This window comes from Castanea sativa, chromosome 3, assembly GCF_040712315.1.
Source record: "Castanea sativa cultivar Marrone di Chiusa Pesio chromosome 3, ASM4071231v1".
NCBI classification, from domain to species: Eukaryota; Viridiplantae; Streptophyta; class Magnoliopsida; order Fagales; family Fagaceae; genus Castanea; species Castanea sativa.
Genome location: NC_134015.1, coordinates 1,211,200 through 1,283,288, shown reverse-complemented (window position 1 = coordinate 1,283,288; position 72,089 = coordinate 1,211,200). Strand labels below are relative to the sequence as shown.

Genomic DNA, 72,089 nt, shown 5'->3' with positions numbered 1-72,089 from the left:
ATGTTGCCCAATATGAAAATTAGCAGTAATGTAAGAACAGGTAAGAAAGTTCAGTGTACATCATGGAAAAGCCCTTCTGATCCATCCATCGGAAGCTTCTTGAGTGGTGTTCAACCTCAACATCCTCCTCAAGCATTCGTTTGGAAAGACGGGAGCCCATTTTGGCGCAGTGGCCCATGGAGTGGTCGGACCTTTACTGGAATGCAAGAACTGTCTCATGTATTTCAAAATGGATTAAGTTTCGTAGAGGATCAAGACGGAACATTTGTTTTGAGTTTCTTTTATGTGAACATGTCTTTGTCACATATTGTCCTGACTACGCAAGGAGATATGGAGCTAAGATATTGGGATAATGAGAAGGAAGATTGGAAGTTCTTGTGGAAAGCTTTGAAGAGTGAGTGCCATTTTTATGGTAAGTGTGGTGAATTTGGAAGCTGTTATTCACAGAACTCACCAATTTGCAGCTGCTTACGGGGGTTTAAGCCAAATGACACAAAAGAATGGAATAGAGGAAATTGGACTAGTGGATGTGTGAGGAGGACACCGTTGCAGTGTGGGAAGGTGAACAGTACTGGCAGTGAAGCCGGCAAAATGGATGGGTTTTTGAAACTGAAGATGATGAAGGTGCCAGACTTTGCAGAATGGTCAGCTGCTCTTGAAGATGACTGCAGGCAGCAGTGTTTACAGAATTGTTCATGTATAGCTTATGCATATGATATTGGCATAGGGTGTATGTCATGGACTAGAAACTTAATTGACACAAACCAATTGTCCAGCAGCAGAGTTGATCTTTACATTCGTCTTGCCTATTTAGAACTTGGTGAGTTATTTAGTTTTCTGTCTAAATTTATCTTAAGCTTCAAATCATGCACTACTTCTTCTTTTTTAATTGTTAAAAAAATGATAGGAAGGGGTGACCAGAGTAGCATTCCTACCTGGGCCGCTGGGTATGACCACCTCGACCTGCAAATAGGGGATCTAATGAGCCATAGATGCTATCCCAACCCCACAAGGGCACTAGTGGGCAACAAAAGGGGGCATGAGGTTTATTTTGAGCGCTTCCCATTACAGGATTCAAACTTGGAACCTCAGCCTTTTAAATCACTTAGGAGTACGCTCATTAACTACTAGACCACCACCCTTGGTGATTCAAATCATACACTGCTGGTCCAGCTTGTTAGGTTACCTTTTCTTCCAACTTCAACCCACCCACCCCCCAGTTCCCCTAGATAATGAAACCCTAGTTAAAGCCAATTTATTTGACCAAAAAAAGAAAAGAAAAGAAAACATATCTAGTAATCTATTTTGTAAAAATTATATTGGGAAAAAAAACCACCTCATGGTAAGAGAAAAACCTCAACAGATATCTTTAATCATGTGTAAATTTTCCAACATAGAGGTTGATAAATTACCAATTCTCCCAAAAATTTAAGTTGTTAAGAAATAATGAATTTAATCATTTAATCTTACACTCTCTTTTCACATGTGAGCTACCTGAGCTGCCCTTTAATTGGGGTCCAACATGTGAATTTTTTTTTTAATTGTGAGATGGAGTGGAGACGGGGGATTGAACCCAACAAATACCAAGGTCCAGCAAGCAAAATATATAATTTTAAAGAGACAAACCATCAAACACATGGAAGGTACATCAACAGATCGAGCTTCAAATTATCCACTGTAATCAACAAGTTACAATGGTCTTCTACACAAGGCGCACTCTTTGGTTTGGCCCCTAAGATTTCCATCGTGAACCCAAATCCAACTTCCACCACATCATCCTCTTATACTTGCTTTCTTTCTTCCTTTCTTTCTTTCTTTATAATATCCACCTACCTTCCAAATTAGTGTTAAAAGTATCATATATGACCAAATTAATCTTAATCAATCTTATAATTTTTTGTAGTTTTGTATGTTCATTACCTATACTCTTATAGTTTATTGTGGATAGGGATGGCCATGGGTAGGGTATGGGTATACCCGATCCATATCCTACCCGAAAATGTTACCCATGGATACCCGAATATCAATATCCAGTAGTATCCATACCCGAATCTTACCCGAATTATTATCCATGGATATCCATACCCTACCCGAAACCCGAAACTCATTTTTTTTTTTAATAATATCCATACCCGAAACTTACCCGAATCTTACCCGAATCATTTTAACTTAAAAACTAACCAATAACTTTATCTTAAAAAAAAAAAATTAATCAATAAAAAATTATTAATGAAATGTGAACCTGTCTGTAGACCAATCACATAAAACGGGTGTAATAAAATTCCACTCTCTCTTTGAAAAACGTTACGTACTCTTTCTTTCTTTTACTTCGCAGCAAAACTACAAAAAGATTCTATGCAGAGAATTAAAGAAGAAAGAGAAAAAAGACCGTCACTCACTCAAAAGACTTTCTCGGAAGAAAAAAGAGTATCAGAATTGCGGTAGAGAGCGAGTGAGACCCAGAAAAAAAGAAGAAGGGGTTTTCAGTATAGGTCCAGTGAAAAGGTAAGAGCCTTGAGGCTAAAGCTAAAATGGGTTTTCTTCACTCTCTCATCTCTGTGCTTCTTTTGCTCATATTTTCTGCTCCACGACCTGTTTGTGGAAATGTTGAGCTGAAAGCTCTCATGGAGTTGAAGTCCTCGCTAGACCCGGAGAACAAGTTGTTGCAGTCGTGGACGACTGAGGGTGATCCATGTAGTGGTTCATTTATGGGCGTAGCATGCAACGAGCATCGCAAAGTGGCCAACATTTCTTTGTAGGGAAAGGGTCTGTATGGCAAGGTCTCAGGAGCTGTGGTTGAGCTGAAATGCTTGACAGGGACTGTGGGAGAGAGAGATTTAGGTTTTTTTTTTAAAAAAATACGGGTCGGGTATGGATAATAGGACTGTGGGGGAGAGAGATTTAAGGTTTTTTTTTTTTAAAATACGGGTCGAGTATGGATATTATTCATACCCTACCCGAATAATTCGGGTAATATCCATACCCTACCCGTTAAGCTCTACCCATTAAGTACCGGGTATTACCCGAAATATTTGGATCGGGTAGAGTTGGATATCCATTACCCAATGGGTATGGCCATCCCTAATTGTGGATAGCTACCCATTAATCCGGAAGGACATCATAAATTAATATCTTTGGTTGTAAGGGTGGAGAGCTATAATTAGCCCTAATAGTTTCATCATGCAACTTATAAGATTACCTACAGGAGTTTTACAAAACTCGCCTTCACGACAATGAAATCTGCCAAACAACTTCTTGAAAGAAACCCCAAATAATTTTGAGATGCTTGCTTCAATAACCCTTGTCTCTCAACTTTGTGTATTTTCTTAGTTACCATTCCAGCAACTTTGTTTATCTCCCTTGAGAATTTGGGCCAAGAAATAAGTTAATAAGCCCTTATTGTAAGATTTTTTTTCCGATAAACAATGCCCACAAAATTAGTATAATACTTTTTTTCTGTTAACAGATACAGAGGGAGATTTGAAAAAAATTGTCACAATCACAGTGGTAATAGGAACAGTTTTCATTTCAATCTGCACTTTCATATTGTGGAGGTGTATAGCTAAACATAAAGGTAATAATTCCTATTAAAATTAATACAGTGGACTAGGAAGTGTTGCTAAACATTAGAGATTACTGACAACTTCAGTGGAAATCAGCAAGGAAAAAGAAAGCAAAGGGAATCTTATTGTTGAAGAGATGGGAAGCACATAAAACATTTCCAAATGAAAACATGCTTGGAGAAAACCTGAACCAAATTAAAGTCCAGGAGCTGCCGCTATTCAATTTTGAGACGCTGGCGAGTGCAACAAACAACTTCCATCAATCTAACAAGCTTGGGCAGGGTGGATTTGGTCCCGTATACAGGGTAATGGTTGTTCCACTTGAGGTTTTTTGTGTATTAATTTGAATATCTAGCTAATGATTTGATGTTTGTTTATAGGGAATATTGTCAAATGGGCAAGAAATTGCAGTAAAAAGACTTTCCAAAACCTCTGGACAAGGGTTAGAAGAATTTATGAATGAGGTGGTAGTAATTTCTAGACTCCAACATCGGAATCTTGTTAGGCTCCACGGCTGCTGTGTTGAAGGAGAAGAGAGGATGTTGATTTATGAATACATGCCAAACAAAAGTTTGGATGCATTTCTCTTCGGTTAGTTAATTTTGATACAATTTCTTTTTACCAAAATATTTTTCAATTTGTGCCTAGAAATAGTGTCAATATATTAGGAGACGATGGAACAATATTCTTTGTTGTGGTAATTCACTTGGAACATAGTTTTCTAATGACTTCCAACAAATGAACTTCTTTTGCAAACCTCATGTTCATTCACCTTATAAGTTTAACCCTCACTTTCTTTCTCTTGTTTCTTTTGTTTAAATATATTAGATCCACAAAAAGAAAATCCACTAGACTGGAGAAAACGCTTCAACATTATTCAAGGAATTGGACGAGGTCTGCTCTACCTTCATAGGGATTCTAGATTAAGGATTATTCATAGAGATCTAAAGGCAAGTAACATCTTGTTGGATAAAGAGCTACATCCAAAAATATAAAATTTTGGTATGGCTCGGATTTTTCGAGGTAATGAAGACCAGGCGAATACTTTAAGGGTTGTTGGAACATAGTAAGTACCCTTAGTTTGCCAAATTCAATTGAAAGTATGGTTGTAAACAAACCAAGCCAAGTTGAGTATTAAAAGTTCAAGATTGTTTTATTAAAGTTTATTCCAATACAAGTCGAGCTCAAGCTCATCAACACACTAGATTACTTGGTCAAACTTAGCTCATTTTTTGGTTGAACAAGCTCAAATGGATTCACAAACTAGTTGATAACTTATTATGTTCTCATTTATAGTGTACCCCACTACTAAAAATTTTACCTCTTTACAAATCTATGCAAATAATTCATACATAAATTATACAGTTGAAATTATATTATTGGAGTTAATTAGGTAAAATGGTTTTCATTTATGAACTTTTAATAATTAGATTCACATATGTTGTATTGTTAAAAATTATATATAATTTCTACTATGAAATTGATTATATATATTTATCAATAAAATACAAATATTAATTTGATATCTTATAAACTTATTTACAAATTTACACAATCTAATACTAAGTACAAATAAGTATATTATTATTTACTTAAATCAATTCTTATGCTCCAAAGTTTGTTCTTGAACACATTATTATGTCTAAGCTTATCTCATTTAATTATCGAATCTATACTTAGGCTTGATCTTGACTCATTTGCCAAATAAATGAATATAAACACTTTGTTTTAGCCATGCATGAACTATTTATTACTAACTCAGTCGATTTATATCAGTACTACTAACATTTGAGATGATAAAATCTGCAATGTGTTCTATTGTTGAAATTCAGTGGCTATATGTCTCCTGAATATGCAATAGAAGGACTATTTTCAGAAAAATCAGATGTCTTCAGTTTTGGAGTGGTGTTACTAGAGATACTTAGTGGAAGAAAAAACACTAGCTTTAAAAATGATGAGCAGTCCTTGAGCCTGTTAGGACTTGTAAGTCACTCATTGCCTCATTTTGAAAATCTATATTGCCTTCTTTCATTGATAAGTTTCAGTATTGATACTAACAATTTGAATCATGTTTTCATTTTTCAAGGCCTGGAAATTGTGGAATGCAGACAATATTGTCGCATTAATAGACCCAATGATATATGAACCCTGCTTTGAAATGGAAATTTTGAGATGCATACAGGTCGGGCTGTTGTGTGTTCAAGAATTTGCTAAAGATAGGCCAACTGTATCCGTTGTTGTTTCCATGCTTAAAAGTGAGATTGTTGATCTACCCCTTCCAAAGAAATCAGCATTCACTGAAAGGAACATTGCCTTGGATATAGAGTCCTCTCAACTCAGCCAAAGCAAATGCTCTGCTAACAATGTTACTATTACAATGGTTCAAGGTCGATAGCTTGCAAGTGTTCTTGAAATAATGATTTTGTTATTATATATAGACTAGTTGCTAACTTGTGCAATGCACGGGATAGGTAAATCACATATATTTATTTTGTTTGTATCAATATTGAAACTTATCAATGAAAGAAGGCAATAGAGATTTTCAAAACGAGGCAGTGAGTGACTTACAAGTCCTAACAGGCTCAAGGACTGCTCATCATTATAAAAGCTAGTGTTTCTTCTTCCACTAACTATCTCTAGTAACACCACTCCAAAACTAAAATGCATGGGATAGGTAAATAAAAATCATATATATTTATTTTGTTTGAAGGTCTAATGGTGACCATATATAATTATGCAAAATTTGCAATTAGAGAAAGGTCATAAACCAACCTCACGTTCATGTGAAAGTAATGGAGTTAAAACAAATAAGTGATTGCACTTAAAGATAACACATGTATAAAGGAACCTAAAAGCTTGGAAAGGCTAACTGTAAATTACTCTTACATAGCTAGAGGAACGTAATAAATAATATAGCCTTAACAATCAGCAATCAGCAATCAGATTACATGGGAGAGAGTAAATAAAGGGAATAGATCTAAGATTCCTGAAACCGTCTACATTTATATATCTTGCCTACTACATTGTTTTTCCATTACAGAAAATCTTCAATATCTATAAAAAGGAAACATAGGGCCCAATTTGAGCCCCGCTTAGACCCCATTCATATGCTTCAATAGAATATTATATCCATCCACAGTGGAAGCATTGCATTAATTACAGTTTTGCACTTCTCCATTGCCCTTGGGGCTGCAAAAGGCAGATTGAAAAATATTAGTAAGGTCTGCTCCAAGGTCCCCTGGTATTAAGCAAAAATACGTTTTTTGCATTAATATTATACTCAACTTCCACTTGAATTTACCACACATACTGGTCTCAAGAATTTCAGAATTTCATAAAGAAAAAACAATACCAATTAACCAAATAAAGAGAACATCAAGAAAATGAAATTATTTTTATTGCAAAAGCAAAAGCAACAGACTAATGGTCAAGAAAATCTCGAGTCCCAACAAAGCACTTCCATTAGTGATTCTGTTGGACCAAGAGATCAATTTTGTACTTCACAAATTCCACAATGTCAGGACAATGGAAGGAACATCCACAAAGAAGTTTCATCAAGACTTACTATCTGTTATACCAAGCAAACCCATCCATATTAGATACTTGAAGCAATACAGGAAATAAAAGATTTATCCAGTCAAACAAACATCTAGCATGCTTTTCACTAATAAATTGAAAAAATTTATCTTCAGGTTGTTCTAGTCATTTCTTGTTAAGAAAATAAAAGTACTTATAGAGAGCTACAGAAGAGAATTCCATAGTGTTGGTAGGGGCTTGCCATGAACGACCTCACACTCTGCCTCCATATGCAGATTTTTGTATCTCACCTTAACAGTAATTCTATACCAACTCTGCAAAAACAATTCATGTTCAACTCTGCCAACCCACAAATTATTAAATCAAAAAATTTTTTTAAAAAAAAATCAATCTTTGACCCAAAACATATAGTCATCAAAAAAAAATCAAAGATGAAAATGTGGTTGCGAAGCTGAAAACCCAATTGCAATTCCTATGAGCATTTTTCAAAAAGAGAGAGAACATGCAAATCTAACCTACAGAAACTAGAGGAATATAAACAAAATACAAAAATCAAAACTCTCAAACACAAATCCAACAAATACCCGAATTATCAAAACGAATCACCAACACCTCACATCAAAATCCAGGTATACAAAATTCAAAACATAACAGCTGAGGTCTAAAAGAAATTTCATGAAAAGCTCTGAATCTTATTACCACTGCCATGTAATTTTACTTTAGGACGTGCTTCTCCAACTTTTTTTTGGTCCTATGTGAGTTCTTATTTTCTTGCAAGATGCTAGAACCATCTGTGAGCAGTTACCAGATCTTGCATCACTCAACTTATCTTACATAATGTCATTAGAAATTTGTGGGTTGCAACACAAGTGCCCTATTGTTTTCTACCCTTTTTAGTACTCCTATCTTCCTTTAGGGTGCTATATATCGTCTTGTTGACTATGGCAAATCGAAGTTAACAAAGAAAAAAAAAGGGTGAAACTTACCTGGAGGTCACACATCAATTGATGCATAGAATCACTTCCCCAAGTCACCACAACCATTAACACCTATCCACTAAGGTGGTGCATGATTCATTTTACTGCAATTTCTTAGGAAAATCAAAACAAATTTTAGAGACTTTCTTTCAGGCATTTCACCAGCAAAAATATAGATTGAAAAGAGAAAATTACAAAGAGAGATCATAAAATATTAAAACACAGACAGTACATTTATTTATGTTTTTATTTTTGATACGACAGACAGTGAATTTAAGTCATACAGTCATGCACAATACCTGTCCATCAACAAGAAATATAATGACAGATCACAGATGCTACTTCCGCAGCTGCAATAGCTTGTCTCTCAATCATTGAAGGCATTCTGGCAAAGGCTGCCTCCCTGGAGGCCCGTGGAATCCTATCCATACCAATTGCTGTGGTAATAGCCCAGCCTTCCGTAACATCAGCCTGTGACTTTGCAATATTGAGAACACCACCATAAATTGATACTCTCTCCAAAAGGATCTGCCATCCAAGCGATCCCTTGAAAGTCCCAGCTTATCCACCCCAATTGCCCTGTTCCCCTATATTAATCAAAAAAGAAAGTCAACTTTCACTAAGTGAAAACATAAGTGTTGAAGTTTCAATGTTTATTCCCACAGTACAGGAAAGCATCAATACTATTCAGTGAATCAAAAGCCAGAATTATTGATCAAATACCCCAACAAGACGATTATACAGCACTGATTTACCAACATATGGTCCTCCAACAATCGCAACCCTTTGAAGTAGATGGTCGGGGATCTGCCCAATGAATTTATAAACTTTAGCAAGAAACAGCTGGTAAACCTTTTCTTTTCAAAAAGATACTACCCATCAAATGTTATCAAGAAATATCAGTTTTATTGCGTCACTGCAAATTAAAATAACATAATGGGACATATTATATTACTCAAGATTATAAAAATTACTACTTTGCTGGAAAATTGTTATTTTATTTTGTACAGCTATCTATTTGGTAATAACCAATTTTTTTTATAAAAAAAAAACACACACACACTAGGCATGCTTCTAGAAGCATACATTCATCGAAAACCTTGAGACAAAATGAGCTTCTCCATCAAAACCAATCTCAATTGTTACTACATTTCCTATACACAGATCAGAATAAAATCATTGCTTTGTGTACTACTCCAATAAAAGCAATGAGGCTATCTGTCTAGTCCTCAAGTCTTGCAAACATGGTCTTTTTTTCTATTTTCTTTCTTCAAAAAATAAAAATAAAACAAAATAAGATCGAACCCAGTGCACAAGGCTCTCCATATTTTAATGGGGTTTGGGAGAAGTGTTGTTGGTAAGTAGTCTTACTCCCAAAATCATAAAAAAGTAGTAAAATGAGCTTTCTCCATTAAAGCCAATCTCAATTATTACTACGTTTCCTCAACACAGATCATGAGAAAAACCATTTGTTTGAGTACTAATTTCAATAAATGTGATGTAAAGGGGGTGTTTGGTTTGTGTTTTCAAACAACAATTTTCAGTTTTTAAATAACATTACACGTATTTTTACACACTTTTTTACATACATGTATTTCTACAAATGTGTTCAAACAACAATTTTTAGTTTTTAACCACATATACCAAACGGGCCCTAAGATTTTCTGGGCAGTCCATGTCTTTGCAAAAAATTTCTTATTTATCAACTCGACATGAATTTTACTTATTCTTAGCGCCTATTAAAACTTAAATTTGTTTGATTTTGACATAACATTAGCAAGAAACCACTAAGTTATTTACACATTAAGTTAACTTTAGAATGAAAGAGAGAAATGGTTACGGACATTTATTGTAGTCTTGGAATTGGAATTCATGTTGGTTCTAGTATGCGTTTGGAGAGGGAAAGGGAGAGATGAATTGGAGAGAAGAGTGAAGAGGGAAGAGGGAGGAAAGGAAAGAAAAGGGCTTTGGAGAGCGGAAGAGTACACCTTGTGAGGGATTTTTCTTTATCCTTTTTTACTGTATAAATTTTGTTTTAACAATATTTTTTTTGATATTATTTAATGGACCGAATTGGACTAAATTGGACCGAATAGACCAAAGAAGACCGAAATGGACCAATGTGGACTAAATAGTTTTAGTATTTTTTTTTAATTATTATTATTATTTGTAAAATGAGTCATCTCTCCTTTTGAATTTTTTTTGGGTATTTATTAGGTACTCTATTGTCAAAGACACAAAGGAATATTTTTGGTATTATTATCTTTTTTTTGTTGTTGTAATTCTTAGTTATTATGCATTTAATGATAATTACCAAGTGGCATTAGTGAAGGAAATTAATACTTATGTATTTTAATGACACTTATTTTTTTGGTATATTTTTTTTAATTATTAGTTCAATCTTTGTTTGATTATTTTTTAATTATTAGTCAATTAGTTTTTTAACAAGATTATTGAATAGTCATTATAATGGGAAAGGTTAGGAAGATTTATAAGATACAAATGTCAATCATTTTGTGAGTTATAAATTGTAATATTCATTTATAACATAATAATTAAAAATATGGTAAAAAATTAATAATAACATACTTGAGGTTTGTAATAAAAGATAGTCATTTAATTTTGGCCTTTTTTTATGTTCAAATTCTTCACCTCTATTTTTTTTAAGTTGGAGAAGTGTTACGTCCATGATATTTTTACAATAAATCATTGGTGGTTAGTTATTATTGGTTCAAATTTGAACTTTCCACTAAGATTATTACTTTTTTACCCTAACAATAACAACCTGTCATTTAAAATTTGTTTGGATATTGTGAAAATATTGTGGATACAACATTTCTCTATTGTTATAGGCTTTAGGAATATAACCTTTATAATAAATAGATAGATCCAACACACCGATTTATCTCAACAAAGTCAAGTAAGATTTTCCATTTGCAATGTCACTCCTAAGACGATTAATGGCAAATATGGCAAATAAGAAAACATGTCAAATACGATTTATTTGACCAAACACAGGGAAGAGAAAACATGATTAGTGATCTATTTCGTTTGAATTAGTGTAATACCTTTCTCTGATTTACAGATACTGAGGGAAATGTGATGAAAATTGTCACCATCACAGTGATTATAGGAAAAGTTTGCATTTTATCTGCACATACTTATTGCGGAGGTGGATGGCAAAACATAAAGGTAATATTCTGACAAAAATTTATAAAATGGATTAGGATATGTTGCTTTATATTAGAGATTACTCACAATTGTTGTAAAAATTAGCAAAGAGAAAGAAATAGAAGGGGACGTTGCTTGGAGACTATCTGAACCAAGTTGAAGCACAGGACTAGGAGAGCTACCACTATTTGATTTTCAAAAGCTGGCGAGTGCAACAAACAACTTTCATGAATTTATCACGCATGGGGAAGGTGGATTTGGTCCTGTGTGCAGAGTAATGGTTGCTCTTCTAGAGTTTCTTGTCTAATAATTTGAATACCTATCTAATCAATGATTGGATGTTTGTTTATAGAGAAAATTTTAAGATGGGCCAAATATTAGAGTAAAAAGACTTCCCAATTCTTAATTATAATAAAATTATTTTACATTTTTTATTTTATTTTGTTCATAGAGATATTATTAGTGTATTTGGAGACAATGGAACAGTCTTCTTTGTCATTGGTACATCAATCGAAACAAAGCTTTCTGATGACTTCCACTAAATGAATTTCTTTTGTAAAGTACTTTACAAAAGAAGTGAGGATTAAAATCACAATGTGAATGAACATGAGTTCATGTTCATTCACATTGTAATTTTAATCCTCACTTTCTTTCTTTTGTTTCTTTTGTCTAAATTTATTAGATCCACACAAAGAAAAACTATTAGATCGGAGAAAAGGCTTCAACATTATTGAAGGAATTGATCAAGATCTGTTGTACCTTTATTGGGATTCTAGATTAAGAATTACAAGTTGTAGACCCATGCAATGCGTGAGAATAGATAATTTTATTTTAGTTAAGGTATAATATACAATTTGTTCTACAAATTTTGTGGAAAATAATTTGTTCTCCCAAAAACTTAAACCATTTCTAAAATTATTTTTCATTTATCTATCTCAAAAAATATATCATCATTTTATTATTTGGATTTATTTGATTGATATTATTCATTTTTTAGGCGGTCTATATTTTGATAAATTATGTTACTGTGCATTATATTTTCCTAATTTTTTTTTCTTGTACAACTAAACTGTTTGAGTTTTCCTATAAAAAAAAAAAAAACTGTTTGAGTTTCAAATATATTATTCAAAATTTTCATTATCGTAAAAAGAGATTATTATATTTATAATTTTTCTTATTGTAGGAGTAGCTTCGAACTATTGATTGAGTTTTGTTTACTAATATAGAATCATAAAATTGGAACTACATATTTCTTAGAAATTCCTAAGAGACTATACCATATTATAAATTTAATATTTAAAATAATATGTAGGGAAAAAGTAGACTTTATGTCTAAAATTGAACTCTTCATCTATCGAAATGAAATAAAATAATCTGTATAAAAACATAAAGAGAACATGATTAAATTTTTTTTTTGACTACATACACTTTTATTTATTAAGATTTAATTGCCTTTAATTGGATCTTCAAATCGAATTTTTGTTACTACACTCTTGTTGAGCCTTCTTATCCGTCACGTCATTGGCCATACCATTATTCTTTTTATTATTTATTTTTTACTTTTAATTTTTTAGACAATATTAAATATATAAATATATTGGCTTTACAAATTCATCTTAGGCAGTTTTAACTTTACATATTCATTTATTTTAATTTTGATGTTATAACTAAATAATAAATCAATGAAAATTTAAAATTCAAATATTGTCTATACATATTCATCTTGGGCAGTTTAATCTATATATATAATAATAGGTAAAGCAGAAAGAAAATCAAATTAAATTTCAAATTGGAATTTAATTAGAGTCTAATTTTGCGTCATGTGATCTAAATTTTAGAATTTTGTGTCAAGTGAGTTAATTTAGTGTAAAAATTGAATTTCAATTAGAGTTTAATTTTGCGCCATATGTCCTATCTAATCTAAATTTTTAAATTTTTGTTCCAAATTAGTTAATTTAGTGCAGAAAACGATGAGTCCAATATAATAAACCATAAAATACATAATCATATAACTAAAAAAAGTCACATTTATAAGTCATAATAATAATAATAATAATAATAATAATAATAATAATAATAATAATAATAATAGGTGAAGCTAAGAGAAAATACAATTAAATTCTAAATTGAAGTCTAATTTTATGCCTCGTGTCTTATCTAATTTTAAATTTATGTGTCAAGTGAATTATTATGCGCAAAAATCAAAGAGTCTAAATTCAATTAGATTTTAAATTGAATTTTAATTGAAGTTCAATTTTGTGCCATGTTCCCCATCTAATTTTTTAAATTTTGTGACAAATGAATTATTGGGAGCAAAAATTGAAGAGTCTAGATCCAATTAGATTCTAAATCTTGTCTAATTTTGCGCCATGTGTCTCATGTAATTTTTTAAGTTTTGTGTCAAATAAATTATTAGGTGCAAAAATCAAAGAGTCTAAATTCAATTAAAATCTAAATTGAATTTTAATAGAAGTTCAATTGTGTGCCATGTGCCCCATCTAATTTTTTAATTTTTATGGCACGTGAATTATTGAGTGCAAAAATTGAAGAGTCTAGATCCAATTAGATTCCAAATTATATATATATATATATATATATATATAATTGTAATTGGTTTTAAATGTACCTATGCATATGCACAGAGTTAAATATGTCATCTAGAATTGGCAAATCTTTTGACAAAATGCACTTTACTTGTAATTGGATAGATCTAGGATGTGTTTAGTACTTCAAGAAACAAGAATTTAAGTCCAAATGTTAAAGCTATGTAAGTCTGTCTTAGATTTTAAATCTTGATAACTATCTCGACAGATGATATTTATCGAGGTTTGGATAAAAACAACCTTCACGTCAAAGCTTGTGAGAAAAGCAAAAGCAGACCCAAGAGTGGCCCAAAACATGTGTAAAAGTACTCATGAGATATTTATTGAGAAATCTATGCTGATTTTGTTGTGAACTAACTGTTATTAGACCGTGTTGTTGTATTTTGCTATCTGTTTGGAGTGTTTGTTTTGCTGCAAGACTTAGCAGGCCCAATTTCAGTAGGGCCTACTTCGCGAAACGAACCAGGCCCAATTTCCGAACCCACAAGCCTTTTTTCGTTAAGCATTCTAAGCATTCCAACACGTATTTTGACCAAATAGGCCCCCTTCAAAGATCCGATCTGAAAAATTGACAATCTGCTCGAATTGAAGTGTTGAAAATTCCATGGATTCGGAGCTCCCCTAAGTAAACAGCAGTAAGTATCTAATGGGATTGTAGACAATAGAATAGGAAACAGCAGCAGTATAACAATTCCTTGTTTCTTAAATCTTTTCTAGCACAGCACACAGCTAAAAATTTCAAGAGATTTGAGAAAATGAAAAGCAACGAAGTTACAAGAGATTTGAAAAATCATGAGCTCTAATCATGTTCTATAATACTACTAATGAAAAAAAAAAAAAAAAATTACACAATTAGAGTATACATACAAATTACAATACAGTACTGCACACACTCTACAATACAATTGAATCTCCTCTTTACGAACTCCTCAAATGTCAGAAGGATTATCACAATTACAAATCAAACTTCAGGGCACCAATCTTTCATTAACCAAGCTAACAGGACCAGAAGCACTTCTAAAGCCACCTTGTTGATTTAATCTTTCAGCTGCAATATTTTGTCTTTGGTTATTTATGATCAGAAAAATGAAATTTAACAGAAGAATCACTTGACATTGTTTCTTCTTGACATCCATGATGTTGACTGGAGCCTCATCAAAACAAGGACAAAACTTCAGGGAGGAGAGAAAGGGAGCTTTTGTTGTTCTACCGTAATGAGCTTTGGCATTCTGCTTATGGATCTTTCTTAATTAGCAACTTGCATCAGAATGTAAGACATGGCTATTTGAGGTGCATCATTGCTTAACAATTTCGCCAGTATAGACAACTCTTCTCCAGTAGGTTTAGACTGCATAAGTTTTACAAACGAGGTTATTGATTTGAGACGAAGGGAGAAAACAGAAAAACATACTTATGAGTAAAGCTTGAGAAATGAAAAGTTTCAACTACAGGTTTATTATGGCAAATCTAACGGAAATTTTTTACTTTTGAAATCAAAATGATTTTATCAATGGACAATAATGGGCAAATTTCTCTTCTTATGCCCTTTTCTATAAAAGAACAATTATACTCACAATATTTAAGCTCTTGCAACCTCCATCCATCCCAAGACCAATCTGCTGTTTGATTCCACACCCATGAATTCTAGCAATTTCTCAATGAAGAGTACAACATATTGAAAATTTTAGTGAGTTTTTCTGTATGCTGGATATAAGACCAGTATTTCAATGATACATTCTATGTAATGCAATTATTTATATGAACATTATGTATTGGATTAGACCTTCAATCCCCTGTAAGTTGAAACTCACATAAACACAGCAGAATGACATTGAGCAACATTTAATGATAATTACATAATTATATTGTTCTACTTCTCAGATAATATGAAAGGCTAACAGAAAAGCACATTATGACAAAAATAAGAACACTAAATATGTACCTGTCGAGATGAGATATGCAGTGTCAGTCTACCAGAACCCAGAGTTTATTTCGTTTATGTACTTCGAAAATAAGTTGCTGATTGTGCAGGAAGGCTGAAGCCACTAACTCAGCAAATAGTATCGCCAATTGAACTTCAAAAGAAATACATGATAAGTAAACAACAAAGGTCTTTAACTCTTCATGCTCATAGTCACCATTAATTTTGATGTTTTGAAACAATAGCAAACAATTTAAATTTTGAATCTTTAGATTTCTTTGCAACTACCAAATGTTGTTTTTCTTCACCCCACCTCCCCCCCCCCCCCCCCCAAAAAAAAAAGAATTAAAAAAAAACCAAATGTTGGTTGGCAAATGAAATTTGTTTTTCATCCTAACAGTGAAAAATAGCATTTCAGTTATAAAAAAAAAAAAAAAAAAAAATCATAAAATACATATAAAACAGAAGCAAATGAGAGTTGCGATTTCAATTTGAAGGTATTATTATATGTTAAGAGTACAAAAAGTCAACGATAAAAGTATATATCCTTTTTTTAACTTCAATTCTCCTACAAAGAACGCTGATGCTACTGCTTGGAAATTTTAATATAATAGAGGTAGATATTCTTAAATTGACAAAACAATATGGAAAAGTGAAGCTTTGACTAGACCTCTTAATCCCCTGTAATTTGCAACTTGTTGACTATGATTAAAACTTAACCACACGGTGGAATGATGTTTGAACAATTTTATAGTAATAATATAGAAATTCGAAAAAGTGATTACAAACACACATATCTATTGTTCTACATCTTAGATAAAATGAAAAATCTAACAAAAAGGAAATAAGAAAAGAAGAAGAAAAATGCAAACCTTAAATGTAAGCCCGATGATGAGGAGAAAACAGGACATTAAAGCTACAATGGATGAAATTGGAGGCCAATTGTTCAGATCATCATCATTGTAGAACACCACACTGTATCGCACAACCCCATTCTCCATGCTTATAACTTCAACCACAGGCTGTGCCTAGCTTAATTAGCTTCATCTGTGATTTATATCATGAGCGACAACCACACAAATAGATTAAGGTAGAGAAAGATAGAATAAACCAATAATTGCATGCCAGATAGAGAACCTATTAAGGCATCAGAGCAATATTTGAAGGACAAATTTGGGAATTTTGTTCCTTGGAAATATTTGTATGTAAAACAGGAAAACTTACTTCCACGGAAGTTCAAATAAATTTGGGTCTCGAGATGTGACATAAACTTAGAGATCTCAGGTTTTATTCACCACACTATAAATTCATAAATAAATACCATTTCCTTAATTAATATTTAAATTATTTTTTATCAACTCTGTAGTTACAATGGGGAGAAGATATTTAAACTTTGAATGTTACAAGGTTATTGACCAAAAAAAAAAAATAATTGAGCTTAGTGTTAAGCTTTATGGAAATTTTCTTTGGTCAGTCAACTAAAAGTGAGTTTTATAAATTTTTAAAAAAAAAAAAACAAAAACAAATTCTCTCTTTTTAAGAAAAAATATTTTTGAATTTTTTTTATATAGAATTTTTTTTAATTTAAAACAAGTTCAAAGCTATCTTATATTTTATTTTGTGATTTTTCCCTAACAATAGTGTCCAAAGCTGTTCGAATACTAGAACTTTTTTATGTTTTGTAAAAAGGTACGGACAATAGAATCAAAGAAGTGACTTATTTGATGTCACTTAAAAGATTCAATACTTTGACAATGTCCAAGTTGAACACTTTCATAAACTAGAATTGTTGAGACTAGGTTTTAGTGTTAGCAAACTGGAACAAATTTACTTATTATGTTTGTAGTCTTTAAACAAGTGTTAATTTGTATTCAGGATGAAGTGCAAGTTATTGTACAACTTGTAGCGATCACGACATTTGCTCGACACATGCTTGATCAATTGAGAATACTTAAAAGTATCAATTGATTTAGGTAAGCATTCGGTCAATCAAGAGTCAAGGATTCTAGTTTTTTGTGTTCAACCAATTCAAGCCCATAAATTGCCTAAGGAACATTGAACCTCAAGCTCAGTTGAAAATGGTTGCTGCCCATTTTTTTTTAACATTGTTGGACTAGCAAATGAAATCCCAAGCCCAACCAAAGAAGCCCAAGAAAGACAAGAGAAAAAGGGGCTGAAGGGCCCACCAAGCCCATGCCTCGGCCAATTTGACGAGGTGCAGCAATGGCCTGGTCGCCCGCGGTTAAGAAAAAGAGGATAAAAACAACCTTCACGTCAAAGCTTATGAGAAAAGCAAAAGCAGACCCAAGAGTGGCCCAAAACATGTGTAAATGTACTCATCAGATATTTATTGAGAAATATATGCTGATTTTGCTGTGAACTAACTGTTATTAGACCGTGTTGTTGTATTTTGCTGTCTGTTTGGAGCGTTTGCTTTGCTGCAGACTGGTTCAACGGAAGCCCATTCTGCAGGACTTACCAGGCCCAATTTCAATAGGGCCTACTTCGCAAAACGAACCAGACCCAATTCCCAACCCACAAGCCTTTGTTCGATGAGCATTCTAACACGTGTATTTTGACCAAAAAGGCCCCCTTCAAAGATCAAATCTGAAGAACTGACAATCTAGTAATTGAAGTTGCTGCAACAAATTCCAACAAGCTGCTTGACTTGAATGGGATATTTGTACTCATTGTAGACAATAGAATAGGAAACAGACTAAACAGTATAACAATTCTTTGTTTCTTAATCTTTTATAGCACAGTACACTATTAAAAATTTCAAGAGATTTGAGAAAATCACTGATCATTTTCTATAATACTACTAAAGAAATAAAAAAAAACATAATTGGCGTATACATACAATCATGGTTGTCAAAATCCCGATCTGGATTCTACGATCCTACGATTTTACGATCTCACCTGCTCAAAACGATTCGGATCTTTCAAGGATCTTTGCGATCGTTCAGGATCGATAGGATCACACGATTCTGACGATCCCAAACGACCTTTATTTCTTGTAATGTTTTTAAACTTAATAGATTGCTCAGTTAGACTTAAATGAAAAATAAAATCCCAATAGACCAAAATTTTCAACTCTAATGTAGAGAGTGTGCCAGTTGGATCCGAATAAAAAATATTCCAATAAAGTGTCATGTTTTGAGATTTTTGACCTCTTTAAATGATGCTTATAAATGAATATAGTGATGTATGGTAATTATATTAATGACTGTATAATTTATGTGATTATTTAACATACAAATGTTTGTTTTTTTTTGTTTTTTTCTCAAATAATATAGGATCTTACGATTTACGATCCGATCCTACGATCTACGATCTCACCTACCTCCTACGATCCTACGTAGGATCCCGATTTTGACAACCTTGCATACAATACAATATTGCACACGCTCTGCAATACAATTGAATCTCCTCTTTACGAACTCCTCAAATGTCAAAAGGATTATGACGATTACAAATCAAACTTCGGGGCACCAATCTTTCATAAACCAAGCTAACAGGACCAAGAGCACTTGAAATTTAGCTGCCCTAGCCATTTAGGCTTGGATTATTTCATTACAGCTCCACACAAAAGCGCAACTAGTTTACTTGTATAGCAATCTTACTTGTACTACACTCATATTTACTTGTACTGCACTCATATGCCTCCTATATAAAGGCACTCATGTATATTCTTTCGGTGTGAAATACAATACTATTCAATTCAGTATTTTTAACATGGTATCAGAGCCACTGCTCTGACATTTTCTTCGCAGTCTTGTCTTTATTGGTGTAACTCCATTCTTCATATTGCTTCCACTGTCACAACAACTGCCACAGTCTTTCGCCGTTGAACTTTCGAGTCTTCCAGACATCGTCCTCAGGTTCTGGACCTGTAGCAGCCGCCGTTGGGGAGTTCGAACACTGCAAAGACCACTGCCTTTTTTCAGCACCGCCGTGAATATTGCTCCGAAAAATTTTCTGAAGGTATCACGAAGATCGTCTTGCTCCGATCTGCCTGCTCGTGAAAACCTTACAGTCATCGGAGTCTCCACGCGCCCTCATGCGCCGCCCAAAGGTTTTGCCCTGAAGGTCACGCGCCTCCACGCGCCGAACTGAGCCGCCACGCGCCAGATTCGTCCTGCTGACGTCAGCCCTAGCCATGTCATCTGCCACGTCATCCGCCACGTCAGCTTGCCACGTCATCCTGCCACGTCATCGCTGACGTCACCTTCCAGCTCTCTGCTGACGTCATCTGACCGTTGACCGTTGACTTGGACCGTTGACCATTGACTTTGACCGTTGACTTTTCTGGAGTTGACTTTTTCGGGCCAGGTTCTCCTTACTCAGTTTTTCGCGTAGATTTCATTTTTGCAATCCATTTTTGCATATTTTGCTTCTAAATGAAGAATAAGGACAGGTCTTCTTCCTTTTGCAACAATCATCGCAGACAATCTAGTAAACGTTTTCACAATTTTTGCAAACGTTTTGGCCATAATATTGAGACTTGTTTTCAGCGCAATAAATTAGCTGTTTCAGGTTCTTCTGCCACTATTGCTGACATTGAGAGTGTCCAACCAATGGCTCCCGTCTTTGCACAGTCTGAGTCTTCAGGTCGCACTTTCACCATGACCACAGATGACCTTAAAAACATCATCGCCAATGTCATTCGTATGATTGGTAATGCATCTTATTCCTCTTCTCTCTCAGCTTTGTCCGGTATGTCTCCTTCCTCTTGGCTTATGGATTCTCCTTGTTGCAATCACATGACACCTCACTCGTCCTTATTTTCTGAATTTAAACCTGCACCACATCCTCTTACTATTCATACAGCAAATGGTTCTACAATGTCTGGTCATAATATAGGTTCCGTTTCAACCTCCAACTTCTCCGTTTCTGGGGTCTTTAATGTTCCTGACCTTTCTTACAATTTGTTTTCTGTGGGGCAATTAGCTGAGTTGGGTTATCGAATCATATTTGATTATTCTGGGTGTATTGTGCAGGATCCAAGGACGGGACAGGAGCTAGGGACCGGTCCCAGAGTTGGGCGTATGTTTCCCGTGGACAACCTTCGTCTTCCACTTGTTGCTCCTGTTTCTATTGCCGCAGCTGCTGCAGTTTCCTCTATTCCTTCTCTTGCTCTTTGGCATGCTCGACTTGGTCACGCATCTTCTTCTCGTGTACAACAATTGGCTTCTAGAGGTTTGCTAGGTTCAGTGTCTACAGAAAATTTTGATTGTGTTTCATGTCAATTAGGAAAACAACCAGCTTTGCCTTTCAATTCTAGTGAATCTATATCCACTGATATCTTTGACCTTATTCATTCTGATGTTTGGGGACCTTCCTCTGTCTCTAGTATTGGTGGATCTCGATATTTTGTTGTCTTTGTTGATGATTACTCTTGCTATAGCTGGATCTTTAATATGAAATATCGTTTTGAATTATTGCAAGTGTATTCTAATTTTGCAAAAATGGTTGAAACTCAATTTTCTAAACGTATCAAAATTTTTCGATCTGATAATGCTCTTGAGTACACTCAATATGCTTTCCAAGCTGTTTTGCATTCCTATGGCACTGTTCATCAACTAACTTGTCCAGGTACCTCTCAGCAAAATGGTAGAGCCGAACGAAAACTTCGTCATATTCTTGACACTGTTCGTGCTCTTCTTCTCTCTGCCAAAGTTCCTGCTCCTTTTTGGGGCGAAGCTGCTCTTCATGTTGTTCATACTATTAATCGCATTCCCAGTCCTGTCATCCAAAATCAAACTCCATATGAGCGCCTATTTGGGTCACCTCCAAACTATTACCACCTACGCTCATTCGGCTCTGCTTGTTTCGTTCTTCTTCAGCCACATGAGCATAACAAACTTGAGCCTAGGTCAAGACTTTGTTGTTTTCTTGGTTATGGCGAAACTCAAAAGGGGTATCGGTGTTATGATCCTATTTCTCATCGTCTTCGTGTCTCCCACAATGTTGTCTTTTGGGAACATCGCCTCTTTGTCGAGCTCTCTCACTTCCGTGCTTCTTTATCTTCCTCTTCTGTCTTAGATCTATTTCCAGATGAGACACAAATTCCTTCTGTAGCTGCTCCTGACCCTCCTATAGCTGATCCTGATCCTGATCCTCCTGTAGCTGCTCCTGATTCTCTTAATAACTTCTCTGTCCAACCACCAGAAATCCTTGATCCCTTTCCTAGTTCCCCTTTTAATGAACAGGTGGAAGATGAACAGGTCGAAGACGAGCTACCCAACCTTGATCCTGGTTCCCCTGCTCCTGCTCCGCCTGAAGATCATGTACAAGACATTCCACCTCGTCACTCAACTCGGGTAAGGTCCATTCCTACACATTTACTTGACTATCATTGTTACACTGCCCTTGCTACATTGCACGAGCCTCACACCTATCGTGAGGCTTCCACTGACCCTTTATGGCAGATTGCAATGAAAGAGGAACTTGATGCATTATCTAAAAACCATACTTGGGACTTGGTCACTCTCCCCCCTGGGAAATCTGTGGTTGGTTGTAAGTGGATCTACAAGATTAAGACTCGCTCTGATGGGTCCATTAAGCACTACAAAGCTCGTCTTGTTGCAAAAGATTTTACACAGGAGTATGAGATTGATTATGAAGAGACCTTTGCTCCGGTTACTCGTATCTCATCTGTTCGTGCCCTCTTAGCTGTTGCTGCTGCCAGTAAATGGGATCTTTTCCAGATGGATGTCAAAAATGCATTCCTTAATGGGGATTTGAGTGAAGAAGTTTATATGCAACCTCCTCCTGGTCTCTCTGTTGAATCAAACAAGGTTTGTCACCTTCGACGTGCACTTTATGGCCTTAAACAAGCTCCACGTGCTTGGTTTGCCAAGTTCAGCTCTACCATCTCTTGTTTGGGTTACATGGCCAGTCATTATGATTCTGCCTTATTTCTTCATCGCACTGACAAAGGCACTATTTTACTTCTCCTGTATGTGGATGATATGATCATAACTGGTGATGACCTCAGTGGCATTCAAGAACTCAAAGATTTTCTCAGTCAGCAGTTTGAGATGAAAGATCTTGGACATCTTAGCTACTTCTTGGGTCTTGAAATCACTCATTCTACAGATGGACTTTACATTACTCAAGCCAAGTATGCCTCTGAACTCTTGTCTAGAGCTGGACTCACTGATAGCAAGACTGTTGACACTTCAGTCGAGCTTAATGCGCATCTGACTCCCTCAGAAGGGAAACCATTGTCTAATCCCTCTCTTTACAGACGCTTAGTTGGCAGCCTAGTTTATCTCACTGTTACTCATCCAGACATTTCCTATGATGTTCACCAGGTGAGCCAATATCTATCTGCTCCACGATCGACTCATTATGCTGCTGTTCTGCGCATTCTTCGGTACCTAAAGGGCACTCTCTTCCATGGTCTTTTCTACTCTGCTCGGTCTCCTCTTGTTCTCCGTGCATTTTCTGATGCTGATTGGGCAGGAGATCCCACTGATCGCAGGTCCACCACTGGTTATTGCTTTCTTCTTGGTTCTTCTCTGATTTCTTGGCGAAGCAAGAAACAAACTCATGTGACCCGTTCTAGTACTGAAGTAGAATATCGTGCCCTTGCCGATACCACATCTGAGCTTCTTTGGCTACGATGGCTTCTCAAAGACTTAGGTGTGTCGACATCCTCTGCTACTCCTCTTTATTGTGACAACAAAAGTGCCATTCATATTGCTCACAATGATGTCTTCCATGAAGGGACTAAACACATCGAGATCGATTGTCATTTTATCCGTTATCATCTTGTCCATGGTGTTCTCAAGCTAATCTCAGTCTCCTCTACAGATCAACTTGCAGATATCTTCACCAAGTCACATCCTAAGGGACGCCTTCGTACTTTGGTTGATAACCTCAAGTTGGTCTCACATCCAACTTGAGTTTGAGGGGGGCTGTTAACATATATAGTGTTGTGGGCTTTAGGCCCAACTAGTTTACTTGTTTAGCACTCTTACTTGTATAGCACTCTTACTTATACTACACTCATATTTACTTGTACTGCACTCATATGCCTCCTATATAAAGGCACTCATGTATATTCTTTCGGTGTGAAATACAATACTATTCAATTCAGTATTTCTAACACACAACATAAATATATGAAAAACCTGCTTCTAAAGCCACCTTGTTGATTTAAGGTTGAGCAAACTGGCTGATTCAAGATTATTAAGACTCCTGTGCATCTTTCAGCTACAATATTTTGTCTTTGGTTATTTATGATCAGAAAAATGAAATTTAACAGAAGAATCACTTGACATTGTTTCTTCTTGACATCCATGATGTTGACTAGAGCCTCATCTATAAGCATTTTTGCATCTATGAATTGAGTATAGAGCTTAAATTCACATAAACACAGCAGAATGACATTGAGCAACATTTACAGTAATAATATAAAAATTCGCAATGAGAATTTCATAATTATATTGTTCTACTTCTCAGATAATATTTTTTAATAACATTTTTTTAATGGCTATAACAAAAAAGTGTTTAGAATCTTCAAATCTCTTCGAGTATTTGGCAAGAAGTTTCAAATCCAAGATTTCATGTATATTATAAGACCTTAAGAACTGTTAAGCCAACTCTTAAGGTATAACCTATTAGAATTTAGAAGTAATATTTTTCAACAAAACTATGACAACAATTTTACAATAATCCAACGGAATTTGCATTCTTCTATCTAATTAATTAATTTATTTTATAATTCATGTGTGAGGTGGTAAACAATTTTGAAAATATTGTGAATTTTTGTTATACTTATAAAAATACTCAATATATTTTTTTTAATTAATTGAAATCTTTTTAACCCTATAATTAATTAATGTGCAATTTTAAAGAGAAATTTTTGAAATAAATATTGTGTTTAATATACAATTGCTATGCAAGTTATGCTATGTTAATGAACTTAAATAAAGCTCTAGAACAAAACAAGTTTTTGAAACTAAAAAATGAGCTTAGTGTTACTTCCATAAGTACCCCTAGAGGTAGGGTCAATCGACTTGAGATGTAACGTAAACTTGAAGGTTTCAGGTTTTATTCACCACACTATAGATTCATGGATAAATACCACTTCTTTAATTAATATTAATTTTTTATTTATTTATCAATTTCATAGTTATAATAGGAAAAAGAGATTTGAACTTTAAACGTTTTTGTTAAAAATATCAGGAAGTGTTAATTTAGTTGAGTTACATAGATATTAACAAAAAAAATAAAACAAAATTGAGCTTAGTGTTAAGCTTTAAGGAATTTTTTTTTTTTTTGGTGAGTCTACTAAGCGTGAATTTTATAAGGAAAAAAAAAACCAATATATATATATATATATATATTTTTTTTTTTTGAGAACGAAAATACACCAAATTTGAATACTATAATACTCGAAAGGATTTGACTTATCTTGTTTAACTAAAGTCACAAATGTGAAAAAAAAAAAAAATTCTCTCTTTATAAGAAAAAAATAATTTTGAATTTTTTAATATAAAAATTTAAAATTTAAAACAAATACAGAGCTCTTAATTTTGTTTTTCCTTTTGTAAAAAGGTACGGACAATAGAATTAAAGATGTGACTAACTTGTTGTCACTTACAAGATTTAATCGTTTGACAATATCCAGATTGAACATTTCCATAAACTTGAATTGTTGAGACTAGGTTTAAATGTTGGCAGACTTAAACAAGTGTTAAAATGTATTCAAGATGAAGTGCATTTTATTGCGCAACCCGTAGTGATCACGACTCATGCTTGATCAACTGAGAATACTAAATGTTGATAGATTGACGTAGCATTCAATAAATCCAGTTTTTTGTTTTCAACCCATTCAAGCCCACAAATTGCCTAGGATTTTGTGCCTACCAAACCCAACTATAAAAGAAGAAAAAATGCTAGAGGTATAAACTATCTTACAATTTTTTTTACAAGTTACTGATGTAATAAGTAAATATTAGAAAGTGAAAAAAATAATGTTTATAGTAGGTTGGTCACATTAACAATTTATAAAAATATTGTAAAATAATTTGTAACTTTAGCATTACTCATAAAACCTCAGGAATGTGAACAAATACTTTTCAACAGCTTTTTATTGCATCTAACTCTAGAATACAATTGAATCTTCTCATTAACTCCTCAAATGTGAAGAGGATTATCACAATTACAAATCAAACTTCAGGGCACCAATCTTTCATATACCAAGTTAACAGGACCAAAAGCACTTGAATATTAGCTGCCCTAGCCATTTAGGCTTGAATTATTTAATTACAGCTCCGCACAAAAGCACAACACACATGTACAACATAAATATATAAACAATTTGCTTCTAAAGCCACCTTGTTGACTTGACTTATAGCGAACTGGCTGATTCAAGATTATTACAACTCCGGCATGTCTTTCAGCTGCAAGATTTTATCTTTGATTATTAATGAACAGAAAAATGAAATATAAAAGAAGAATCACTTGACATTGTTTCTTCTTGACATCCATGGTGTTGAGTAGCGCCTTGTCTATAAGCATTTTTGCATCTATGAATTGAGTATAGAGCTTCGAGAAAAGGACAAAGCTTCAGAGAGGAGAGAAAGGGAGCTTTTTTGTTCATCGTAATGACCTTTGCCATTCTGCTTCTGGATCTTTCTCAATAGCAACTTGTGTGAGAATGTAAGACATGGCCATTTGAGGTGCATCCTCACCAAACAATTTCACCAGTATAGACTACTCTTCTCCAATAGGTACTGCATAAGTTTTACAAATGAGGTTATTGATTTAAGACAAATGGGAGAAAAGAGAAAAACAGACTTATGAGTGAAGCTTGAGAAATGAAAAGTTTCAACTATAGGTTTATTATGGCAAATCTAAGGGAAATTTTTTACTTTTGAAATCAAAATGATTTTATCTATGGACAATAATGGGAAAATTTCTCTTCTAATGCCCTTTTCTAGAAAAGAACAATTATACTTGCAATATTTAAGCTCTTGTAACATCCATCCATCCCAAGATCAATCTGGTGTTTGATTCCACACCAATGAATTCTAGCAATTTCTCAAAGAAGAGTACAACATATTGAAAAATTTAGTAAGTTTTTCAGTATGCTGGATATAAGACCAGTATTTCAATGAAACATTCTATGTAAGGCAATTATTTATATGAACATTATGTAAAAGAAGGCTTGGACTAGACCTCTAATACCCTGGAAGTTGAAACTTGTTCAATGTGAATTTAAACTCACAAAAACACAGCAGAATGACATTAGGCAATATTTACAGTAATAATATAAAAATTCATAATGATAATTACATAATTATATTGTTCTACTTCTCGGATAACATGAAAAAGTTAACAGAAAAGCACATTATGAGAAAAATAAGAATACTAAATATGTACCTGTCAAGTTGAGATATGCAGTGCCAGTCTACCAGAACCCAGAGTTTATTTTGTACATGTACTTTGAAAATAAGTTGCTGATTGTGCGGGAAGGCTGAAGCCACGAACTCAGCAAATAGTATAGAAATTGAACTGCAAATGGACATTATAGCTAAACAACAAAGGTCTTTTAACTCTTTACGCGCATAGTCACTATCAATTTTGATGTTTTGAAACAATAACAAACAATTCAAATTTTGAATATTTAGAGTTCTTTGCAACTGCCAAATGTTGTTCTTTTCTCAACAAAAAAAAAAAAACGAATGTTGGCTGGCAAATGAAATTTTTTTTTTTTCATCCAAACAGTGTGAAAAATAGCATTTCAGTCAAAAACACAAAAAAAAAAAAAAGTAAAATAAAATAAAAATACAAATACAAATAAAAGAGAAGCAAATGAGAGTTGCAATTTCAATTTGAAGGTATCATTATAAGTTAAGAAGTACAAAAAAGTCAATGATAAAAGAATATACCCTTTTTTTAACTTCAATTCTCCTACCAAGAATGCTGGTGCTACAACTGCTTGGAAATTTAAATATAATAGAGGTCATGTATGATGTACCTTACGAGTGACGGCAAAAAAACAGAGGACATAATGGCAACAAAGGACGAAATTGGAGGCCAATCTTTCAAATCATCATCAATATAAAACTCACCCTATAATAGAAAATACCATTCTCCATGCTTGTAAGTTCTATCTCGAATTGTTTAAGTATGTTAATTACCCTTGTCTATGATTTGAATCATAGTATTATACCAACAGATTAATGTGGCAAAAGAAAGACAAAAGAAACCAAACATGTCAAATAAAGAGCCTAATACAGAATCAGATCACTATTTGAAGTACAAATCTGAGAACATTTGGTCAATGGACATACTAGCATGTAAAGTGGGAAGACTTACCTCCTAGGCAGTTCAGAATCTTCCTTGCATCTCCAATTTCTTGCTGAACTTTTTTGTCCTCAAAGTTAACACGTCAAGTATGGCATGTTTCCTATGGATGGGATAGAGCTCCCATCCATACTACTCTTCTATTATGCTTTTCTAGCAAAGAGCAAAGACATTTGCAATGTGTGAGCTCTTTTAAATTGCATTTGGAGAACAATTTAAGGATTTGATTCCCCACCTACCAATTCTAGCAAATTCACAATAAGTGCACCATTCTGAATAATATACAAAATATTTTGTGTACTGGACGTAAATTGAGCTGAAAGGCAAACTGGTATTATTTGACAAAATTATATTAATTGAGTGAGATTGAGATAAATCAATTCACGATGTCTAAAAAAGCAGAGCTAGATATTCTTATATTGACAAAACAATGTGGAAAAGGGAAGCTTTGACTAGACCTCTTAATCCCTGGTAATTTGCAACTTGTTGACTATGATTTAAAACTTAAATCAACCACATGGTGGAATGATGTTTGAACAATTGTTTTTCTTACCTATCAAAAAAAATGTTTAAACAATTTTATGGTAATAATATAGATATTCGAAAAAGTGATTACAAACACATACAAATCTATTGTTCTACATCTTTAGATAAGGTGAAAAATAAAACAAAAAAGAAATAAGAAAAGAAGAATAAAAATGCAAACTTTAAATGTTTGCCAGATGATGAGGAGAAAACAGAGGACATTAAAGCTAAAAACAGATGAAATTGGAGGTCAATCATTTAGATCATTATCACTGTGGAACACCACACTGGAGAACACAACACCATTCCCCATGCTTATAACTTCAGCCAAGGTCTGTGCCTAGCTTAATTAGCTTCATCTGTGATTTATATGATCAGTGACAATCGTTCCGATAGATTAAGGTAGAGAAAGATAGAATAAAACAAATAGTTGCATGACAGACAAAGAACCTATTAAGGCATCAGAGTAATATTTGAAGGACAAATTTGGGAAATTTGTGCCTTGGAAATATTTGTACGTAAAACAGGAAAACTTACTTCCAAGGCAATTCAAAATCCTTGCTCGCATCCCCAAGTTGTCGCTGAACATCCCTTCTTTGTCCTCAGGGTCTGGTGGGTGGGCTTCAGGGATTATACAAGCATCACTAAACTAAAGAAGTTGCAATGAAAAACATAATGTTTTAAATGATTAGAATAATATACTTTTAATCACAAAGGACAACAATGATAATGATCTAAAATAAATATAAGGCCTAGAGGCCTAGCCTCTATTTCAAGAAGATATAACACGTTAAGAGGAATTTCAAAGCCTAAGCATTAAACTAGGGATGAGCATCATGAGCCATACACGAGCAATCCAAAGAGTACTTAGCAATGCTTTCTCTTTCTTTCTTCTTTTTTATAAATTTTTGAGTGACTAGTTGTACAGACTATTTCCAACAGCAGAGTGTCAATTCCTACAGTAGACTTCACTACTAAGCATTCGATGTTGAAAACCCACTTAAAAACATTAGAATCAACAAAAACCAGCAATTTATTTAACTCTTATGCAAGATGAGGAGCATAAAAATAAGTATATAACCCAAAAAGTATAATTCCAATTCCTACAACAAAACAAAGCTATCAAAGACTTTATGCAAAGGAGAAGCAACAAAAAGTATGGATTTAATAATCAAACAAACAAACTAAGAAAAATATATCATCTACCATATCAGGGTTTTCTCTCTTAAGATAGATCTTGTGTCTGTGTCCAATGCTCAAAATAAAAATCACAAGCATATCTTGATTATTAGTTCCAAAGGGATTGAGATGGTTACTTAATCCAACAAATGAAGCCAAAGTATTTGTAACATCTGCATATCTACTGGTAATCGCTTCTCATACTTTGCACTCTCCCATGCTCTAAACAAGCCTCTGAAAAAAGCAAAAAGCACAAAATATTTACTTAGGAACTTGATAGATAGCAAGTACATAACCCTATAACATGAAGACCAAATGATTAATAATTATAGGTTTGAGGTATGAGGGCACCCCGCTTTCTTCTTTAAAAAAAATTATTACCAGTTGAATGAAAAAAGGTTGTAGAACTAAACGATAAATGGAAGAATGAGTACAGTTATTAAAAAATTAAATAGTTCACTTTTCATATGTCACCATTTAAGATGGACTGCTATAGAAAACCAGATTACAGGTTAAGCTTGTTTGCAGCATCTTTGAATGGATAATAGGGCTTCCTCTTTTTTTTTATAAGCATTGGGGTTTTTGTACTTAAAGCCTTGCCCATTTCTCTTTCTCTATCTCTGAATTTTCTGTTTCAGTCACTACCTACCTATCTTAGTTTTGAGTTTGCATAATGTGTACAATGAATGAGGCCAAATGAGAACAAAACATTTTGCATGATGTTCTGAATAAGTAAGACCAAAACATTTCTGCAACCTTAAGGGTTGGAAATTAAAGTTATTGACCACGGATTAAAAAGCAAATGCAATAGCATGAAAAGAAGAACATAAAGCTACCTATATGTGAATTAGAATTGAACAGCCCAAAGAAAACAATTGTAATATGGCTTCATTGCCTTCTTCTTTTTTGTTGAACATATTATTTACTAATTGGGGTCTGTTCATTTTTGAATGCCATTCCAAAATTGGGCAACTACTGATGGGAAAAAACAAGAGAGGCATTTCTCAGCTCATCCCCTCCACTCCGGGTGGTAACATTCCATTCTCCCCCACACTCTGCACACCTTTGGACTAGATCTCCTAAATCTGTAACACTAAGTCAAGAAAATTAGCACACTAGATTTCATACCCTAACAAATAATGGTAGAAATTACTTAAGTTGAAAATTGGTCAATTAGCTAGCTCACCTTTCATCACCCACCATATAATATGGATTACTCAGGGGAGATGGCAATGATACACTTCCTTGCTGCAGAGTGAACTGATAAAGGAGTATCTTCCGTAGCGCTTTCTAAAATTTTCATCCATGAGTGACACCTTGCTTCATCATAAAATGTACTACCCCAAATCTGATGTTTGGTTGAAATAAGACCAAAAGAAAATTAGAAATTCAGCATGAGGTTTTTATAGATGGAGAAAATTATAAGTAGAAACAGAAAGATGATTAAGCAAAAATATTGAGATATGCCTTACAGTAGAAGAGTACATAATGCAAGCTATTCTGTCTCCTCTTCTTGCCTGAATCCCTGATGGTCACCTTGTGCACTTCACACACTTCCATGTAACGAAATACTTCAAACTCTAAGACAAGAAATAAGAATACAATATTACTTTATAAATAGATAACTTGCAAGTACCTAATCTTTTATAGTAGTGTTACTCATAGAATTATTATACCCAATGCACAAGACTCATGCTTTTGCCCCAACTACACATGGTTTGGGTGGAGGGAACTTACCATTGCACCATGGTCTGATTTCTAGTATTACTCATAGAATGAAGAAATAATAATTTTCTGGCGTTGATATACAAAGATAAAGGATTATGTACAAATTTTACTAGCATCTTTGAAGTCATAACAGAGCTTTCTTTAAAAAGCCCTATGATACGATGTTAAGATTGAATTAAGGCCAAAGAGTGAGAAATATTTTACACGATGTCTAGACTGAAGGATAGCAAAAAATTCCTGTGGCATTATTGACCATGGAACAACAAACAAATGCAGAAATAGATTTTTTTTAAAAAGTAGTAGAAAGGACAGAGTAACACATTCAAGAAACAAAATTTAAGTGCCTAGATCAAGGAAGTTTGGACTGGTCCTATCTTCTCCTCTTCCACTTTTTATGGTGCCCTTTCCAAAAAAGGCAACCATAGATTGCAACAAATAGCAAGTATTTATCAAAATTTCCCACTCTTCCCTATCTTCATTGACAAGAAACACATCACCAAGACAAGAAATCTATGTGCATCCAGATTCAAGCTTTTAAAGTTGTAACATCAAAGCCTGAAGATTAGCAACTGTACATTCAAGCCCTCAAAATTAAGGATAGAAGGTTGCGTAAGTTGTAGATGGTAAAAATAAAAATATTAAATAACAAGGCCATACATATGCCAATAATAGAAATCTACTAGTAAAGTTTCAGCACCATTCAGTTTGGGTTCTTTTTAAAAAATAAAAATAAAAATTCTTCCTTACATTCACACATGCATTCCGGTAATGTTGCAAATAGTGGTCCTACTAGATAGAATCATCGGTGATGGTGTTGTTGTGAGTTTGGCCTAAATTTGACAAAGTTGCTAGTAATTTCTTTGGTGGGAGATTGAGAGATAATTAAAATAATAAATTGATGTTTCAGCCAAATGACAGAAGTAGCAGAAGAGGAAGAAGTTACCCGTTATTGGTTCAGACTTGCACACACACAGATTTCAAGATTTCATCAACATGCCCTTAAGAAAACCATTGCTGACAGTGTCGTTGTGAGTTTTCCCAAAATTGATAAAATTACAGAAGGTCATTGTTTGTTTACCTGAAATCAAGAAAATGAGCAACACCCATATAAATATTGAAAAGCAAATGATATAGCTAGAGGATGAAATAAGTAGGAAAAAATTACCAATCCATATCAAGCAGAGGACGTTTCAGAATCCAAACCCCTAAAGATAACCATGAGTTCTTTGAGATTAGTGTACCGAAATCAAGAAAATGAGCAAGACCCATATAAATATTAAACCGCAAATGAAATAGAAAGAGGTAGGCATTTGAATTTAGTTGTTTACTTTTAAATGCAAATGAGTTAATATTTGGTGACTCTATTCATCTGATTAGTCTATGGGTCTGTTTGGATAGAACTTATTGCTGAAAACTGAAAACTGAAAACACTGTACAAAAATAATTTTTTAATGCGTAAAAATTACTGTTCATCCCAAAAAGTACTGGTCATTGGCCTAAAATCACTGTTCATGACCAATAAACAGTGACATATGCGCGTGGAAAAAAAAATAAAAAACGTGGACGCAGCTGGAAAACGCTGCATCCAAACGTATTCTATCTAAAATTCCAGCCTTCTATTTTTTTTTTTTTAATTATTTGTGAAATTTTAGTAAACCCATCAAGCAATTTTGGATACATCACAATATAGCTGAATCTAAGCAACAACAATAAACCGTGCTAATTCAAATTTATGTGAATATGTTAAATTTCATAAATCTACGCTGTTAGTAATTTATTTTCCGTGGGAATTTTAACCAGAAAATGAGCATATTTAATTGATAGTATTTGTTTTCAAAATAAATGAAGAAGAAGCAGAACTAGTTACCATAATTTGATGACTGGGATGTGAGAAATGTTGCGCCAATCCTCTCCTGTCTCTCTTCGGCAACGTTTCGTGATAATTGGACAGTCATTGATCAGCAATTCCTTCAATGGAGTTGTACGCAGGAAATCCGGCAACGACTTTAACTTTCCGCACAATCGAATTGTCAACTTTTGAAGACGTGGCATTATAGTAATACAGTCTTCGTCTTCTTTTCCTCCTCCTCTCGTTCCTCCAATCCATTCTTCCCACTGGCCCAAGGCACAGAATTCGAGATATTTCAAATTTGGGAATATTTTTATGTCTTCTTTCTTGTTTTCAGATTCTATTCCCAAAAATTCAACTCCCACTTTTTTCAAACTCCCCGCAGACAATATAGTTAATGATTCGAGGCACGGAATCTTCCCCAAAGGAGGCAAACTCATTAACTCTTCGGCGAATAGGAGATGAAGCTCTTTCAAATTGGTCAAAGACGCCAACAACCTAGGAGACATTGTGGTGCCCAAGTAATTCATAATGTATAACTTCTCCAAGTCTTGAGGTAGCTCTAACGCATTTAAAATTAATACGTTACTCTCAATTCTTCTATCATTCGGAGCAATGGTCTTTATCCGAAAAGGCCCTCCATTAAAATGTAGAAACAAATAACGAAGGTGGATCAAATTTTTTAATTCTTCAAATTTGCATCCTTTGCAATCCTCATCATTTATGACGCTTCCTAATGTTTTAAGAGAAGTCAATCTTCCAATTTCTCTTGGAATCACTAAATCATCTCCAGTAAGAAGTCTTAAATTAATTAATTTACCTATCCCCTGCAGTAATATTATAGGCTGAGAAGGAGAAACTTGCCTAAGCCTCAAAAATTGTAAATTGCATAGATTGCCTATAGTTTCAGGCAATACACATTTGCCAAAAGAAAAAGCCTGTTTACAAAAATGAACATCGAGATACCTTAGATGTATTAAATTTCCTATTGTATCCGGAAGTTTCATTGTGGAATTCAAAGTTAATACCCGTAAACGGTTAAAATTTTGGACTAAATTGGACATGTTATAATCACTCTGACTAAAAAAGATGACAGTGCGTAAATTTTTGGATCTATCAGTAGATGGAGGAAATTGGGATCCGGTTGAATATCCCAAATGCCGAGCTTTAGTAATTGACTGTGCAAAGTCATGCACTATATCATGCATTTTGTAACTTGTGAACTTTTCATATTTCTCGTATTCTTGGAAGAAATTGCGTATGGCTAAATTTTCAAAGTATTCTTGTGCCATGATTTCCACCTCCACATTTCCCTTCAACTCGACAAATCCGTGTGCTATCCACATGTATACCAAATCTTGAACACTAAAAACATGATCTTTCGGAAAGACAGCACAATATAAGAAACACTGTTTCAGTGGTGACGACAAATCATAATAACTCAGTAACAACGGTGCAAAAAGACCTCTCTCAACATCTTCTAATTCCCACAAATTGTTATTCAAAACATTCCTCCATTCTTCTCTACTTTTCTTAAAGCGCATGAGACTCCCTAGAGTCTTTGCAGCAAGGGGCAAACCTTTGCACTTCTTTGATATTTGTCTGCCAAAGTCTTCTAGTTGCTCACGTTGCTGAGGATCCTTGTCAAAAAATGCTATTTTACTAAACAACAACCAACAATCTTCCTCAGACAATTCGTTCAACTTGATCGTATTTGCACTTTCCATCATCTTTGCAACTTGGTCTTTACGTGTGGTGACTAGAATTCTACTACTTTGGGAACCACAATTTTTTAGTGCATCTCTGAATGGCTTCCACTTTGCATAGTCTTCGGTCCACACATCATCAAAGACAAGAAAAACCTTCTTTCCCTGAACTTTATCACAAAATCTATCCAATAGGCTTTGCAATGCAGTCAAGTTGGGGGATTGACGTTCAACAGATTCAAGGCTTTCTTTGCCAACCTTGCATTGACGTTCAACAGATTCAAGGATTTCTTTGCCAACCTTGCACTGATCGAAAGGATCCGAAACACAAACCCACACTTTTATCTCAAAATGGGCTTGCACCTTCTGATCATTGTAGGCTAATTGGGCAATAGTAGTTTTTCCAATACCACCCATGCCCACCAAAGAGATGACATTGGGGTGTTTTTCTTTTTCAGTACCCTTGCCCAATAGAATGCTCACCAGATCTTTCTTAACCTTATCACGACCAAGAATTTCAGACACATCAACATAAGAAGTAGTCTTTGGCCTCTCAACTACTTCTTCAATGGCCCTACTCAATTCAAACCCGCACATCTCCTTCTCTTTGTTAATCTCATCTAATTTTTCGTTAAGGTCTTTTATCTCACGAGCGATATCACGACGCTGAAAAAGATTAGGAACTGAGAAATTGAAGTTGGGGGTGATGGACCATACCTTCCTCTTCTTAGCAGTACTAGTTTCAGCTTCTTCTTCTTCTACAAATTTTTTTTGTTGTTTCTCAATCTCTGCTTTCATCATGACAGTCTTCCACTCATCCAACACGTTGTCGATCTCGTCCGATACGCCTTCGAGCTTATCTACCCAAAGCTTCACAGCTTCCTCCGTCAGCTGCCTCTTCTCAGCATCATTGAGCACTGCCTGAATGGTACGGAATTTGGTTTGAAGCTTTTGGACTTCTTCCTTCACAGTTACAGTCAACTTGAACTCCGAAGAAATAAAAGAACCAAGCCGCTCCACGATTGCAGAAAGTAGAGCACCAGCCATACTTTGGAAATGGAATTTTTCTGGATAACACAAGACAATAGAAGAGTCTGTGAAAAAGTACGTAGGTAGATGGTGAAATGGTTGATTATTGAGGAGAAACGAAACAGCAAATGCTATAGCTGATCAAAGTGCATGCACAATGAAGTTGAGGGCCCACGTTTTGATATCTACATCACCAGTTCACATTGAAATTCATTCTATAATCTACAAAGCAGAGTCAGCTAAATTGGAATCTACTCTTTAATCTTAAAAGTAGAGCCAGCTCTCTCATCAACGAAGTAGGGTCCTCAGGCACGCTAGAATCCACTCTATAATCTAAAAAGAAGAGCCTGCTCAATTTGAGTTTATTTTATAATCTAGCTATTTATGTACGGCTGAGATTAATAGTGCAAAAAGCTACTTTTTAATCTAGACTATTGATTAATAAAAAGTGAGAAAAAAAAGGCAAAAAGAAAAATTTAGAAAAAAAAAAATCGGATCCAAATCCAGCTCCCATCAACGAAGTCTAGACACGCTGGAATCCACCAGTTTTGTAAATCCCTGAACGTTCACACTGGAATCCACTCTATTCTCTAAAAGTCAGAGCCAGCTCAACTAAAATTCAACCTATAATCTCAAAAGAAGAGCCAGCTCTCAAAAGCAGAACTAATTCACACTGATCTATTTATATTCTCTTTAATCCATCCCAACGCACAAGGTGAAGTGAATTATTCCGCCAATTTACAAATTAAACTTTTTAAAATTTTCTGTCTACCAAAAAAAAAAATCAAATTTCTAGTCCCAATAGAGTGTCGACCAAGATGAAAAGAAAAAGAAAAAGTAAAGGGAAATATTTCATTAAGAGAAATCCTTTAAATTATATATATATATATATATAATATTATTTAATATAAACTAAAAGAATGTAATAATTACATATTTTTTATGCTTTTGACACATACAATTTTGTTTAATTTTAATGTTATTTACCATTGAATTAATAAATTTATTTTTATAAAAAATTTGAAATTTGAAATTTAATTTTTATGTTTTAATTTTTTAAAATTTTACAAATACAAAAATATAATAAAAATATATAATTTAATAATTAAAATTTTAAAATTTACGTATAATAAAAAGATATAAATGGTATTTGAAGAATTTTTTTACTAATTGTAAAAATTTGTATGATTTTAAATTAATCTATTATTATTTATTTTTCTAAAAATTATTCGTTATTTATTATTATACATGCTGTGCTATACACTATAATATACCCTTTATCTCACGACGTCATTTCAATTATAAAGCGGTGTTGTTGTTCAACTTGTCCTAGGAAGGCCACCTGCTCGTTTGGTTGGTCACTTGGCCCAGATAATATAACTTTGCTTTTATGTGTCGCTCACTAGCTCTTTTTTAAACTATTAATATTTTTGCCTTTTCTTATTAAAAATATTGCCTTTTTTGCTTAACGAGTAGGAAGTTTGATGGTCAAACAGTTCAGGACAATCTTTTGTTCAAAAGGTGCTTGTTAGTACCATGGCAAGAAGTAAAGTTTTGGATTCGTTTGATTGGGAGGATAAAAAAATAAAAAGATAGAAAATAGAAAGAAGGTAGAAAAATAGAAGGATATAAAAAATTTTAGTTTTTTTTATTTGTGTTTGATTGAGAGGATGAAAAAGTGAAGGAATGAAAAAAATTTTGATTTAATTGAAAATAAGATTTGTATAAATTTATCATCATATTTTTTTTTAATAAAACAAAAAGTATAGATGAGAGTGGATATTTCTAAAAATAACATAAAAAATTATCTAAAAATATTTTCTTAAAAAATTAGTAAAAATTGTGGATTTCTAATACATGAATAGTGTGAATTGTACAATTTTCATGTTAGAAATATTATAGTTGGAGAGGCTCAAACCTATTATAGGTTTATATACTTGTAAAACAAACACAGGTAGATGGTGAAAGAGCACGTAGGTAGATGGTGAAATGGTTGATTATTGAGGAGAAACGAAATAGCAAATACTCTAGCTGATCAAAGTGCATGCAATAATGAAGTTGAGGGCCCACGTTTTGATATCTACATCACCAGTTCACATTGAAATTGATTCTATAATCTAAAAAACAGACCCAGCTAAATTGGAATTTACTCTTTATTTTATAATCTAGCTATTTATGTACAGTTGAGATTAATAGTGCAAAAAGCTACTTTTTAATCTAGACTATTGATTAATAAAAAGTGAAAAATAAAAAAGCAAAAAGTAAAATTTTAAAAATAAAACCGGATCCTAATCCAGCTCCCATCAACGAAGTCTAGACGCGCTGGCATCCACCAGTTTTGTACATCCCCGAACATTGACACTGGAATCCACTGTATTCTCTAAAAGGCCGAGCCAGCTCAACTGAAATTCACCCTATAATCTCAAAAGCAGAGCCAATTCACACTGATCTATTTATAATCTCTTTAACCCATCCACAACGCATAAGGTGAAGTGAATTTCTCCGCCAATTTCCAAAGTAATGAACTTTTTAAATTTTTCTGTTTACCAAAACCCCCCCAAAAAAAAAAAAAATATTCTAGTCCCAATAGAGTGTTGATCAAGATGAAAAGGAAAAGGTTTCTTTAAGAGCAATCCTTCAATTGATAATATAGCTATTAATTTTTTATTATCTTAAAATCTCACAAGAGTGTAAGATATAATATTAACATTTAATGCAATCTAATAATTAAAATTTTAAAATTCATACATAATAAAAAAAATATAGAGAAAGTTTGAAATGTTTATCAATAATTATAAAAATTTGTTTGATTTTGAATACAGTAATATCAGTTCCTAACAACTCCTTAATTGCAAAGAAATAAAACTCATACAACTACCATCCATGGCTCTTATACCAGTATCTACCTAGAGAGAGCACAGCAGTAATATAGAAGCATAAACAATGATAAAATAGATGATAAAGAAAAAAACAACAAAATAGATATATTTAAAATAAGTTAAAATGGAGTATGGAAAATGAAAACAGAAACTGTAAAATCTTACTTGAATAAAACTTCTGTCTTTTGATGAAAACTGAAATCTTTTGTCTTTGATGCAAACAATCTTCTGTTTTCGGAGTCTATCATTTTAAAGACGAACTAAACCATGGTTAGACTTCAAAAGTAACCTGAGTAGGTAAAGTTAACCCAAGTTAATCTGTCAGCAAAAACTTGTAAAACAATGTGGAGAATACTGTTGATGAGTCTTTTAAAAAGTAGATTTTGGGCGTTACTAGAGAATACTGTTGAGAATACTGTTATCAACGAAGGATGAGTCTGACGTGTGCTTGTGGTGCCCGTTAAATTTTTTTTTTTTGTCTTTTTATAGTTTTATTTTATTTTTTTAACATTATAAGCGCTGTTTGGTGTTTTTTTAAAACTTTTTCTGACTTTTTTTTTTGTCTTTTTTACACCTGGTTAACATTTTCTTTTATTTGCTTTATTTTTTTAATATTTGTCAGACATGTTGTATTTTTCTGGTATTATTTATTAATCCTATTATATTATTTAGCTAACTTTTTTTTAAAAAAAAAAAATTTAATTTTAGCTAAATAAGTAGTTCAAAAATCTAAACCATACGTCTTTAGTTCACACTCATCTATTTTCAAAGTGAATTTCTCTGCTCATTTACAATGCACAAGGAGAATTTCTCGACTTATTTACAATGTAATGAACTTTTTAAAGTTCGAGTACTACTGAAGGGTCGACCATGGTGAAGAGAAAATGAAAAGGTTTCTTTTTTGAAGACAAACTCCTCTAATTCTCTATATATCTTTTAATTTAGTGTAAATTTTAAAATTTTAACTATTAAATTGTACATTTTTTTTAAGTTTTTAATACACATAAATTTTTTCTCAAATTAAATGCTATTTATCATTTAGGGTCCGTTTGGATAGAGCTTATTGCTGAAAACTGAAAACACTGTAGCAAAATAATTTTTAAATGTGTGAATAGTACCGTGAGACCCATTTTTAATAAAAAAAAATCTGTAAAGTGAAGTTTGTGGGTCCCATGAACAATACACGGGACCCACAAATGTGCTGAAAGTCAGCAAAATGCGGCTACTGTTCATGCACAGTAACATGAACAGTAGCCTTGTCCCCCTTGACCGGTGCTGCATAAGAAGAAGAAGAAGAAGAAGAAGAAAAAAAAAAAAAAAAAAAAAACGCAGACGCAGATGCGGAAGAAGCTGTATCCAAACTCAGCCTTAATCAATAAACTTATTTTTTATACAAAATTTTAATTTACAAAAATTAAAAAAAAAAAAAAAAAGTATGTTCCGAAAGACCTCTGCAAATGCGTAGTTGACGGGAACAGTGTTTGTCGTGTTTTACCCTCCTTTGATTCTTTATTTCTTTTTTCTTTGTCGCGAAAGAATCCTATTCTTTCCTCTCTTCTCGTTTTCTCTGCTTTGTTTCTTTCATTGCGTAAATTTATAACTCAACAATAATAATTTTTTATTTGTGGTTGGCTAAGGTTTGTAAGTCTTTCTTTCTTTTTGTTAATCCAACTTGCGTATTGGACTACAAACTTTGAAAACCGGATGTGAACGAATCCTGATTTCTGTTCCTTTGCCAGCAGTAAAAAAATGTTAAGTCCATGCCGTGCCTAATAATAATAATAATAATAATAGTCCGTGCCGTGCTGCAAAAGGTATGGAAAATGCCGGTAACACAACTTTTATACAATTTTTTTTAACGACTTATTACGAATTTTAAAAAAGTATGTTCCGAAAGACCTCTGCAAATGCGCAGTTGACGGGAACAGTGCTTGTCGTGTTTTACCGTCCTTTGATTCTTTATTTCTTTTTTCTTTGTCTCGTAAGAATCCTATTCTTTCCTCTCTCTTCTTGTTTTCTCTGCTTTGTTTCTTTCAGCTCCTTTTCCTTAAGAGCACAAAGAAAATGGAGGGTTTTGGGAAAATTAACCATATCTGCACTCATTTTCTTTCTGTCTTTCTTTTTTTCTATCAGAGCTTTTTCTTAGACAAATTGAATGGTCAGAAATGTTACCTTCTCTTTGCAAGGGACCAGTATTACGTGCATTTTCATATATTTTTTTACGCATACGTATTTCAAAAAAGTACAAACAATATTATTCAAACTTCTCTACCAAACGGACCCTTTATTCCTCCAATTATATTATTTCATCATTATTTTGAGTTTGGAGTTATGAAAACATAACCCAAAAACTATACCAAACAACTCTAAATTTAATGGGCTCCACGTTTTTTATGTTTTGAGCGATGAATTTTGAGTTACATCATTCAAAACAACTCAAACCAAATACTTTCTTGTTATCTTTACAATAAATTTGCCAACTTTTAATTAAAATATTAAGGGACTATTTGGTAGAGTAGTTTGAGATGTAATTTTTGTAGTTTTTTTAAATTTATATGGGTGAAAAAGTGTGTGAAAAAGTGTGTGAAAAAAGTGTGTAAAGTTATTTAAAATATAAAAATGTGAGTTTGAGATAGTTAACAAACAGGCCCTAAAAGTTTGACGAAGAGATTTTTGGTTTCCATCAAAGCTTGACCGCACCGTCAATATGGTTCTTAGAGTGTAATGTAAGGAGTGTAACTGGTGCCTAGAAGGTTCAAAAAGTAATTAGCTATAGTTCACAAAGAAAGCAAGACCATGCTTAAGTCTCCTCTTCCTTGCAAATAATCAAAGGTTTCTTGGAAGAAGTTTGTTGCAGTTTCTTTTTATCAAAATTGTGAATTTTATTATTACTTTTTATAAAGTTTTCAAATTAATTTATGGTAGTGAAAATTATTTTTGAGGATGTTTTATTTTGTTGGGATCTGACAATTGTGATGAAAAGTAAAATCTATAGCACTCAAATTTTGTTTGTTTACTTTGCTATCAAAATCAAGCTTAACACAAAGCTCAATTTTTATTTTCAAACATGAATTTTTATTTTTTTAATTCTTAGTTGAAATTAAACTTGTTCAAAAGCTTTGTTACGTCCATTAAAGTTTATTTAACATAACATAACTTTTACTCATAGTTATTGCATAAGAGCAGCATAATAGTCATCGTAATTTTTATTCAAAATTTTCTTTTTAAATTTAAAATTACACCTATTAATTAATCACAAAAAATATTATAAGTGCACAATTATACCTGGACCCAAAAAATTTTAAAAAATTATAAAAATTTCATCTTAAACTATTGTACCAAACACGCTCTTATTTTTCCATGATATTATTGCAATATAAAAAGCTAAAGTATGATACTTGGAAGGTTCAAAAAGTATCTAAACACAGTTTACACAGGGAGCAAGACTGCACTTAAGAATACGTTTGGATCCAACGTTTTCCAGCTGCGTCCACGTTTTTTTTTTTTTTTTTTTCAATACGTGTTTGTTACTGTTCATTGGCCATGAACAGTGATTTTAGGCCAATAAACAGTAACTTTTAGAATGAACAGTATTTTTTACCTATTTAAAAATTATTTTGCTACAGTGTTTTCAATTTTCAGTTTTCAATTTTCAACAATAAATTCTATCCAAACGGACCCTAAATCTCATATTTCTTACAAATACTTAAAGAGGTTTCTCGGAGGTTTCTTGGAGGAAGGCAGTAACAGTCTTTTTGGGTGAAAATTATTTTTGAGGATGTTTTTATATTGTTGGAATTAAGAGAAATGATAGAGACGTACATTTTACACAATTTTGTACTACAGACACATAAAAAGTAATAGCTACAGTACTCAATAGTTGTTCCACCGCAATTTTGATTAGGCACTTGAAAGTTGAAACTTGAAACCTGTTAAAAGGGCATTTACCATCAAACTTCTGTTTCATATTTATTTTTTTCAATTTTCTTTCTGTTAAAGATGGCAGCTTTAAGCCTACGGCAGTCCTGTTCTTAACTTGTTTCCAAGCAATTGTCGGAGACTGATCACATGCTTGCATCTTTTAGAAAATTTTTTTTTTTTTTTTTTCAATTTTCTTTTGGTTAAAGATGACAGCTTCAAGCCTACGGCAATCCTGTTCCTAACTTGTTTCCAAACAATTAACATATTTGCATCTTTTAGAAAAACTTACTTTTAAAAGAGAGTTCCCATTGAAGCTTTTAGAAGCCAAAATATCATTCTTTAAAAAAATAGCTATGGTTTTTCTTTAAAAAAAAAAAAAAACTATAGTAAATCAAGGAGACTAAAGTAAACCCCATAGATTGAATTCGAAATCTATTTTATTGAATAATAATTATTACATACATTCGTTAAATGCGTCATTTTTTTCATGACATATGTGTTTTGCATGTCAATTCAACAACAATTGCATATCTATATATTTCCAAAATTTATTATAATTAAGGTTAAAAGCAAATTTTTATTGTTTAAATTGAAAAATACATCACAAAAAAAAAATGTTAAAATGAAAAACTCGCCATTTAAGTTTTATTAAAATTCATTTTAGGCTTTTAATTTTGTTTTTATTCATTTCAGTTCTTTCATTTTCAAGTTTATTTAATTAAAGTCTCTTCATCAAATTTTGCTAAATGTTGTAGTTAATTGTATAAATTTCAATTTTTTCTTCAAATTAAAAAAAAACCAATTATGATTAAAAAATATTTTCCAACTTTTTTTATTTTAAATTTAACAGAAAGTGAGAGAGAGACCTTAATTGAATACTTCAAACTTAGAGGACCTAATGAATTCTGTTGGCACTTCCTCATGTACAAAGTGCTTGGGGTCTAGGAGAGAAATGGTGAAATTTGCATTTAAACCTTAAAAAATTGAAAAATACAAATTAACCCTAATTCAGGATGGTTTCTACAATTAATCTATTTGTTATTTTTTATAGGATTAATCCAATTTGTTATGTGACAGACTCACAAAGTCTATTACTAGTCCACGTTGAATTATTGCTTTCAAGATATATATATATATATATACACACACACTAGTCGCTAATCTGTGCAACGCACATAAAAAGCTACTGTAAATATTTTTGAAAAAAATAATATTATATTTGACCTTAAATGGGTAGCATACATGCATAAGTGCTTGTAAATAGGAGTTAACCATTAATAAACTAATAACATCTTCTTTCCATTTAATAAAACATTTGAAAGATTCCCTCTAAATGTAGAATTTGTAAAAATTGCCAGCACATTTCTATATATTTTTTATGTCAAAATTTTTTTGTGCATTTATTGTAGTATAATTTTCCCACTAAATTTCACTTTCTCAATGTATCAAAACAAAATGCAATAAACATCTAATACTCAAAGATTTTCAATTAATAATGATCTAGTTTGTCATGTACAGTATAATATTTTATTAATTTCTAGTTGTAGTTTCTACATTTTGGGTTGACCTGGTATTCACTTTCTAATGATTGTGCGCCATAAGCTATTTACTATGATTGTAATGCTATAAATTCTTTTACGTAACTTTTGACAAACTGATGTGTCAATAAATATTCCTTCTCAAAAAAAAAAAGTGACAATGAATGTAATTACTTATTTAATTGAAGACTAATTTATTTATTTGATGATAAATAATACATAAGCAATGCTATAAAATTTGTAATCCATAATATTACTCTTTATATTAAATAATATTAAATGTTCAACTTCATAACCAATTTCCAAAGAATATGTGACCAATTAATGAAATGTGAAATGCCGCTGTGAAAAAATAACTAATAAAATGACAAAAATATGTGCAGTTAAATGGTCTAACACGTTGCCTAAAGGTAACTTATGTAGGGAATTATTCTTCTCCACTTTTGTGCCGTTTGTGGGTTGAAAAGGAGATTGGGGAAGCATTAGCAATTGGCATGATGTGAAAGAGTCCGGGGAAAAACTTTATATCTGGTTAATCTGTTATTTAAATTCAAACGTAGTGTTTGTTTTTGTTGAGCTTTGTGAAGTCTAGTTTGTATTTGATCCGGTTGACGATCTAACCCAATTCGAATAATGTTACGTGATTTTTAATAGAAGATTTTCTGAGGTTTAGTTCATGGAGCGGAGGCTTAGACCGACAGACCTAATTGAAGACTAATTTATTTATTTAGTGATAAATAATACATAAGCAATACTATAAAATTTGTAATTTATAATATTACTCTTTATATTAAATCATATTAAATGTTCAACTTCATAACCAATTTCCAAAGAATATGTGACCAATTAATGAAGTCTAGACACGCTGGAATCCACCAGTTTTGTACATCCCCGAACGTTCACACTGGGATCCACTCTATAGTCTATTCTCTAAAAGGCAGAGCCAGCTCAACTAAAATTCACCCTATAATCTCAAAAGAAGAGCCAGCTCTCAAAAGCAGAGCTAATTCACACTGATCTATTTATATTCTCTTTAATCCATCCCAATGCACAAGGTGAAGTGAATTTCTCCGCCAATTTACAAAGTAAACTTTTTAAATTTTTCTGTTTACCAAAACCCAAAAAAAAAAAAATCAAATCAAATTTCTAGTCCCAATAGAGCGTCGACCAAGATGAAAAGGAAAAGAAAAAGAAAAAGAAAAGGGAAATGTTTCATCAAGAGAAATCCTTTAAATTATATATATAAATAATATTATTTAATATAAATTAAAAAATATAATAATTAAATTACATGTTTTTTATGTTTTTGACACATATAAAATTTTGTTTAATTTAGATGTTATTTACTATTGAATTCATTTATTTATTTTTTATTAAAAATTTAAATTTAAATTTTTATTTTTATTTTTATTTTTTTTCAAAATTTTACAAGTACAAAAAATATAATAAAAATATACAATTCAATAATTAAAATTTTAAAATTTATATATAATAAAAAGATATAAATGGAATTTGAAGAATTTTTTTACTAATTGTAAAAATTTGTATGATTTTAAATTAATCTATTATTATTTATTTTTCTAAAATTATACGTTATTTATTATTATAGATGCTGTGCTATACACTATAATATACCCTTTATCTCACGACGTGATTTCAATTATAAAGCGGTGTTGTTGTCCGACTTGTCCTAGGAAGGTCACCTGCTGGTTTAGTTGGTCACTTGGCCCAGATAATATAACTTTGCTTTTACGTGTCACTCACTAGCTCTTTTTTAGCCTATTAATATCTTTGCCTTTTGGGCTTAACGAGTGAATGGATAGGAAGTTTGATGGACAAACAGTTCAGGACAATCTTTTGTTCAAAAGGTGCTTGTTTAGTACCATGGCAAGAAGTAAAGCTTTATAGTTACTATAGGTTTATATATTTGTAAAACGAATGTATTAATTCTAAGCTTTATTTATGATTAGCTGATTAGTCTAGAGTTTTCTAACGCACGCAATATGAAGTGATAAATGTTTTTTTGTTGCGGATATAAGCTGTCAAACCGAACCATATTAAACTCTTAGCTATAATAATTCTTTAAAACTCCTACTACTAAAAAAAAGTTTGGCAATTTCAGCTAAACTATTTTTTATCATTGTAGAGCACTTTTAACCCTTTCAAAAGCATGACCAAATAGGCAGAATATCTTTCACAATGGTAAATTGTGACTGAAATAAATCACCCTCATATAATACTATCACTTATAGTTAAATTTTTGCATATAAAAAAAAGAAAAAAAAAATGAAATTGAATATTTTTTCCATGTCAGCAAGGTTTGAATTATGTCACCTAATCAACCTCCACATGTGCACACCTAGGAATCCTAACTCACGTATTTGTCCCCATAAAAACCGGTCAATTTGTCTCGCTTCTCAAAGTCTAGTATCCAAGCACAGTTTGACTTCACCCTACAAGTTGTGTTCGTTTGGGGTAAAAATAGAGTATAAAAAATAGAGAGGAAAAAATGATAGAAAATATTATTTTTTATTGTTTGGTTAGGGAAGGAAAATATAATATAAAGGAAGTTTGAAGGGTTTTTTACTAATTGTGAAAATTTGTATGGTTTTAAATTAATTGTTTACTATTTATTTTTCTCAAAATTATACATTAATTATTGTTACACATACAACGCTCTACACTATCCTACACACTCTACCTCACAATATGATTTCAATTATAAAGTTGAAAGGATTTTAGATATAATTGTTGTTAGTGATAATTCACTAAAATATAATAAAATAACACAATTAAAAATTAGAGCAAAACAAAAATTGGAGATATATAATATAGAAATGTTTACACAAAAAAAAAAAAAAATGGGACTGAGGTGTGACCAAGAATGAAGCCAGGATTTGGAGTTAAGGGGTAGCTTTGCTACTAATTGTATGTAGCGACTCTTACCTCCAACTTTGCTCCTTATCCGCTAAGGTTTATTTATTTATTTTAATTAATTAATTTTTTTTTTGTTGCTTACATTGCGGCTAGGTAAGGATAAAATTATTTTGTTTAAAAATTTTAAAGGTCCCGCTTGTTTGTTTTTGGTAAAATAGGTTGATTGGACTTAATTTTTTTTAGCTTTACTATTGGTAATTTTTGTTTTTGAGCTTGTATATTTTATTTAAATTTTAGTCAATAAATTTTTTTGTTGTCTTTAAAAGGAGGAAAATGCTAGAGTTACAATTTTTTTTTCTTTCATAAATTGTTAATGTGGTAAGTGGTTATTGGTAGGTCAAAAAAGATGTAAGTGGTGGGCTCAGATGCGAACCAATAAGAATTTGTTATCTCAACAGTTTGTAAAAAAAAATTAGAAAAGTTTGTGGTTATAACATTCTATTAAAATAAGTAATGATATTGTTAAGGGGGTGACAAAGTGTAATTTTAAAGAACAAAAATACTAAAATTAGTACCTATGTACATGCAAATATATATATATATATATATATATATATATATATATATATATATATATATATATATATTAAATTCCATCCCCCCCCCCCTCAAGTTAATGACTCTCTCTATCCCTAGGTGTGACACTTGCTCTATTTAAGAAGATTAAAGCCCTTGATGAAGTTTTATTTTTTTGTGCACAAACTTTATTACCCAAATTAATCTAATTAATTAGGTCCATTAATCCAATTTAGTGGGAGTTTCAATATTTATGTTGGACATGGTGCATAAATACGGCCACTAATTCACCAACAGCTAGGTTATTTATTTTGATTTGGCACCACCTCCACACACTTTTATGTAATTACAAATATGCCATCCAAACTCGTATCTTAAAAATTGGAAATAGCCTTAGACCTTACTTTCACTCAAAATTTTGAGTTTTGAATTAAGAAAGTATAACCCAAAAAATAAACCAAACAATTCTAAACTCAATGGGCCCACGTTTTTTGAATTTTGGGAAAGTTATAATAATGTTATATTACTCCAAACAACTCAATCCAAACACCACCATTATCTTTACAATAAATTTGCCAACTTTCAATTAAAATATTAATTTGACGAAGACATTTTTGGTTTCCAAGATTGTTAGTATGGTTCTTAGAAAGTTCGAAGAGTTATTTCCAAGATATTGTTGCAATATAAAAAGCGTAAGTATGGTACTTAGAAGGTTCAAAAAGTAACTGGTCGCAATTTACACAGAAGGCTGTTGTAGTTATTTCTTTTCATCGAAATTGAGGATTTGATTATTACTTTTTATAAAAATTTTAAATTAAATTATGGTGAAGATTATTGTTGAGGATGTTTTTATTTTGTTGGGATTAGAGCTATGGGAGTTGTGATGAAAAGTAAAACTATAGTATTCAAATTTGGTTCATTTACTTTGTTATCAAATCAAGCTTAACACAAAGCTCCATTTTTATTTTTCAAACTTGATTTTTATTTTTTACTTCTTAGTTGAAATTAAACTTGTTCAAGAGCTTTGTTATGTCTAGTAAAGTTTATTAACACAACATCATAGTTATTGCATAGCAGTAGCGTAATAGTCATCATAATTTTTATTCAAAATTTTATCTTTAAATTGAAAATTGCACATATTAATTAATCGCAGAAAATATTACTTTTAAATAATATTCACAAATAACCAATTAAAAAAATGAAAAAACAAAGTTGAGTACGCTGCTGCTATTAAACATATAATATTTCACTTTTAATTTCAAATAAATAAAGTTACCCTCATAAAGTGTTATAAAATAAACTTTATAACTAACAATGCATGAAAAGAAAATGAAATACAAAACACATGTCAATTTAGAGCACTAGCATTGGGGTGTAAACACTCCTAGTTGCTATTTTACAACCTAGGACAGCAAAAACCCACTCCATCCAGATTTGTATACCTACAAAATTTTGCAATCTATGAATAGTAAAGGTTGCATATATGCAACCTTACAATTCATAGGTTGTAAAAAAAAAAAAATTTAATTTTGTAGTTGTGTGTGAAGAGAAAAAGATAGTGGAATGAAAAAGAGAAATAAGAATACTTTTTATTATTTTATTAGGTAGTTTATATTATTTTATTAAGTTGTATGTAAAAGTAAAAAATGGGATGTAGGGTGAGTTGACCGCATCAGTCAATGCCAAATTGTGCAAAATACGAAAAATGGTTAATTTTACACATTTTAACAAAAAAAAAAAATGCTCACATCAGTGCTTGCAAAATTGTGCATATATACAAAAGTGCTATAGTAACCGTGCATATATGCACAATTACTGTAGCTTTGCATACTAATATTTTATTAATTTCACATTTCGCTCCTTTTCTCTCTCTCTCTCTCTCTCTCTCTCTCTCTCTCTCTCTCTCTCTCTCTCTCTCCTCCATCTGCAAAACCAACTCAACATCTTCTTTTCCTCATCATCTTATTTTTTCCTCTGATACACACAAACACACCCACACACACGAACACACCAACATACCCAACACCGCAAAATCAACACAGACCCACCATCCACACAGACCCAACACCGCAAAATCAACTAAAAATCAACCACAAATCAAACACACCACAAAATCAACCAAAAATCAAACACACCCACACACGGACACACCAACAGAGACAAAGAGCATTTTTGTGAACTTGTGACTGTGGGTTGGTGCTTGGAGGAGATTGGAATGTTTGGGTTGACCGGAACAAATCTCTATGGATCGAAGCTTGTGGATTGGCAAGTTTCAACCGCGGTGGATCGTAGCTTGTGACTGTAAACGGAGAGAGAGTTTCAGATGGGGAATGGAGAGAGAGAGTTGAGATAAATAATAATAAAAAGTTAGAAAAATGATTATTTAAATAAAATAAATGGTAAAATAGACAAACTGATGTGGGTGTTTTGTAAAAATTGGTGTGTAAAATTTTGTATTGACTGATGCGGTTGCTCTAAAATGAGTTGGTAAAATAGATAAAGTAGTATTTAAATATGCAAAATAGACTCTCTTTTTTTTTTCATCCTCATATGCTAGTGCTAGAAATGCTAACTAAAATATTTTAAAAATATTTAATTAGGAAATCAAATCAAAGGTAATATAAACAAACTAATAGTTTTGGATGTAACAATTGGACTCATAAAGTGTCCTCATAAAGGAAATGTTACAGTGCATTAAAGGAAAAATAGAATATAAAACACATGGTAATGTAGAAACATTTAATTAAAAAAATAATTAATGAGGAGATCAAACCAAACGTAACATAAACAAACTAATAATTATGGATGTAACATTAAAAGACAATGGTCAATTAATTAACACAAAACAATTAAAATGCAATATTGGCAGAAAAATTGGAAAAAAAAACGTTAAAATGCATATTTAATGCATTAGAGGAATGGATGAAATTAGATGCTTCTTCCAAATTCCATAGGAAGTTAAACGTTGATTAATCATAATCAAATTGGGGAAAACAATAGGAACAAAAGACTATATATATATATATAGAAATAAAATGTCAATTAGTAATCGTTAATTGGAAAACAACGAGACTGTCAAGACTTAGGAGTATAAAACAAAACAAATATGACAACACAGTGAACATGCTAAACATGGAATTGCTACCATAAAAATCCATCTTTAGGACAATAGGTGATGATCAATTGCTGAGTTATCTATTTTTCTTCTATAGTAGTTGTTTTTGGTCGTTTATTACTAACTAAATTCTCTTACATCATTTCATTTTATGATCACTAAAATTATATTTGATTTCATATAGGTCAAGGTTTTAGCAAATGGTCTTGAACATATATACATTCATCCACTTAGATGCATGTATTTGCATTTAATTGTAGAATTTTGATATTTTTTATATGAAGTAAGTAGTCAAATTTTCATGACCTCTCTTTCCCCTCAATTTTATATGTCCTTTCTCTTTTCCTTTTTACATGAGCGTTTTCTAACAACTATTATCATATTGTATGCCAACATGAATTGGATTTATTGTTAACCTTTTATGTTCAAGCTTGGTGCATCATAAAGAGGTTTGCTTTTCTTACAAATGTTCAACCCTCATAGTCATTATAACCATTTTTGAGGGGGAAAGTAAATTCTAACCCAAGATTTTGTCTACCCACTATTTTCTTAGCTTATTTCTTAAAATTTAAAATTGTGTGTTAGCTCCATCTTGCTAGGGTTTTTTTTTTTTTTTTTTTTTCCAAGATCATTGGTTTATATATAGTACTTTGGGCTAAAGTTGAAGTCCTTGAAGAATCAATCAAGAGGTGACTCCAAACCTACTAACATGAATCTTTAGAAAACAAAAGTAGTTGAGTTGATTTGGAAGAATCATTACTCTCTTAAAATCAATTAATATCTATGTAATTAAGCTAAGGGTCTAGTTAACAAACGTTATTAGGGAATTTGTTAATTGTTGCTTTGAGCATAAGGTAATGTTGTTATTTCTCTTTCTTTTTATAATCCATGTTAAAATAAACTTGAATATGCATAAACAATTTAATCAAGAATACATTTGTTCATTGCATGTTCTAATGAAAATTATACATTCTTAAGTTTTTTATTGGGTTGCATTTTTATACTTGTCTCACTATATTAAGTTATTGCAAAATATCAAAATGCATTATGTTTCCTTTCCATAAAAATAAAATTAAAATTAAAACAAAAAAAAAACTCTTACACAAATTTAAAACACTTTCAAATAACAAGTAAATACTGCTTAACTTACAAACTATATATTATACTATATTAATTATACATTGTTAGAAAATAATTATATTATTTTAAGATAGATTTGGGACTAATACTTATAAGTTTAATATGCCATTTTCGAATTTTCCTTTGGGACTAATATATATATATATATATATATATATATATATATATATATATATATATATATATATATATATATATATATAAGCTGAAGCGTAGAAGAGAGTACCCACAATCTCTCTCTCTCTCTCTCTCTCTCTCTCTCTCTCTCTCTCTCTACTTTGTTTTGGTAAATTTTTGTTCTTTCTTCTAACTCTAATTGAGGTTTATTTTTTTTTTTTAAAAGTGTTTTGGTATTATGTTTTTTTTTTCATTAAGTCTTCTCTCTCCATTTTATAGCTTTAGTTGAATTTTGGTTCGGGTTAATACCTAGTTTTTTTTTTTTTTTTTTTAGAATTTGGAATTTGAGTTTATATTAAAACACAATCTACATGGTTAAGAATATGAATAGGCCTACCAATTGTTCGAGTAATAAATTATTATAAAGTCAATCTATTATTTATTTAGTTTTATTTTAATTTCAGTTAAGATAAAATTATAATTTTGTGATAAGTTTTGATTATCATGATAATTTCCTTATTTTTTAAGAGATGAGAAATTTAAATAATAAATTTGAAACTTATAAACTTTAGTTGTATATTAGACAAATATAACACATTACAACAGAAATTAGAAAAATGTAGTTCACCTTAAAAAAATATTAATCAAACACATAAAAAATAATAGAATTATATATTTGTAGAGATAAAAATATCAAAAAAATACTTGTAGAAATTTTTTTTATTAAAAAAAGTAGACAATACTTAAAAATAAAAGTTTTATTATATATTTATATAATCAACAAATTGTAGTAAAAAGTTGTATTACACAAAATAATACCCTAGAAGAACTCTACTAGGAATTAGGAAGTAAAAATCAGATCACAACAATATTTTAAATTTTGTTGTCCGTGGGTTGATGAGAAGCTTCCTTTTTTTTTTTTTTTTTTTTTTTTTTGAGAAAATGAAAAAGATGTCATCAGTGTGAACAGGTCATGAACCGCGGGGACTTCATTGACCATATGAGCAGCTTCTATTTGGTTTCTCCTTTCATCAACCATTTACTCTTTCAGTCTATTGTTTTATCCATCAAACTTCAATTTCCAATTCTTCTCAAAAGAAGAAAAAGAAAAATAAATCAATTTCCAATTATGGATTGGGCGGATTGGGTCCAACAAGTTTCAGAAATTAAGACACAGCTTTTTTCAATGATCACTTCAGAGTTCAAGTTGATTGCAAATGTTAAGGAAGAGGTCCCAAAGCTTGAAACCAAATTCCGTACCATTCAGGCAGTGCTCAACGATGCAGAGAAAAGGCGAGTGAAGGAGGAAGCTATGAAGCTTTGGTTAGATAAGCTCAAAGACGTATCCAACCAGATGAAGAGCGTGTTGGATAAGTGGAACACGGCCGCCAAGACCGTAGAAGATAATGAGAAAAAAGATGAGGAAGAAGAAGCTGCAACTGGTACTGCTAAGAGGAGGAAGGTATGGCCTCTCTTCAACTTTGATTTTTCAGTTACTAGTCTTCTTCAGCATCGTGATATTGCTCATAAGATAGAAGAACTTAATTGTAAATTTGATGAGATTATCAAAGAAAGAGACACATGTGGGTTTGAGCTGACAAGGAGCATTGAAGAAGTTGAACGACCAAAAACTACTTCCTTTGTTGATTTGTCTGAAATAAAAATTCCATGTCGTGAAGAAGAAACAGATCCCCGCATCATCTCTTTAGTGGGCTTGGGTGGTAGTGGAAAAACAACTCTTGCCCAAGTAGCCTACAATGATCGTGAGGTGCAAGCTCATTTTCAAAAAAAAAAATGGGTTTGTGTTTCTGATCCTTTCGATCAATGCAAGGTTGCCAAAGCAATCCTTGAATCTATTGATCGTCAAACACCTAACATGACTACATTGGAAGGTCTATTGCATGGAATTTGTAACAAAATTAGGGGAAAAAAGTTTTTTCTTGTTTTAGATGATGTGTGGACTGAAGACTTCACAATGTGGGAGCCATTCAGAATTACACTCAGATCTGGTGTGCAAGGCAGTAGAATTCTAGTCACCACACGCAAAGTTAAAGTTGCAGAGATGATGGGAAGTGCACGTAAGATTGATTTGGGTGTATCGCCTGATGATCCAGTTGAAGAACCTTCACGTGAGTCTTGAAATACATTGCTAGGGAAGGGTTGAGATTGCACAACTCAAGAAGAATATGAACAAAAATGTCACAAAAGAAACTCTTATTGTTAAGTGACAAAATGGTTTTGTATCAAGATGCATTCCTATTGAATAATAAAGATACAATTATGCCTTAATTTGTTTAAAGTATACATTTATATTTGTGGAGAGAAGAAAATGAGGATGAGTAGGCATTCTGAATGGTCCGATGGTGCCGAGATTATTAGATTATTCAAGTCCCTTAAATTTGTAAAACAATGAAGTTTTAGTTCCTAATAATGGTTCCTAGTAGAGATGAAAGACTTTGACTACAAATAGACGGTAATACAATTACGTCTCTTGCCACACATATATAAGACATTAGAAATGATGGACAATGTTTGAAAGATTGACAATAATTACCCATCTTGTATTTGGGACTAGTGATTAAGATCTGGGAAGTAAATGTTGTGTTAAAATAACGACTAAGGGCAAGAGTGAATTTTTATTTTTATAAAAAAAACTACTTTTTTTGTTGGCTATAGATGTTAGAAGTTCTAATCTAATTTATTTTTTTTGACCTATTCATATGATGTTAGTGCATTTATCTTGTAATGTTGGGGAGGTTGAGTTATTTAAAAAATTCTTGATTAGATTTATAGCACACTAATGAATGGGGTGTCAAAATTAGAGGAGCACTCTTTACGAATTTCATCTACATAAGTGTGGAAGTGGGCTTACTTTCTATGGAAGTGAGGTGATTTCTAAATAACCATCTTACCCCTAGTATTTGTCGATAAAAACAAACCCTAAGTGCTTATAGAAAATGCTGGCGCTACAAAACTAGGTAAAAGATCATGCATTACACATCTATTAGGGTAAATAAAAAGGAGACTTTAAAGTTGTGCTCTATGCTTAAAGTGTCAAACCTCTAAGTATGCACATGTAAAAATGATTGAAAATGACGTTTAGAAGATGTGGGAGTTACATGGTGTAAATTTTTAGGTGATAGTCCCCATTAAGTCATTATGATGTTGGGTAAGAGTGACATTGTTTAGATTTTCTATGTCATCTCGCAGCTTTTCACACACTTTACATATATTCTTTGCTACAATTGGTACATTGTCATGCACCAAACGTGAATAAGGTCCAAAGAGCATGAGATATCTATTTGTTCAACTTGTGCAGGGATTTTTCTATAACCTTGATAAAATTGTTTTAACTAAAAAATAATATTCTGCTCATTTTGAGACAATCCATAACGAAATTAAACAAAATGCAACCATTTATAAAGAAAATGCAACATAATATTTATAAATGGTTGAAAGTACCTATTCTAAATTTGCTTTTAGATATTATATAGATTATTTGCTTTTAAAGAAGCAACGTATTTGATATGACTTTTGAGATTCAATTGTTTGATAGTGTCCAAATAACAGATTCAATAATTTGAAAGTGTCCAAATCAAACTCTTACAACATTCAATAGTTTGATAGGCTTCAAATCGAAGACTTGAGGAACTCAAACACAAGATGAAAACTAGAAAGTGTAAACAAACTTTGAATGAACTAAGTCTTTGTTTTTGTTATGGTATTAGGTGATAAATAGCATTCACACGTGTTTTGAGGGAAAATTCTCATGAAATAGTCTCATAAGATACTTTTCCAAAATATAGAGCACTAATGCACACACCCTAAATCAATACATATTCAATAGTCAATACATGAAAATGAAATCTTGAGAACCTGCAATAAATTGATTTGTACTTTGAATCCAATATGTCACCATAGAAGTTGAGTTGCATTCCAAGCTTCTGAATCTGAAAGCATATCCGTTTAGATTGTGCAACTGATATTAGTTAGTGTGTGTCCATTCCCACCAAGGTTTTTGGGTTGCTCCCTATCTCAAGTGAGATTCTACTTGTTTGACTTGTATCACCCTCCGGCTGCTACTAGGAGCAACTAGTAAACCATATTGGCAAGTAATATACCATCATTTCCAAATGAGTTAGGATTGTCATGAAAAATGAGGAAGAAATGTCACAAGAAGAATATATCTTATCATAAAATACTAAAACCTCGAAATTTATTTCTCATATACACAAATGTAGGTACGTGAGAAGAGTTTTAGAAAAATTTATGGTTTAAATCAAAATTAGATAAAATTTATGTAACTTATGCCAACAAGCTTTTTCATTAATCACCAACTAAGGAAGAAAATCATTCAAGGCGAAAGCATCAAAGGCTGTTATATATGAGTGGTCGATAATGTTTTTGCTGGAAATAATGTCATCAAACATTGAAGATGCATGCATTAGAGGAATAATAATACAAACACCTCTTATTTTCAACTCTTCTTATGGTTGATAAAAACATCATCCCAAATTGATAAGATAGTACCATTGTGGTCATTATGAGCAACACTCTAGAAATTTGAATCCAAAATTTTCATTAATGGTCTCAACAATTAAAATGTAAAACAAAAAATCCCTCAAGCCTTTAGTATATCAATGGCACATACTTATATATACTGCATTATATCATCATATTGATTTAAAAAAATAAATCAGACAGCATAAAGAGAACTTGGCCCCCAATCCCCCACCAAACAAGGCCATAATTGAGCTTAATATATACTCATTACTTGGACAAGGCTTTGCTTGTGCTGATTTGCCCTCCCAATGAGGAATTTTCCAATGCCATGCTTGCTTGAATAAATTTACCATTTTTGGGATATAAAACAATGTCTTCAAGTTGTCTAAATTGAACCAAGCATGTAGCGAGTCAACAGATCAATATTAAATGTTTGCTGGAATGTGAATACAATCAGCCATCATAGTGAATGGTACGCTGAAACTAGAGCTTGATCATAAATTATAGAATCACCTATGCAAAATCTTAAATCTTCATTTAGAAGTTGGTCCATATGCATTGTCTTTTCTCTTGTTTTTTCATATATATTTTTATTATATTTTCTTGCATAAAAAGTCTTGGTGTGCGAAACTAGTGGGCAGGCAAACAAGTAGAAAGATTATTGAAGAAGTGGGCAGAACATTTCCTTCTCCAATTATATATAATGAAGAATATTTAACAAGTAGAAAGATCTCAATCACGCAATACCTCTTGCATTTCTTATGGATATCTCAATTTTCTTCCTTGTTCTATGTCTGCTACAACTCTTCCTCTATCTTCCTCTAGTACACTAGACACTCTTAGAGGCACATCTCTATCAGTTGAGAAACCAACTGACAAATTGGTTTCAGCAAATGGTGAATTCTCTGCCGGGTTTCCCTATTGGAGATAATGCCTTTTGCTTTGCCAGATGGTTAAACAAGTCCTCAACTCCCACAGTTGTTTGGACAATTTTCAACAGTATAGACAACTCTTCTCCAATAGGCTTAGACTGCATAAGTTTTACAAATGAGGTCATTGATTTAGGATGAAGGAGAGAAAACAGAAAACACACTTATGGGTAAAGCCTGAGAAATGAAAAGTTTCAACTATAGGTTTATTATTGCCGATCCAATGGAAATTTTTTACTTTTAAAAGCAAAATGATTTTATCAATGGACAATAATGGGCAAACTTCTCTTCTATTGCCCTTTTCTAGAAAAGAACAATTATACTTGTAATGGTTAAGCTTTTCTAACCTCCATCCATCCCAACATCAATCAGGTGTTTGATTCCCCACCCATGAATTCTAGGCTTCTAGCAATTTCTTGATAGTGTACAAAATATTGAAAATCTTGGAAAGTTCTTTTGTATGCTGGATATGAGACCATTATTTCAATGAGACATTTTATGTAAGACAATTATTTATATGAACATTATGTAAAAGCAGGCTTGGACTAGACCTCTAATCCCCGGTAAGTTGCTATTCATTCACTATGAATTTAAACTCACATAAACACAGCAGAATGACATTGAACAATATTTATAGTAATGATACAAAATTCGTAATGATAATTACATAATTATATTGTTCTACTTCTCAGATAATATAAAAGGGCCAACAGAAAAGCACATTATGAGAAAAATAAGACTTAATAGGTACCTGTCAAGATGAGATATGCAGTACCAGTCTACCAGAACCCAGAGCTTATTTGGTTCATGTACTTGGAAAATAAGTTGCTGACTGTGCATGAAGGCTGAAGCCACGAACTCAGGAAATAGTATAGGCATTTGAACTGCAAAAGAAAGACAAGATAACTAAACAACAAAGGTCTTTAACTCTTTATGCACATAGTCACCATCAATTTTGATGTTTTGAAACAATAGCAAGCAATTTAAATTTTGTTTTTTACATTTATTTGCAAATACCAGACGTTGTTCATCTCAACAAAAAAAAGAAAAAAAAAAATCAAATGTTGATTGTTGAATGAAATTTATTTTTCATCACAATCGTGTGAAAAAAAAATCATTTCACGGTAAAAAAAAAAAAAAAAAAAAAAACAGATAAGTAAATGAGAGTTGCAATTTCAATTTGGAGGTACTATTATATGTTGAGTACAAAAAAGTCAATGATATAAGTATATATATATTTTGACTTCAATTCTCCTACCAAGAACACTGATGCTACAACTGCTCGGAAATTTTAATATAATAGAGGTCATACTAGTAGACAAACGATGGGCAGAAAACAGAGGACATGAAGGCTAAAAAGGACGAAATTGGAGGTCAATCTTTCAGATCATCATCACTATAAAACCCACCGCTATAGCGGACAACACCATTCTCCATGCTTGTAAGTTCTATCATGAGTTTTTTTACTATGTTAATTACCCGTCTATGATTTGAATCATAGTATCATACCGACAGATTAATGCAGCAAAAGAAACCAAAAAATTGTAAGTCAAATAAAGAATCTAATACAGAATCAGATCAATATTTGAAGTACTCTGAGAACATTTGGACATATTAGTATGTAAAGTGGGAATACTTACTTCCTAGGCAGTTCAGAATCCTTGCTTGCATCTCCAATTGCTTGCTGAACTTCCTTTTTCTGTCCTCAAAGCTCCCACATATAGTGTGGATTGATTCCTATGGCTGGGATAGAGCTCCCTTCTAAACTACTCTTCTATTATGATTTTCTAGAAAAGAGCAAAGACACTTGCACTGTGTAAGATCTTTTAAACTGCATTTGGAGATCAATCTAAGGATTTGATTCCCCACCTAGAAATTCTACCAAATTCACAGTAAGTACACCATTCTCAATAATATACAAAATATTTTGTGTACTGGATGTAAGCCCATTATTGTAATGTAACATTATATGGACTTGAGCCGAAAGGCAAACTGGTATTATTTGACAAAATTTTACTAATTGTGTTAGATTGAGATAAATCAATTCACGAGGTCTAAAAAAGAAGAGCTAGATATTCTTAAATTGACAAATCAATATGGAAAAGGGAAGCTTTGACTAGACCTCTTAATCCCCTGTAATTTGCAACTTGTTGATTATGATTTAAAACTTAGATAACCACATGGTGGAATGATGTTTGAACAATTGTTTTACTGACTTATCAAAAAAAAATGTTTGAGCAATTTTACGGTAATAATATAGAAATTCAAAAAAGAGATTACAAACACATACAAATCTATTGTTGTACATTTTAGATAACATGAATAATCTATCAAAAAAGAAATAAGAAAAGAAGAATAAAAATGCAAACCTTGAATGCATGTCCAATGATGAGGAGAAAACAGACGACATTAAAGCTTCAACAGATTAAATTGGAGGCCAATCGTTCAGATCATCATCACTGTGGAACACAACACCATTCTCCATGCTTATAACTTCAACCACGGGCTGTGCCCAGCTTAATTAGCTTCATCTGTGATTTATATGAGGAGTGACAACCATACCAATAAATTAAGGTAGAGAAAGATAAAATAAACTAAATAGTTGCATGCCAGATAGAGAACCTATTAAGGCATCAAAGCAATACTTGAAGGACAAATTTGGGAAATTTGTTCCTTGGAAATACTTGTATGTAAAACAGGAAAACTTACTTCCACGGAAGTTCAAAATCCTTTCTCGCATCCCCAAGTTATTGCTGAACATCCTTTCTCTGTCATTAGGATCTGGTGGCTGCAATTCAGGGCTTATTCAAGGTAACAAGCATCACTAAAAGTAAGAAGTTTGCAAAGAAAACATAATGCTTTAAATGATTAGAATAATATACTTTTAATCACAATGGGCAGCAATGGTAATGATCTAAAATAAATATAAGGCCTAGAGGCCTAACCTCTATTTCAAGGAGACATAACGCGTTAAGAGGAATTTCAAGTCTAAGCATTAAACTAGGGGTGAGCATCATGAGCCATACATGAGCAAATCCAAAGAGTAGTTAGCAATGCTTTCTCTTTCTTTTTACATTTTTATAAATTTTTGGGTGACTAGTTGTACAGATTATTTCCAACGGAAGAATGTCAATTACTACAGTGGACTTCACTACTATGCATTAGATGTTGAAAACCCACTTACAAACATTAGAATCAACAAAAACCAGCATCTTATTCAACTCCTTTGCAAGATGAGCATAAAAATAACCCAAAAAGTATAATTCCAATTCCTACAACATAACAGAGTCATCAAAGATTGTATGCAAAGGAGAAGCAACAAAAAGTATGGATTTGAAAATCAAACAAACAAAATGGAAATTAAGGGAAAAATATATCATCTACCATATCAGGGTCTCTCTCTCTAAGATAGATCTTGTGTCTGTGTCCAGTGCTTAAAATAAAAATCACAAGCATATCTTGAATTTTAATTCCAAAGGGATTGTGATGGTTAATTAATCCAATAAATGAAGCCAAAGTATTTGTAACATCTGCATATCTACTGGTGCTGGCTTCTCATACTTTGCACTCTCCCATGCCCATGAAACATTTAAGCCTCTGAAAAAAGCAAAAAGCACGAAATATTTACTTAGGAACTTGATAGATAGCAAGTACATAACCCTATAACATCAAGACTAGATGATTAACAAGTATAGGTTTGAGCTATGAGGGCACCCCACTTTCTTCTTAAAAAAAAAATTATTACCAGTTGAATATAAGAAGGCTTCCAAAACTAAATGATAAATGGAAGACTGAGTAGAGCTATAAAAAATTTAAATAGTTTGCTTATCATATGTCACAATTTAAGATGGACTGCTAAAGAAAACCAGATGACAGGTTAAGCTTGTTGGCAGCATCTTTGAATGGATAACAGGGCTTTTTTTTTGTTATAAGCATTGGGTTTTTTGTACGTGAAGCCTTTCCAATTTCTCTTTCTCTGAATTATCTATTTCACTCACTACCTACCTATCTTAGTTTTGAGTTTGGATAATGTTTACAATGAATGAGGCCAAATGAGGAAAAAACATTTTGCATGATGTTCTGAATGGATAAGACCAAAACATTCCTGCAACCTTAAGGGTCGGAATAAAAAATATTGAACATGGATTAAAAAGAAAATGCAATGGCATCAAAAGAAGAACATAGAGTTACCTATATGTGAAATAGAATTGAACGGCCCAAAGAAAACAATTGTAATATGGCTTCATTACCTTCTTTTTTGTTGAACATATTACTTACTAATTGGGGTCTGTCCATATTTTAATGTCAATCCAAAATTGGGCAACTGCTGATGGGAAAAAACAAGAGAGGCATTTCTCAGCTCATTCCCTCCACTCCTGGTGGTAACATTCCATTCTCCCCAACACCCTACACACCTTTGTACTAGATCTCCTAAATCTGTAACACTAAGCCAAGAAAATTAGCACACTAGATTTCATACCCTAACAAGTAATAGTGGAAATTACATAAGTTGAAAATTGGTCATTTGCCTAGCTCACCTTTCATCAGCCACCATATAATATGGATTACTCAGGAGATGGCCATGATACACTTCTTTGCTGCAGAATGAACTGATAAAGGAGTATCTATTGTAGTGCTTTCTAAAATGTGCATCCATGAGTGACACCTTGCTTCAGAAAAAAATGTACTTCCCCAAATCTGATGTTTGGTTGAAATAAGGCCAAAAGAAAATTAGTTATTCAGCATGAGGTTTTTAAAGATGGAGAAAATTATAAGTAGAACAGAAAGATGATTAAGCAGAAATATCAAGATGTGCCTTATGGTAGAAGAGTACATAATCCAAGGTATTTTGTCTCCTCTTCTTGCCTAAATCCCTGATGGTCACCATGTGCACTTCACACACTTCCATGTAACGAAATACTTCAAACTCTGAGACAAGAAATAAGTATACAATATTACTTTATAAATAGATAACTTGCATGTACCTAACCCTATAACTTTAAAACTTGATAATTAACAAAAAAAAATTTATGCTTTGAATGCCCCTCTTTCTTCTTTATAGTAGTATTACTCATAGAATTGCTATACCCAATGCACAAAAATCATGTTGTGGAGGGTACTTACCATTGCACCATGGTCTGTCTTCTAGTGTTACTCATAAAATGAAGAAATAATAATTTTCTAGCACTGATAAACAAAGAGAAAAGATTATGTACAAATGTTACTAGCATCTTTGAAGTCATGACAGAGCTTTCTACAAAAAGCCCTACGATATGACGTTAAGATTGAATGAGGGCCAAAGAGAGAAATTTTTTACATGATGTCTAGACTAAAGGAGAGCAAAAAATTCCTAGGGAATTCTTAGGTCGAAAAAAATAATTATTGACCATGGAACAAAAAACAAATGCTGAAATAAATTAGAAAAAAAAAAAAAAAAGAAAGAACAGAGTAACTATGGGCAACAATATATAGGAAATTTGCACTGATCCTATCTTCTCCCCTCCACCTTTTACGGCGCCCTTTTCAAAATGGGCAACTATGGATTGCAACAAATAGCAAGTATTTATCAAATTTTCCCACTCTTCCCCATCTTCATTGACAAGAAACACATCACTAACACTAGAAATCTATGCTCATCCAGATTCAAGCTTTTAAAGTTGTAACATCAAAGCCTGAAGATTAGCAACTATACATTCACGCCCTCAAAATTAAGGATAGAAGGTTGCATAAGTTGTAGATAAGCAACTATACATTCAGTCTGGGTTCTTTTTAAAAAAAAAAAAAAAAAAAATTCTTCCTTAACATTCACCATCATTGGTGATGGTGTCGTTGTGAGTTTGGCCTAAATTTGACAAAGTTGCTAGTAATTTCTTTGGTGAGAGCTTTTGAGAGATAATTAAAATAATAAATTGATGTTTCAGCCAAATGACAGAAGTAGCAGAAGAGGAAGAAGTTACCATTTATTGGTTCAGACTTGCTCACACACAGATTTCAAGATTTCATCTACATGCCCTTAATAAAACCATTGCTGACAGTGTCGTTGTGAGTTTTGCCAGAATTTGATAAAATTACGTAAGGTCATTGTTTATTTCCCTGAAATCAAGAAAATGAGCAAGACCCATATAAATATTAAAAAGCAAATGAATTAGAAAGAGGATGAAATAAGTAGGAAACAGTTACCGTTCCATATCAGAATCCAAGGACACTTCAAAATTCAATAAAAAGTTACTATCCCTAAAGAAAACCATATGAGTTATTTGAGATTAGTGTACCGAAATCAAGAAAATGAGCAAGACCCATATACATATTAAACCGCAAATGAAATAGAAAGAGGTAGGTATTTGAATTTAGTTGTTTACTTTTAAATGCAAATGAGTTAAAATTTGGTGACTCTGTTCATTTGATTTGTCTATCTAAAATTCCAACCTTTTACTTTTCAATTATTTGTGAAATTTTATTGAACCCATCAAGCAATTTTGGATACATCACAATATAGTTGAATCTAAGCAACAACAATAAACCGCGCTAATTCAAATTTTTAGGAGAATATGTTAAATTCGTCAATCAGAAAATGAGCATATTTAATTGATAGGATTTGTTTTCAAAATAAAAGAAGAAGAAGAAGAAGAAGAAGAAGAAGAACGAGTTACCACGGAAATGCAGTTAATTTGATGATTGGGATGTGAGAAATGTTGTGCCAGTACTCTCCTCGGCAACGTTTCTCGATAATTGGACAGAAAAGGATCTCCAATTCCTTCAATGGAGTTGTACGCAGGAAATCCGGCAATGACTTTAAGTTTTCGCAGTTGCGAATTATCAACTTCAGTGGCATTATAGTAATACAGTCTTCGTCTTCTTTTCCTCCTTCTCTCATTCCTCCAATCCATTCTTCCCACTTGTACAAACCATCAAATTTGAGATATTTCAAATTTGGGAATATTTTTATGTCTTCTTTCTTGTTTTCAGATTCTATTCCCAAAAATTCAACTCCCACTTTTTTCAAACTCCTCGCATCCTCTATAGTTAATGATTCGAGGCACGGAATCTTCCCCAATGGAGGCAAACTTATTAACTCTGTGGCGAAAGCGAGATAAAGCTCTTTCAAATTGGTTAAAGACGCCAACCAAATAGGAGACATTGTGCTGCCCTGGTACCAACAAATGCGTAACTTCTCCAAGTCTTGAGGTGGCTCTAACGCATTTAAAATTGATACTTTACTCTCAATTCTTCTATTATTTGGAGCTAAGGCAATCAGAATATCCTCTTTAAAAAATAGAGACAAATCACGGAGGTGAGTTAAATTTTTTAATTCTTCAAATTTACATCCTTCGCTATCCTCATCACTTATGAGGACACCTTTTAATGTTCTAAGAGAAGTCAATCTTCCAATCCCTCTTGGAATCACTAAATTATATCCAATAAGAAGTCTTAAGTTAATTAATTTACCTATCCCTTGCGGTAATATTCTAGGCTGAGACATAGGATCACACTTAAGCTTCAAAAATTGTAAATTGCATAGATTACATATAGTTTCAGGCAACACCCATTTGTTATGAGATAAAGGCATTTCGCACCCATGCAAATCAAGATATCTTAAATGTATTAAGTTTCCTATTGTATCCGGAAGTTCCATTCTTAATTGCAAAGTTAATACTCGTAAATGGCTAAAATTCTGGACTAAATTGGACATGTTATAATCATTATGACTAAAAAAGATGGCAGTGCGTAGATTTTTGGATCTATTAGTAGATGGAGGAAATTGGGATCCTGTTGAATATCCCAAATGGCGAGCTTCAGTAATTGACTGTGCAAAGTCATGTACTATATCATGCATTTTGTACCTCTTGAAAATATGTAAATATTCCCTGCATTCTTGGAAGAAAGAGCGAATGACTAAAATTTCAAAGTATTCTCGTGCCATGATTTCCACCTCCATATTTCCCTTTGACTCAACAAACCCGTGTGCTGTCCACGTATATACCAACTCACTAACATCAAAGAGATGGTCTTTCGGAAAGATAGCACAATATGAGAAACACCGTTTCAATGGTGATGACAAATCAAAATAACTCAGTAACAATGGTGCAAAAAGACCTCTTTCAGCATCTTCTAATTCCCACAAATTGTTACTCAAAACATTCCTCCATTCTTCTCTACTTTTCTTAAAGCGCATGAGACTCCCCATTGTCTTTGCAGCAAGGGGCAAACCTTTGCACTTCTTTGATATTTGTTTGCCAAAGTCTTCTAGTTGCTCACATTGCTGAGGACCCTTATCAAAAAATGCTATTTTACTAAACACCAACCAACAATCTTCCTCAGATAAGTCCTCCAACTTGATCGTATTTGCACTTTCCATCATCTTCGCAACTTGGTCTTTACGTATGGTGACTAGAATTCTACTACTTTGAGAACCACAATTTTTGAGTGCATCTCTAAATGGCTTCCACATTGCAAAGTCTTCAGTCCACAAATCATCAAAGACAAGAAAAAACTTCTTTCCCCCAACTTTATCACAAATTCTATCTAGTAGACTTTGCAATGCAGTCAAGTTGGAGGATTGACATTCAATAGATTCAAGGATTTCTTTGGCAACCTTGCACTGATCGAAAGGATCCGAAACACAAACCCACACTTTTATCTCAAAATGAGTTTGCACCTCCTGATCATTGTAGGCTAATTGGGCAAGAGAAGTTTTTCCAATACCGCCCATGCCCACCAATGAGATTACATGGGGGTGTTTATCTTTTTCAGTACCCTTGCCCAATAGGGTGCTCACTAGATCATTTTTAACCTTATCACGACCAAGAATTTCAGACACATCAACATAAGAAGTAGTTTTTGGTCTCTCAACTACTTCTTCAATGGGGCTACTCAATTCAAACCCGTACATCTCCCTCTCTTTGTAAATCTCATCTAATTTTTCGTTAAGTTCTTGTATCTTATGAGCAATATCACGATGCGGTAAAAGATTAGGAACTGAGAAATTGAAGTTGGAGATGAGGGGCCATACCTTCCTCTTCTTAGCATTACTAGTTTCAGCTTTTTCTTTTTTTTCGAATTCTTTTTCTTGTTTCTCAATCTCTGCTTTGATCATGACAGTGTTCCACTCATCCAACGCGTCGTCGATCTCATACGATACGCCTTGGAGCTTATCAAACCAAAACTTCACAGCTTCCTCCTTCAGCTGCCTCTTCCCAGCATCATTGAGCACTGCCTGAATGGTACGGAATTTGGTTTGAAGCTTTTGGACTTCTTCCTTAACAGTTACAGTCAACTTGAACTCCGAAGAAATTAAAGAACCAAGCCGCTCCACGATAGCAGAAAGTAGAGCATCAGCCATACTTTGGAAATTGAAATTCGCTGGATAACACGAGATTGAAAAGTAGATGGTATCTCAGAATGGTTGATGGTTCAGGAGAAACGAAATAGTCTAGCTGCTCCAAGTACAATAATGAAGTTAAGGGCCCGCATACTGAAAAGTCTGATAGCAGAGCCACATACTGATAAATTTGACTTTTAATCTCACATTAATGGGCGGAGGCATGTATAAGGGGGGGGGGGGTGGTGGTGGGTGGATTTTAAAATTTTAAAATATATATATACAATTATTTTTATGTGCAAGCTTAATTTAGTCTACAAAAATCAGAGTTGATCCCTTTAAATTTTTGAATTAGTTCAATAATGCTCTTAAACAAAATAATTGGTCTAATAGTTATAGAGATATAACTTTATTTTTGGCAATTCTATTTTTGATGGTAAAATGTGCTTTTATTGTAGGGTTAAGTATTTGATAAAATTTGGTATCAAACTTCCAACTGAATTTATCTTTTTCAACCCGTTATGTGACAATTAACAAATCATTAACTTATTAAAAACAATTTGTGGATCAAAATACACATGAAATGTGTTTTTAGTTGCCATATAATGGGTTAAAGTTTAGTTGTTTGATAAATATGTTTAGAGCATATCTTATTCCTAATTTAGTTTTGGATCATTCATGTTTTTGAAAATTTCATTAGTTCAATTGAAAGATTTTTTACTTACGTTAGCATAAAATTTTGTAATTTGTATTTAAAATGAAACTTTTTAAGAATTTGACTACGAAAAAATAGAAAAAATGAATTTTATTTTATGAAAGATCGCCGTCAAAAATAATTTTGATTGAAAATACTAAACTCTTTTTTTTTTTTTATGTGGACCTATTGGGTGTGTGTATATATATAACTTATCAAATAAAAAAGTGTCGGTATATATATGTGTGTATATATATGTCAGTGTGTGTGAAAGTTGTCTTGATAAATATATTAGCGTTGCAATTTGTCCCTCCAAACAAAAATTTCTAGCTCCGCCCCTACTCATATTAACCTTTTATTTTCACCATTAACAAATAAACTACTGGAAAATAAGCACAGGAACATTGGGAGATCATTTTACTTTTCATATTTTGGGATGTTACGAATTTCCTTAAATCCTTCCATTACTAATAAGGGATAGAAGCCAAATAAAAGTGGCTTAAAATGTTCCAAAAAAAAAGTGGCTTAAAATGCAAATAGAAGAAGTGTATGTTTGGTTAGAGTTTATAAGGTCAGTTATTTATTTATTTATTAAATATAAGTATATTATAATATATTTTCAGCAAAAAACTAAATAGTTTGTTCCCAAATAAACACTAAGGGCCTGTTTTGATACTATTTATTGCTGAAAACTGAAAACACTATAACAAAATAATTGTTAAATATGTAAATAGTATTGTGAGACCCAATCTAAAGTAAAATTTGCTGAATTTCATACTTATGAGTCTCGTAAACAGTACACAGGACCCACACAAAAAAAAAACGCAAGCATGCACTTTTAAACGTAGACGCACAATCCAAACCCATCCTAAAGCTTTGCCCCTTACTTGATAAAAATTAGAGACGTTAGCCCATATCCAGGTATATAGGAAAATGCATATGGATGTAAATTGTAAATTGAAGATTTGATCAATAAAATCTTGATGAATAACTTGTAACTTATATACTGGTAGTATAAGATCAGTTAGCTGTTCCAAACATATCTTGCGCAAACCATAGTTAACATGATATAAAGAAATTGTTAAATCTCACATGAATTTTCAGATATATTATATATATCAAGAGATTGAAAGAGTATACCGTAATTGGTTGATGAAAGGAGAAACTAACTTGTGCCCTTTCACGTTCCTATGACATTTTGTAATATAAACTAGTCGCAGACTTACATGATGCGTAAGAATAAATAATTATTTTGTAATTGTAATATAATGTATAATTTTTCTCTAAAATCTGTTAAAGATAATTTGTTCACCCTAAAAATTAATCAATTTCTATTCAGTCCAATTAGGCTTATGCTAGTCCCATTCAATCCAATAAGGTCTATTTCGGTCCCATTTGGTCCACTCGGTCAATTGTGGTCCTCTTCAGTCCATTTTGGAATAATTGGGCCTTAAATTGATTTTTTTTTTTTTGTAGGTCGTCTTTTCAAGTTTAGCTCAAAAATACAATTTAAAAAAATTTGGGTTAAAAAATATGAAATTTTCTTATATTTGGGCTAAAATTTTTAGTTTTGAGTTAAAAAATACAAATAAAATAGACATTAGAAATTAGAAATATGAGCCCCAAAAATGTAATAAAAATTAAATATTCAAAAGTTCTATTCGATCCACTTCCATCCTATTCGGTCCATTATGTTCTCTTCAGTCCACTTTGGTTAGATTCGGTCTAAATTGGTCTTATTCGGTCCATACTGTTCACTTCGGTCAACCTATTTAATCAACATTGGTCCTATTCAGTTCAATTCAGTCCTTTTTGGTCATATATGTTCCTATTTGGTCCATTATGTCCAATTTTTCCCTAATCTATCCATTCATTCTTATTCAGTCCCCTTCAATCCTTTTCTGTCCACATTAGTCCACTATGTTTATTCTATCCACTTTAGTCTTATACGGTCTACTTCGGTCCTATACTGTCCACTTCAATTCTATTCGTTCCAATTTGGTCCACCTTGTTTCCATTTGATCCTATTTTGTCCATTCAGTCCACTTCATTTCATTTGGTCCAATTCGATCCATTTGTATCAACTAGGGTCCATTCGGACCACTTTGATCCATTTTGGTCTACTTTGGTCCATTTTTGTGCACATACATATAGGGAAAAAACTTGTTTGGGTTGAGAACACCTATTCTAAATCTAAATTTATTAAAAAATATATATAAATCCCAAACTCGTAATATTTAAAATCTTAAGCGTGACATTTATTGTTGCTATAATTTTGTTGACCCACCACTTTGGCCTAATTAAATATAAGTGAAAGTTTTTCTAAATATAAAGGCTATGGATATACAAATCTAGTTTTTAGGGCAGTAACTGATTTGTTTTAAAGTCATTATTTTTAAATGAATTGAATGTGGTTTGTTATACCTCCAAGCAATATATATATATATATATATATATATATATATATATATATATATATATATATATATATATATATATATATATATGTATATGTATGTATGTATGTATGTATAATTTGTATTTAATTAAATTATTCAAATTGTTCACTTTTTCAAAAGAGATTATTATGATAATCAAAATTTTATTTTCTAATTATATGTTAAGTTTTGGTTATCATATTGAATATGTATAATTTATTCTCTAAATTTTATTGTAGATAATTAGTTTTTCCTAAAAATTAAACAATTTCAGAAAATAATTTCCATCACTCTATTTTTACAAATATATAATTTTTTCATTTTTGATTGATATTATTATTTTTTGAAATTTTCAATATTCTTCTAACTATTTTTATTATGCATTATATTTTCCTAGTTTCTTTTGGTACAATTAAAATTTTTAAGTTTCAAAGCTATTATTAAAATTTCTCATTCTCTTAAGGAGATTATTATGATAACTAAAACTTAGCATATAATTACAATTGATATTACTTAAATAATTGATAGTACTCTCAACCCAAACTTGTATTTTGCTATTCTTACGTAGGTACACCGAATTGGGCAGAAGTGATTTGAAATAGACCAAGTGGTTTGAAGTGGACCAAATAAAACAAATTGGATTGAATGGACTAAATTGAACTAAATAGACCGAAATGGAACAAATTGGACCTAGTTCACCAAATTGCACCGAATTGGACGGAATGGACCAAAGTGGACGGAATGGGACGAAGTAGACCGAATGGACTGAAATATACGGAAGTGAACCAAATGAACCAAATTAGAATGAATTGTCCAAAGTAGACTGAACGAACCTAATTGAACTGAAATGGACGGAAATAGACCAAATTAGACCAAGGTAGACCTTGGATTGAGATAAACTAAACTACTAAAGTAGACCGAAACTGGACTGAATAGATGAAGTGAACTGAATGCCGATTTGTAATTAGCATAGTCAGGATTGTGTTATGATATAAACTCAAATTCTTACTTCCAAAATAGTCAAGTATTAACTCAAAAAAATAGATTCTAAGCTAAGTAAAAGAAAAATGGAGACCCTTTTAATCTACGAGATAAGAAATCAGGGGCAGAAGCAAGAGCATTTGATAATGCTAGTTAGACTTTGCAAATTTTAACGTTCTTTGCTCAGGTCTTGTCCTAGCAACTTACTTCAATATTTACTTTTTTCACTGTTATATTTCAGTGGAAGAGTTAGCTTGGAGGAAGAAGAAGAATAAGATGGGATATATGGTGTTGTTTTAGTAAAATATATGGTTTGGTTTTGTTAATTTGTTTTTTGTTTTTAATTGGTTCTTTGTGAATATTGTTTGATAGTGTTCAAGTCGAACTCTTACGAGATTCAATAAGATTTCAGGAACCCAAAACACAAGATGGAAACTACAAAGTGTAAACAACCATTGCATAACTATTATTAATAACTGTTAACGTACACTCATATGTGGGCTTGGTCCATCTAGATCACTTACTTGTAGAGCACACATTGTACTACTTGTACTGCACTCATATTTACTTGTACAGCACTCATATGCCTCCAATATAAAGGCACTCATGTATATTATTTTAGTGTGAAATACAATACAATTGAATTCAGTAATTCTAACATGGTATCAGAGACACTGCTCTGACCTTTTCTTAGCAGTCTTGTCTTTATTGGTGTAACTCCATTCTCAATATTGCTTCCGCTATCACAACAACTGCCGCAGCCTTTCGCCGTTGAACCTTCGAGTCTTCCAAACATCGTCCTCAGGTTCCGGACCTGCAGCAGCCGCCGTTGAGGAGTTCGAACACTGCAAAGACCACTGCATTTTTCGGCAGCGCCGTGAATATTGCTCCGAAAAATTTTTCGAAGGTACCACGAAGATCGTCTTGCTCCGATCTATCTTTTCGTG

The 72,089-nt window shown here is 32.5% G+C and overlaps 3 protein-coding genes, 3 long non-coding RNA genes and 1 pseudogene across 8 annotated transcripts; 2 read left to right on the top strand and 5 right to left on the bottom strand.

Annotated features, from left to right (window-relative positions):
• The window catches only part of LOC142627863 (G-type lectin S-receptor-like serine/threonine-protein kinase At1g11300), a 6,420-nt pseudogene extending 462 nt beyond the window's left edge, over positions 1–5,958 (top strand).
• An 8,776-nt stretch (positions 5,959–14,734) lies between these two features.
• LOC142627078 (uncharacterized) lies at positions 14,735–16,842 on the bottom strand. Its single transcript, XR_012842755.1, has 4 exons — positions 16,645–16,842; positions 15,794–15,926; positions 15,426–15,495; positions 14,735–15,199 (listed from the first exon to the last, which is right to left on the bottom strand). It is a non-coding gene; the product is annotated as an uncharacterized LOC142627078 (long non-coding RNA).
• A 9,024-nt stretch (positions 16,843–25,866) lies between these two features.
• Positions 25,867–32,737, bottom strand: LOC142627076 (uncharacterized). Of its 2 annotated transcripts, XR_012842753.1 has the most exons (9): positions 32,697–32,737; positions 32,475–32,609; positions 31,276–31,383; positions 30,990–31,151; positions 29,941–30,037; positions 29,162–29,273; positions 28,112–28,252; positions 27,173–27,304; positions 25,867–26,523 (listed from the first exon to the last, which is right to left on the bottom strand). It is a non-coding gene; the product is annotated as an uncharacterized LOC142627076 (long non-coding RNA). The 2 variants fall into 2 exon arrangements; XR_012842754.1 differs by lacking the exons at positions 30,990–31,151; positions 31,276–31,383; positions 32,475–32,609; positions 32,697–32,737 and adding an exon at positions 30,640–30,762.
• Positions 32,738–33,379: 642 nt separating this feature from the next.
• Positions 33,380–39,296, bottom strand: LOC142627071 (putative disease resistance protein RGA3). Its single transcript, XM_075800871.1, has 2 exons — positions 39,160–39,296; positions 33,380–36,153 (listed from the first exon to the last, which is right to left on the bottom strand). Exon 2 carries the CDS (start codon positions 36,131–36,133, stop codon positions 33,395–33,397), a length of 2,739 nt encoding a protein of 912 aa, XP_075656986.1. The 5' UTR covers positions 36,134–36,153; positions 39,160–39,296; the 3' UTR covers positions 33,380–33,394.
• Positions 39,297–53,295: 13,999 nt separating this feature from the next.
• LOC142627075 (disease resistance protein RGA2-like) lies at positions 53,296–54,522 on the top strand. The gene is made up of 2 exons (XM_075800874.1): positions 53,296–53,740; positions 54,228–54,522. The coding sequence occupies exons 1-2, from the start codon at positions 53,408–53,410 to the stop codon at positions 54,309–54,311; spliced, it is 417 nt and encodes a 138-aa protein (XP_075656989.1). The 5' UTR covers positions 53,296–53,407; the 3' UTR covers positions 54,312–54,522.
• Positions 54,523–57,544: 3,022 nt separating this feature from the next.
• LOC142627079 (uncharacterized) lies at positions 57,545–59,433 on the bottom strand. Its single transcript, XR_012842756.1, has 3 exons — positions 59,351–59,433; positions 58,462–58,594; positions 57,545–57,811 (listed from the first exon to the last, which is right to left on the bottom strand). It is a non-coding gene; the product is annotated as an uncharacterized LOC142627079 (long non-coding RNA).
• Positions 59,434–62,564: 3,131 nt separating this feature from the next.
• On the bottom strand, positions 62,565–67,113 carry LOC142627073 (putative disease resistance protein RGA3). 2 transcript variants are annotated; one of them, XR_012842752.1, is made up of 3 exons: positions 64,361–67,113; positions 63,668–63,803; positions 62,565–62,639 (listed from the first exon to the last, which is right to left on the bottom strand). XR_012842752.1 is itself a non-coding variant. In XM_075800872.1 (2 exons), the coding sequence occupies exons 1-2, from the start codon at positions 67,048–67,050 to the stop codon at positions 63,779–63,781; spliced, it is 2,715 nt and encodes a 904-aa protein (XP_075656987.1). In that variant the 5' UTR covers positions 67,051–67,113; the 3' UTR covers positions 63,478–63,778. The 2 variants fall into 2 exon arrangements, 1 of the variants encoding a protein (XP_075656987.1); XM_075800872.1 differs by lacking the exon at positions 62,565–62,639 and having other exon boundaries at positions 63,478–63,803.
• Between the last annotated feature and the right edge of the window lie 4,976 nt (positions 67,114–72,089).

What these genes read in the sequence shown, in the direction of transcription:
- LOC142627071 (XM_075800871.1), bottom strand. Translation starts at nt 36,133, where the DNA reads ATGGCTGGTGCTCTACTTTCTGCAATCGTGGAGCGGCTTGGTTCTTTT.
- LOC142627075 (XM_075800874.1), top strand. Translation starts at nt 53,408, where the DNA reads ATGGATTGGGCGGATTGGGTCCAACAAGTTTCAGAAATTAAGACACAG. An exon ending in GTACTGCTAAGAGGAGGAAG is followed by an intron (nt 53,741 to 54,227) that starts GTATGGCCTCTC and finishes TTCTTGTTTTAG; the next exon opens with ATGATGTGTGGACTGAAGAC.
- LOC142627073 (XM_075800872.1), bottom strand. Translation starts at nt 67,050, where the DNA reads ATGGCTGATGCTCTACTTTCTGCTATCGTGGAGCGGCTTGGTTCTTTA. An exon ending in AAATTAACTGCATTTCCGTG is followed by an intron (nt 63,804 to 64,360) that starts GTAACTCGTTCT and finishes TCTTGATTTCAG; the next exon opens with GGAAATAAACAATGACCTTA.